General features: G+C 36.1%; 4 protein-coding genes across 6 annotated transcripts; 2 read left to right on the forward strand and 2 right to left on the reverse strand.

Annotated features, from left to right (window-relative positions):
* The first annotated feature begins 14,995 nt into the window (after positions 1-14,995).
* Positions 14,996-18,285, forward strand: LOC140879896 (phenylalanine ammonia-lyase). Its single transcript, XM_073283856.1, has 2 exons — positions 14,996-15,578; positions 16,334-18,285. The coding sequence occupies exons 1-2, from the start codon at positions 15,178-15,180 to the stop codon at positions 18,081-18,083; spliced, it is 2,151 nt and encodes a 716-aa protein (XP_073139957.1). The 5' UTR covers positions 14,996-15,177; the 3' UTR covers positions 18,084-18,285.
* Positions 18,286-21,133: 2,848 nt separating this feature from the next.
* LOC140882183 (uncharacterized) lies at positions 21,134-26,061 on the reverse strand. Its single transcript, XM_073288003.1, has 8 exons — positions 25,896-26,061; positions 24,931-25,099; positions 24,383-24,435; positions 23,977-24,064; positions 23,099-23,856; positions 21,859-22,365; positions 21,720-21,776; positions 21,134-21,567 (listed from the first exon to the last, which is right to left on the reverse strand). The coding sequence occupies exons 2-8, from the start codon at positions 25,094-25,096 to the stop codon at positions 21,367-21,369; spliced, it is 1,830 nt and encodes a 609-aa protein (XP_073144104.1). The 5' UTR covers positions 25,097-25,099; positions 25,896-26,061; the 3' UTR covers positions 21,134-21,366.
* Positions 26,062-31,309: 5,248 nt separating this feature from the next.
* Positions 31,310-37,637, reverse strand: LOC140881735 (putative white-brown complex homolog protein 30). Of its 3 annotated transcripts, none has more exons than XM_073287279.1 (14): positions 37,083-37,637; positions 36,925-37,001; positions 36,505-36,777; positions 36,271-36,334; positions 36,024-36,170; positions 35,905-35,939; positions 35,347-35,420; positions 34,192-35,090; positions 33,107-33,403; positions 32,560-33,009; positions 32,211-32,359; positions 31,829-32,118; positions 31,594-31,727; positions 31,310-31,499 (listed from the first exon to the last, which is right to left on the reverse strand). In XM_073287279.1, the coding sequence occupies exons 1-14, from the start codon at positions 37,346-37,348 to the stop codon at positions 31,343-31,345; spliced, it is 3,312 nt and encodes a 1,103-aa protein (XP_073143380.1). In that variant the 5' UTR covers positions 37,349-37,637; the 3' UTR covers positions 31,310-31,342. The 3 variants fall into 3 exon arrangements, 2 of the variants coding, with proteins under 2 accessions (XP_073143380.1, XP_073143381.1); XR_012150031.1 differs by lacking the exon at positions 31,310-31,499 and having other exon boundaries at positions 31,596-31,727; positions 31,829-31,893; positions 32,006-32,118; XM_073287280.1 differs by lacking the exon at positions 36,925-37,001 and having other exon boundaries at positions 37,083-37,182.
* An 890-nt stretch (positions 37,638-38,527) lies between these two features.
* LOC140879380 (serine/threonine-protein kinase PCRK1-like) lies at positions 38,528-42,069 on the forward strand. Its single transcript, XM_073283068.1, has 5 exons — positions 38,528-38,818; positions 39,679-40,068; positions 40,584-40,844; positions 40,961-41,083; positions 41,223-42,069. The coding sequence occupies exons 1-5, from the start codon at positions 38,792-38,794 to the stop codon at positions 41,739-41,741; spliced, it is 1,320 nt and encodes a 439-aa protein (XP_073139169.1). The 5' UTR covers positions 38,528-38,791; the 3' UTR covers positions 41,742-42,069.
* The last annotated feature ends 30,020 nt before the right edge of the window (positions 42,070-72,089 follow it).

Genomic DNA, 72,089 nt, shown 5'->3' on the forward strand with positions numbered 1-72,089 from the left:
TTACATACGAGTCTGCAGTGAGTAGAGCCTTGCGTTCCGAGGAGGGTCGGAGAGAGATCCAGAAGGAACAGCAGCGTAGGAGACAGCTCCAGCTGGAATCTTATCCACCATCTTCGCAGCCACCCACGAAGAAACAGTACACAGGGCCATCTAAAGACCTTAACCAGCAGAGTCAGCAGGGTCAGCAGCAGCAGCAGCAACAGAGGGGCGGGGCCCCTAAGACAGGAGGAGTACCACTTTGCCCGAAGTGTCAGAAACCACATTCGGGTCTGTGCCTGAGTGGGTCGAATGTGTGTTTTCATTGCAAGGAGCCAGGGCACATGTCCATAAATTGTCCAAGGAAGAAGAACACCACCGGGAGGGTGTTTGTCATGCAAGCAGCTGGGGCAGACCCAAACACCTCTTTAATATCCGGTATGCCCTAACCTATTCTTTTAAGGGAACTTTGGTGAAGTTAAAAATATTTTGTTATCAGAGTGCGCAGCAGAAGCATTACTTTTGGGATACCGAAACTTGGGAACTAGATATGTGATAATGAGTTTAGCGAATTGGATTTTGAAGAACTCCGTTATTAGAATTTGATCCGATGGATTTCGAGGACGAAATTCAATTTAAGGGGGGGAGAATTGTAACACCCGGAAATTTTAATACGTAAATTCGCATGCATAATTAGGAGAAATTAATTTTAAAATAAGGGTTAAATGAATTTATGTGTTATTATGTGATTTATATGCATAATTTAAGTTATTTTAGCATTTAACCCAAAATTAGTGATTTTTGTGATTTATGGAAATTAATTGGTTTTGATCGCGTAGACGGGACCGTGGACGGACGAGATACCAAAATATTTAGCCAAAAATATTTTATGAGTTTTATGAGCCTTAAAATAATATTTTAAGGTATTTTGTCAAGATGGCCCCGTGACCGTCTCGCTAGAATTTTATTTATGCATGAGTTATTTATTCAGGATATTTTTATGTTTTCAGTGGTTATGATTACTTATTGATTTTTCATGATTTTAGTAGACATAAGTTATAAATTTTCATTATAGACATTATTTTATCTATTGCATGACTCAAGATTTTATCAAATAAATGTTTATGATTTTATTAAGCGAGTTATTATTTGTAATATTATTTTTAAAGTTTATACATATATGTATGGGCGTATATGTATATAGTATAGTATAAAAAAAAAAAAAAAAAAGTTTTTCCGCATTTTATTAGTAGTAGGCGTTTCATGCGCTGTTGGGAGAATTCAGCTCTTTCACTCCCTTGCGCATGAGTAAAGTCCGAGCCCTCCAAATTTGTGATGATCGGAAGCTCACACAAAGGCCTCCATGGACTGAGAAGGGACCTCGGAACAGGGAATCAGATAAATATTGTCACTTTCATAATGAGTATGGGCATATTACTGAGAACTGTCGTCAATTAGATCAAGAGATTGAAAGAATAATACAACAACATGCTGAATTAAAAAATATATTGACCCGTCAAGAGGGATATCGCCCGAACAAGAGACAGCAAGAAAGACCGAGGCAAAGAGCCAGGACTGCTCCTCCCCATGAAGATTTCAATCACCCGAATCAGGGTCAGCCCGACGATGACCGAGCTCATCAAAGACCAGCTCCGCCTACTAGAGGAATTATAAACATGATTTCTGGAGGCCCTACTGATGGAGATTCCAACCGAGCTAGGAAAACTAGCAGTAGAAAATTAATAAATATGGAGATTGGAAATCAAATCTTCCATACTGGCCCGACCCTCTCCTTTGGTCCAGAAGATTTGAAAGGGGTTTCCAGCAACCATAACGATGCGCTGGTAATAAGGGCCACAATCGCAAACTATGACGTAGCTCGGATATTCGTGGATTCAGGCAGTTCAGTCAATGTTTTATTCCAGGAAGCAATAAATCAAATGGATTTGGGACAGTACAAGATGGAGCCTGTGGTAACATCACTCTTTGGTTTCACGGGTCATGCCATCCGACCTGTTGGATTAGTCCACCTACCCTTAACTCTTGGAAAAAACAACACTCGCAAAACCCGAATTGTAAGTTTCATTATAGTGGATGCCCCATCCGCTTATAATGCTATACTAGGCAGACCTGCCATGACCACTTTCATGGCTGTGGCATCAGCTCTGCATCAGAAAATGAAATTCCCAGTGGGTAATGAGGTTGGGGAGGTGCAAGGTGATCAAGTTATTTCGCGCAAGTGTTATGTGGAGGAGGTCAGAATAGAGCAAAAAGTAGCCAGGACTGATAACGTCGACCGACCTGGAATTTCTGGCATGGAAAAAATCAACTTGATAGAAGGTACATCTGTCACCACTGAAGAAGAAACTGAAGAAGTAATAATCTCCCCTCCTTTCGGGGTAGTAAAAATTGCTCGAACCCTGGAAACAGAGTTGAAGCGAACACTGCTGGAATGCTTGCAAAAAAATAAAGACGTCTTTGCATGGTCAATTTCAGACCTGGTAGGGGTCCATCGGGAAATATCATAACACAAGCTCAATGTGATAAAAGGTTATCGCCCTATTATTCAAAAGAAACGACAATTCGGTCCTGAAAAGGATGCAGTAATAAAGGAGCAGGTGGGCGAGTTACTCAAGGCGGGGCACATTGAAGAAATTCACTTCCCGACCTGGTTGTCCAACATAGTCCTAGTTCCAAAGTCTACGGGAAAATGGCGCATGTGTGTAGATTTTCGAGATTTGAATAAAGCATGCCCTAAAGATTGTTACCCCCTACCTAGAATCGATCAGCTGGTTGATTCGACTGCAGGGCATGAATTACTCAGTTTCTTGGATGCTTATCAGGGATATCACCAAATTCCCTTGGCAAAAGAGGACAAAGACAAAGTGAGTTTTGTCACATCAACTGGAAATTATTGCTATGTGGTCATGCCGTTTGGACTCAAAAATGCCGGGGCAACATATCAGAGACTAATGGACAAAGTGTTCGAGCAACAAATTGGAAAAAACATTGAGGTATACGTTGATGATATCCTGATCAAAACCCGAACTGCAGACCAGTTCATCACCGACCTGGCTCAAACATTCCAGACATTGAAAAATTATCAATTGAAGCTAAACCCTAGCAAGTGTACTTTTGGAGTCCGGGCTGGTAAATTCCTGGGTTACATGGTTACGAGAAGGGGAATTGAGGCAAATCCTGAAAAAGTCCAAGCTATCATTTCTATGAGCTCGCCCAGAAATGTACAGGAAGTACAAAGGCTGACAGGAAGAATTACCGCATTAGCCCGGTTTATAAGCAGATCTGCAGATAAAAGTTTATCTTTCTTCAAGGCACTGCGAAATACCAAAAATTTCGAATGGAATGAGGAAAGTGAGAAGTCCTTCCAGGATTTGAAGACCTATTTAAAACAATTGCCCATGCTGAATAAGCCTATTCCAGGGGAAGAGTTGTTCCTATATCTGGCAGTCACACCCCGAGCAGCCAGTTCAGTCCTGGTCAGGAAGGACGGGGCAAATCATCAGCCTGTTTATTTTGTGAGTCATGTCTTGAAGGGAGCCGAGCTCAATTATTTAACCCAAGAAAAACTTGCCTTAGCTCTGGTAATCACCGCAAGAAAATTACAGCCTTACTTCCTGTCACATCCCATCACCGTGCTCACCAATAGCGTCCTGGGAAAAATTGCAACTAATCCAGATGCATCAGGTAGACTGGTCAGATGGATCACAGAATTGAGTGAGTACGATCTCAAGTTTGAACCTCGAACAGCTATAAAAGCTCAAGCCCTGGCTGACTTCTTGGCAGAGACAGTCCAGCTAGAACAAGAAGAGCTATGGAAGATTTTTGTAGATGGGTCATCATGTCAGTCAGGGAGCGGAGCTGGAATCGTGCTCATCTCACCTTGGGGTGAAGAAACTAATATATCAATCAGATTGGACTTCAAAGCCTCTAACAATGAAGCAGAATATGAGGCATTGCTACTCGGACTTAAGGCAGCACGGAATTTGGGTATCTCCCGGGCTACTCTATATTCCGATTCCCAACTAGCTATTCAGCAGAGCAACGGAAAGTTTGAGGTCAAAGATGATAAAATGAGGAAATATGCTAAGGCATTAGACACAGCTAAGGAAGGATTCACCGAGCTGAATTTAGAGCTCATCTCCCGCGCTGAGAACATCAAGGCCGACCATTTGGCTCGCCTAGCTAGTGCATTGAATGATCGGCCTGATCCCATTGTTGCAGGTCGGGAACTTGTGTCTCAGTTGGAAACTCTTGATGATATGCTAACTCAAGTACCAGAAGGGGATTGGAGATATGACATACACACATATCTGACTAAGAAGGAATTACCAAATGATAACAAAAAGGCCAAGGAAGTAAAAAGAAGGGCTCTTCGCTTCGTCATGATTGATCACATTTTGTTCAAGAGATCTTTCTCTCAGCCCTTGTTAAAGTGTTTAGGCCCTGACGAGGCAAATTACGTATTACGAGAAATTCATGAAGGGTCTTGCGGAAGTCACCTGGGCAGTCTTGCCCTAGCTCGCAAAGCTCTTCTTGCTGGTTTCTTTTGGCCTACTATGCGCAAAGACTCCTCAGATCTGGTTCATTCGTGCTATAATTGCCAAAGACACGCTAACCTACAGTGGAGACCTGCAGAGTATATGAAGGCAGTGGTGGTTGCTTGCCCTTTTGACCAATGGGGGATGGACATAGTAGGGCCATTCCCTGTTAGCACAGGACAAAGGAAATTATTGTTGGTCGCAGTCGATTACTTTTCCAAATGGGTGGAGGCCGAACCCCTTGCGAAGATTACGGAGAACGAAGTGCTCAATGTTTTATGGAAAAATATAGTATGCCGCTTTGGGATCCCTCGCAGGCTAGTGTCAGACAATGGGCGACAGTTCTGTGGATCTAAAGTCCGAGCATGGTGTCAAGAAATGAAGATTGAACAGGTTTTCACCTCTGTCGCGTATCCACAGGGGAATGGACAGGTCGAAGTTACCAATAGAACGATAGTCCAAGCTCTCAAGACACGACTGGATGCGGCTAAGGGCAAGTGGGCAGATGAGCTCCCTTCCGTATTGTGGTCCTACCGAACTACAACTCGGTCCGGTACAGGTGAAACCCCTTTCAGCATGGTATACGGGACTGAAGCTGTGCTCCCAGTAGAAATAGGGCAAGAGAGTGCAAGAATCATGGCGTATGGGGAAAACAATCAAGAATTACGAGCAATGGATCTAGATTTACTCGAAGAAAACAGGTCCCGAGCTGCAATTAGGCTAGCGCCTATCGCAAACGAATGACCCAAGCATACAACAAAAGAGTATACCCCAAGGTTTTCCAAGAGGGAGACCTGGTTATGCGAAAAATACAACATCAAGGGGAATGAGGAAAGCTAGAAGCCAAGTATGAAGGCCCATTCAAAGTGATAGGAAAAGCCGGAGTAGCCGCATATTACTTGGAAGATGCTCAAGGTAAAAAGGGAAAAAGGCCATGGAACGCTCAGCACTTGAAAAAATATTATCCCTAACAGCTCAGTTCGGGCCTCATCATGTTATCTATTTTTCACTAAACTGGCACTTAACCAGTTATTTATATTTTTGAAGTTTTCTTGTTTACATTAGGATCATTCCTGTCTAGTGTCAATTTTATTTTGGAAATATGGCGCTGAAAAGTTTTGGCCTGTTTTTATAAAACAATTTTTTGAGAAACATACCTTGCAAAGCCCAGCAGTTCTGGCACTTAAAATCCACATCAGTGGTCTCAAAGCCCAGGCAGGTCTGGCACTCAAAATCCACATCAGTGGTCTCAAAAGCCCAGGCAGGTCTGGCACTCAAAATCCACATCAGTGGTCTCAAAGCCCAGGCAGGTCTGGCACTCAAAATCCACATCAGTGGTCTCAAAGCCCAGGCAGGTCTGGCACACAAAATCCACATCAGTGGTCTCAAAAGCCCAGGCAGGTCTGGCACTCAAAATCCACATCAGTGGTCTCAAAGCCCAGGCAGGTCTGGCACTCAAAATCCACATCAGTGGTCTCAAAAGCCCAGGCAGGTCTGGCACTCAAAATCCACATCAGTGGTCTCAAAAGCCCATGCAGGTCTGGCACTCAAAATCCACATCAGTGGTCTCAAAGCCCAGGCAGGTCTGGCACTCAAAATTCACATCAGTGGTCTCAAAAGCCCAGGCAGTTCTGGCACTCAAAATCCACATCAGTGGTCTCAAAAGCCCAGGCAGTTCTGGCACTCAAAATCCACATCAGTGGTCTCAAAGCCCAGGCAGGTCTTGCACTTAAAATCCACATCAGTGGTCTCAAAGCCCAGGCAGGTCTGGTACTCAAAATCCACATTAGTGGTCTCAAAGCGCAGGCAGGTCTGGCACTTAAAACCCATATCAGTATTAGAGCCTAATAGCTGAGCAGGTCCAGCACATCAACTACTTCGGTAGTAAGCAGGTCTAGCATTAAAACAATTTCCATTAACGGTACTTAGAACTTAAAAGTTTAAATATGGATCGATCTCAGGGGCTGAATTAAGGTTGAATAAATTCATTATCGCCCTGCCGTAATTAAGTCAGTTCGGGCATATATAGGTCGGGACTTCATAAACTTGCATAAGTTTGCTCAGTTATTAAGTCAGTTCGGGCATATATAGGTCGGGACCTTATAAACTTGCATGATAAGTTTGGTTTCAGTTATTAAAACAGTCCGGGCACATGTAGATCGAGGCCTTAAAACAGTCGGACTTGGTAAAATTTCTCGCATTTTTTAAAGAAACCCGAACTAAAAATAGAATAAGAAATAAACGTTCATTCATAGCAACAATGTGTCAGCCCGACCCGGGCAATAACAAAAATCGATGACCATGCAGGGTATCATTCATATCATGTTTTTAGACAATGCAGAGCAGGAAGAAGAAATAATCAAGGGGTGGGGGCATCCTGTGGCCTTGAGTTCTGGCCGGGACTTGTTGTTCTCTCTGGCTCGGCCTCCTCGGAGTCCTCATCAGGCATGTCATCTAGGGCCTTGGAACAGTCCAGGAAAAGGGCGGGGTGCTCGGTCTCGGAATACCCATTAGCCCTGAACTGGGCTAAGCACCCCTTAAAACCCTCGTCAAAAAAAGTAGCTGCCTTCTCAGCTACGGCGTTAGCAAAATCAGCGGAATTCAAGAATTCTCTTTTCCCGACCTCCTTCGCAGCCTCAAGTTCCCGAGTCAGGGCCCGTGCTTGGTTCTTTAGTTCAATCTTGTCCACTTCCAGCTCGGCAGTCTTTTTATGAGCAGCCTCCAGAGCATCCCGTATGGATTCAATCTCCACCCTCATCTCAGTCACCTTTTCATCATGATCAGCCTTCATTTCCCGGGTTTTTCGTGTGAGCTCAGAAATCCGAGCAACGAAGGCCTCCTGGTTCAGGTTGTGTTCCTCCCGGTCTTTGAAAGCTCGGATGGTGATCTCCCCTCCCCAAGCTAGAGCCTATGAAAACATGAAGGTTAAAACCCAGCTCGGTACATGACAGCTCCGTATACAAGGTAAGATCAAAAAATGCAATATACCTGCAGGGATGCAAGAGCGAAGTTCTGTTCAGCCTCCAAGGTAGGCACTCCTTGAAGGATTTTTAAATCAGAACGAGAAATCAGGTTCTGCATTATGCCTAGGCACCCTTGGGGGTCGGGCTTCGAGAAAAATGACATCTCTGGGACCCCGGGCTGATCTGGCATTCCCTGAGGTTCAGCGTCAGGTAGGGACCCGAACTATATTATGGGTTCTTTGCCACGGGCTCGGGACGAGGAAACAATGGACGGCTGCTCAAGCTCGGGAAGATTGGCGCTGGGCTTTTCCTTGGTTTTGGAAGCTTTCTTTTTTGATTGTTCAGGGGGAGGAGGTTCGGGATGAGTTCTGGCCTCACTGTCCTCTGTTTTCTTCCTCTTCAAGTTCTTCAGTGCAGCTCTAAAGTTGGCAGGCATAGCGGCAGATTTGATCCTGTCGTCTAAAAATAAAAAATGTATACATATATAAAAATACGGTAAATCAAAGGCATAAGGGGAATCAGTCTAAGATAAGGATAGCACGGGTACAGGGGTACTACCTACATCCCCTTGGATCTCTACTCCCTTCCCACTGAAGCCATAATGACAGAGCAGATCCTCCTCAATCAGGCTCTCAATATCAAAAGTTTGCGCAGACATGGTATTGATAAAATTGGTAAAGTTGTGAGTAGGTAAAGCTGGCAGTTCAGGACTGGTAAAGTTCATAGCCCAGTTAGACCGGAATTCCCATGGCTGGTTGGGGTTGACAAAAACGTATCTGTTTGTCCAGCCTTTGTGGGAGCTAGGCTTACCCTTCAGAAAGGGGTATTCGGGTCGCATGGAAATATAGAAGCGGCCCGGGGCGGTTTTCTTAATTTGCAAGAAGTAAATAAAATTTCCTATGTCTAAGGGAATTCGGAAGAAACATAAAAGTACACCTAATGATAGAATTGAACTAAAAGAGTTCGGGGATAATTGACTCGGGCACACACAAAAGTATTGACACAAGTAGGAAATGCAGTTCGGGACTGGAAATCTTAAACCCATCTTGATTTGATCTAGGCTGAAGCTCAAGAAATTAGGAGGGGGTCTGTGAGCCCAGTCTTTACGGCCCGGGATTATAAGATCATAGGTATCGGGCATTCCCGATTTCTCCCTAATGAGGGGACCTAGGTCTGGACTTAGATGGGAGGCCAGGACTTCATACCATTGTTTCCCTTTGGCAGATAATCGGGCTTCATCCGACCTGAGTTTGTGCAATCGCTTTAATTTTTCTATACGAGTCTCCGACAGATCCAGGTCTGAGCTTGGATTATCCGAGTCGGAGGACTCGGGGTTGTTAAGGGGAGAGCTGGGTGTTTCAACAAATTCTACTATTTCTCTAATAGAGGTCTCATCTGGGGAAGACATGTTAACTAACCTAGTGAAAGGAAGACTTACAGGTGGAACAGTTGAAGCTTGGTAAGTAAATGAGCAGGTCGGGAGCAAGTAGTCCGGGTCGGGGGAGCTCTTGAAATTTTGGCAGCGTGACAGTACAAAAGTGAAAAGTAAAAAACAAAATTTTTACTGACCTATTTATAGAGGAGGTGAGATGATCTAAGCCGTCGATTAGCTTCTTGATCTACGGTTCGGGACGGGACAGGTCAGAGCCACTAAGGCTTCGGGAGATGCACCGTCCTAAGACATCTGAGTCGTCCATTAAAAGCACATCACGCGGATCTTGATCTGGACCGTTCAAAGAAACACATCTCGTGGGTTCAATTCTGGGCTGTCTGTACAAAGCCTGTATAGAACGGGGTCAGGACTGAGTAATTGGTCTAAACTCATTCTTCTTTTAGACCAGTTAGGGAGGTACTATTGTTACTCCGATAAAATATTTCCATCCGAGCCCGTTTATAATGGGTTTACTTAGCATAGCCCAAGGTGGTAGGGTCCAGTCCAGTCCAAAACTATGTTGGGCTTTGTCATGACCTGGGCTGGTCATAATGGGCCGAGCTAGGTTATGCTTTAAAAGGCCATGTACAATCTTTTTCTAATTCAAGTGGGATTTTGATATATACGAGATAAGCTTAGATCTTATCAAATATTTATGAGATAGAGATAAGCTTACAAAGGGACCAATGAGTGAGGAGTCCTACTCCCTAACATGTTATAATTCGACTAGGTAACTTATTCTATTTCTACTATAAATACAGGTATTATTCATTATTCACGACTCACTTTTATATTCACGCACTCATATCTCTCAGTTTTCGCATTAATCATACCCTCTGCCTTCAAGACACTGACTTAGGCATCGGAGGGGTCACGCCGAAAACACCTTCGGCGTCCCTTTGACCTAGCTGTTGCTTGTGCAGTTCCGCCACACCCGACCCGACCTACTTTATAAAGAAATTGGAGGATCCATTCTACCAGACCGAACCCGAGGTAAAATTCCGACTTCATCAAAATTCATGCATAATTCGATTATATTTCAGTGTTAACGATGAAACAATAGATCAAATCATAATCTATATACTACTTATTTACACCTTACTTATATAAAATATAATGATTTTTAAATGACATCATTATTGAGTGGACTTGAAATTCATCCTAACATATATATATATAAACCTTAAAATAGTGAATTTGAAATTTATGATACTACTTCTCTAAACAACAAAATACATTTAAATATATTCGAAATTCATAGATTTGAAATACTTTCATTCCAGCATAATCTAATTTGATTTTGAAATAAATTTGGTGTGGCACATGCAATTTTTCTAATATTATTAAATGGTTCTCATCCAAGACACACATCGTATTATTTTGTTGGTCAAATCATATGATGAATTAAATAATTGAAACCTAACTTGTCATTTGTCTCACCTAAATCTCTTCACAACAATTTCCTTGACATTTGCCATATTAGCGATGTATTTAGCTAACAGAATTAAGGGAGATCATATGCTACTGGTGTAGCATCGACCTTTTTTTGACATGAAGTTCCACCTCAAATGAATAGTGTAAACTTCCACCTCAAATAAATATTGTAAATTTATCAATTTATCCGACTCGACTCAACTCGACTCGATCTAACCTGAGATGATGGACTATAGAATCTCCATGGAATTAATAAGAAAACTCAATTTGGGAATTCTTTTTACATTTTTATGAGTTGATGAACGGCTCAAAAGCATCGTCCACCAAACCTCACTTGCATCCAACGGTCAATAATTCACTACATCGCCATTACAAATGTTTTCCTTGTGAGTGGCGTCATCACATGACACGTCATGTGGAAATTATTATCAACTATTAAGCACATACTTTTGTATGTGGATGCATTTTCTACCATAATATAAATATTTATGTCAATCAATTACATAAGGAATGATGGTAACAATTGCAAAAATAGGCAAAAGAGAAATATAAAAGTAATGCACATATCTAGCTATTTACCTACCATCATCTTGTGACTCAACAATGATGTCATTGACATCATTGTTACTAGAAAACTAGTGCAAAGAGAAAAACCAAATGGTTTATTTCATGAACAATGCTATAGTTATATAATGAGATTTTGTATTGAATTTGTCACGAAAGTTCGAATACATATAATTTTTTTATTGAATTCTTTGTGCTATATAAAAATTGTTGTACAATTTTTGTTGTAATATGACTCTTATTTTATTTATTTGTCAAGTAACAATAATAGTTAATATAGGAGCTAAACGAAGAATCTGTACAATTCACTGATATAATATTTTTGTCCAGAAACGAGGATGGATTATACGAAGATCAATAATAAAAAAATTAATTAATTGTTTTTATAATTTTGAGAAAAGTTTTAATTTTTTTTCAAATATAGTTAATAGTCTAGCCATCACTAGGTAGTGATGTAAATATGTAATGGACGTGTGAAAACTTTTCAGAGCACTAAAAATTAAATTCTGGAGAAAGTAAACCAAGGAATAATGGTGTGTTCGATTTCCGATTAATTTTGCCCACAATTTCCTAGTGCCAATGAGTTGACCATTTGACCCAATAATTTTTCTTCTCCTTGTGAATTGTGATCAATAATCATCGATCCTGTACAAATAATTATATGGTTGGTATAGGATTATATTAATAATTTTATCAATATTATGTTTACTTACTTTTTGAGGGCTTGTATTAACTCATAAAGCACATTCATATTTATCTAATTTAAACTTTAAACCTTAATGATTTATCACAAATAAATGATGTGATAAATAATCATTTTTAACTAATTATGTTTTCAATTTGGAAAAAAATTACATTAATATATATCATTTACTTCCCAAAAAATAATATATGAAAACTTAATTTAAAAAAATTATGTAACATGAATATAAATTTCAAATACTTTAAGATATATTAATACATTTCATATGATTTTAATATATGAAAAATTAATTTAAAAATTATAAAACATAAATAAAAATTCTAATAATTAAGATATGATTAATACATTTCATTGGATTTTATCCTTATTCGTGGAAAACTTTTTTTTAACTCAATTTATTAATTTTTGTTCTAAAAAATAAATAATATTTATACTCAATAATTTTGGTCAATTAAAATATTTTACATGTGGATTAATAATAATTTACATTCTTAAATAAAAATCAAAATTTCAATTTTGCAAATAAAAACTAAAAATAAGATTATATATTATAAGCAAATAGCAAAATTGTAACTCGTCATTTAATCATAATATCGATCACAAAATTGATCATTCAAAGTAAACATATGATTGCTCATCCATCATTATTCAACATCCTATAAAATTAGTTTAATAGTCTTAGTATTATTGATCTATATATAATTAATCTTACTAAGTAAACACAGCATATATATATATATATATATTGATATATCAAGTAATTTGATATTACCTTAAAAAAAAGTAATTTTATATTAAAAAACTTGAAATTATGCTAAAATTAAAGCTTCAAATGCTACTAAATCTTTTGATAATCAATTAGTATAACAGTTTAAACTTTAAATGGTATATATAGTACGTTTATTTTCAAAATCCATGTCGTGCTTTACTATAATTTTTGTGGATCATGATTCATGAATCATATAACTCAATCCATAATCATCGAACAACAATATATATAACTATTTGAGCACATATCCTGTTTATCTTATATATGTTCTGTCTTCATCGACTATATATCCATTGATACATATTATGTTATCGAATATTACCATCTTTGATAATTTTAAATGAGTCGACATCTCTCTTTATCGACCCGACTCGACGACATATGACGAAATATGATAAATACAAACCTAACATAGAAGGTTAATATTGTAATCATAATCCCAAGATTCATGTGATACAATTGGGAAAATGGTTCGCATTCTACCAAACTTTTGGACAAGAAATGAAAATATAGAGAGGGTTTGGTGGCCCTCTCGTTGGTTGTGAAAATGGTAAAATATCATCTCAGCCGCCAAAAAAGACATACTTCTAACTTCATCAATGCATTTAATTGAAATGCATAGATCGAATTAAAACATAATCTTGATTTTTTTTATATAAAAAAAACTTGATAAACTTTTGTTACATTTAATAGTTTTGAATGTGTTATTGTAATTGCTGTCATGTGATTAATTTCAGCCCGGGAATTTTAATATATAAAAATGTAATTTAATATTGATAAAAATTCTTAAACTAACAAGTCCCCGGCAGTTCATTCATGGGTTTCGTTTTATTTTATTTAGTGTCCCTTGTATGTGATGCGTGTATATACATAAATTTTTTTATGTTGTTAATTTTTATGTTATTTTTAGAACTGGCATGATGAATTAGATATTCAAAAGTTTAAGAGTACTGATAGCTATATAATCTAAAATTAAAAATACAAACAATGATAACGAGTGTTATTTTGACAAATAAGATAAAATCTAATGGCTAAAAAAATAGACTATATAAAATGATTAATTTGTTTAATAATTTTGATTTTGTTATAAAGTGAGTTATGATATAATCGTTATCTCAAGTTTCATCAATTAATTGAAAGTTTATTAATTAAATAGTCTATATTATAATAATATATATATTAAGATATTTCTGAAAAAAATTCTCACATATTTTATCATTTCCACGTGATGATTCTCACATTACCAACGTATTTCTTCGAAAATTCGCAGCTAGACCAACTTTAAATTTGACCACCGTGATCGATATATAGAATTTAAGCTCGAGTAGTGAATATTCCTGTCAATAAAATTTTTCAAATGTATTTTTTTAAAAAATATAAAAATTAGATTTCGTATCTGGTTAAAACTAAAGATTATTTGTATATAATGTAATTGAAATATTAGTTTTATTGTCACTCAAAATTGTGTAAATCATAATCTAAAAAATAATAAATTATGTAAATAATATACATCTAATAAATTTGTTTTAAAATTATATATATATATATATATATATATATATATATATATAATACATGGGCATGTAATGTAGTGCTTGATCCAGTTCTTTTAAAATTAATTGTCCACTAATTTTTACTTCAATTTGACAAGATGATCTACATTAGCAAACACATACGAGGCATTTTACAGGGGATTTGTTTATTTTATTCACAATGGTTAATTGGTTATATAATAGATATACTTCGTACATTAAATATTATAAAAATTATCGATATACGTAATTTTTAAAAAGCATAGCCTCTAAGATCGCATAGTACACATGCATATTCTCAAGACAAAATGATCTAACTAGGACAAATGCTATTTCTTTTTTTCCTTTTTTTCAATCAAAATAATAAATTAACGGGTTTCTCTTTTTTTCCATCAAACATATGGTCAAATAATATCACTTGTAGCCGATAACAAAAAAATTTGATAGATGAAAGAATAAAATCCAAACTTTCAATTGTGTGTAGCTACATCTAAACATTGGAAAATCCTGCGGGTAACTACTTGAATTTGGGTAGTAGATATCAACAGGTAAAACACGATATTTATGAAATATCATATAAAAAGTTTCATATTTGTCATCATCGGAGGAAAATGGTTAAACCCGACATTTAGAAGGCACCAATTATTCTTAGAGAAATTTAATTTAAAAAAAATACATATGGGGTCAAACAATCAACAATCTAACCTCCAATTACTATTATAATATATAACAACCAAATTAATTGTGAACTGGAGTAAGATGTGAAATGTCGAGAATAACCCTCACCAATCCATTGAGCACCAGCTACCACTTCGCAAAATGCTTTTATTATTATATATAAATTAACAAAAAAAAAAAAAAAAAAAAAATCGTGTCTCCATGCAAGACCCACGTCCACGAATCCACACCGTCCATAGGATGAAATCAAGGGTTGAGATGAAATCTCAACAAACTCCCTCGCGAAATTGACATGTCCCGCCTGCAACTCGAAAACTCTTTATTATAATTTCTTCTTTGTGTGCCACAAAGCCCACCTACCAAAATCATCGTCTGCTTATTCAAACCAAACCAAACCAAAACAAACACCAACCTCCATTCCTCTCTATTTATACCCACATATATATCACTTATATCTTGGGAATCACTCACACATTACATATATATATATATACAAACAAGTTCTTGTTCAGAGGGAGACAGATTAAGAACAATATCAATCAGCTTGCATATTTCTGATATAGATCGATGGCAGCTGCTGCGATGGAGAATGGAAACCATTCGTACTCCAACGGGAAGTTTTGCGTGGAGAAGGTGGACCCTTTGAACTGGGGTGTGGCGGCGGAGGAGATGAAGGGGAGCCATCTGGACCAGGTGAAGAGGATGGTGGAAGAGTTCAGGAAGCCGGTGGTCAAGCTGGGAGGGGAGACGCTGACGATATCTCAGGTGGCGGCGATCGCGGCCAGGGATTATAATGCGGTGGCGGTGGAGCTGGCGGAGACGGCCAGGGCTGGTGTCAAGGCCAGCAGTGATTGGGTCATGGACAGCATGAACAAAGGGACTGATAGCTACGGCGTCACCACCGGTTTCGGCGCCACCTCCCACCGGAGAACTAAGCAGGGCGGTGCTCTTCAGAAGGAGCTCATCAGGTCTATATACAATAATAAACTTCATTCCATTTTTATTATTTTATCATATTCAATTCACAAGCTAAGAGACTGTTACATCTAGCAATTCCCTAATTTTTTTTTTTAAAAGTTATCATTTTGTAAAACTTTGAATAATTTATTTTAAATAATCAAATTAATTTATTCGATCAAGTACTGTAAAATTTGAGTGTCATGATAATTAATTGATATGAATAAATGAATGAGTGTGAAACTTCGAATAAATTATATTTCAATTATTTATAAAATTATATTTATTGGTTGAAAAAATTAAATAAATACAAACAAGTCAATTGTTTTTTTTTTCCAAAATCATAATTACTTGGCTAATAATTAAAATAAATTATTTATAAATAATTTAACAAATTGTACTATTTGGACCTGTTCCATTGAAATTGGGAAGAGAATGTTAGCTATGCTAGTTATAGGCTTATCGCAATGAGCATGCGTGACGTATGGAGAGGCGTAATTGGATGCATGAATGATTTGTTTTCATGTTACAACTTATAAAATTTTATAAAACTAGATTATATGAACATTTTAATGTTTTACAATGATTTGTTTTCGAGTTGATGTGCGTATGTCACAACCTACAAGTGGTAGAATTGGGAGGAAACTTGGATGGAATCGCAAGAAAATGTTGAAGTGGAAGGAATTTCTGTAATCTTGTGAGAATTAATTTTCAAACTTTCAAGTATGTCTCCCTAACAATGGAGGAATGTGGTCGCTTGTTTCAGGTTCTTGAATGCCGGAGTATTCGGGAACGGGACGGAAACTTGCCACACTCTGCCGCGCACCGCAACCAGAGCGGCCATGCTTGTGAGAATCAACACCCTTCTCCAAGGCTACTCCGGCATCCGGTTCGAAATCTTGGAAGCCATCACCAAATTCCTCAACCACAACATCACCCCATGTCTCCCTCTCCGCGGCACGATCACGGCCTCCGGCGACCTTGTCCCCTTATCCTACATTGCCGGGCTCCTAACCGGCCGCCCCAACTCCAAAGCCGTCGGCCCTAAAGGCGAATCTCTGAACGCAGAGGAAGCGTTTAAGCTCGCCGGTGTCAATGGAGGGTTCTTCGAGTTGCAGCCTAAAGAAGGCCTTGCGCTTGTCAATGGCACGGCTGTTGGTTCTGGTTTGGCTTCGATCGTCCTTTTCGAGGCCAATGTTCTAGCTTTGTTGTCTGAGGTTATGTCTGCTATTTTCGCAGAGGTTATGAATGGGAAACCCGAGTTTACGGATCATTTGACGCATAAGTTGAAGCATCATCCGGGGCAGATCGAGGCTGCTGCGATTATGGAACATATTCTTGATGGAAGTGCTTATGTGAAGGCTGCTCAGAAATTACACGAAACCGATCCTCTGCAGAAGCCGAAGCAAGATAGATACGCACTCCGAACATCGCCGCAATGGCTCGGCCCTCAGATTGAAGTAATCCGAACTGCCACCAAAATGATCGAGAGAGAAATAAACTCTGTGAACGATAATCCCCTGATCGACGTTTCGAGGAACAAGGCCATACATGGTGGGAATTTCCAAGGCACACCTATTGGAACTTCCATGGATAATTCAAGATTGGCCATTGCATCCATCGGGAAGCTGATGTTTGCTCAATTCTCCGAGCTTGTGAATGATTACTACAACAACGGGTTACCTTCGAATCTCTCTGGTGGGAGGAACCCGAGCTTGGATTACGGTTTCAAGGGCTCCGAAATCGCCATGGCGGCCTATTGTTCCGAGCTCCAATTCTTGGCGAATCCTGTCACAAACCATGTCCAAAGCGCCGAGCAACACAATCAAGATGTGAACTCTCTGGGATTGATATCTTCAAGAAAGACAGCAGAGGCTGTAGATATCTTGAAACTCATGTCTTCCACCTATCTGATCGCCTTATGCCAAGCCATCGATTTGAGACACTTGGAGGAGAATCTGAGAGCTGCTGTCAAGAACACCGTCAGCCAAGTGGCTAAGAGAACTCTCACAACAGGCGCCAATGGAGAGCTTCATCCGTCAAGATTCTGCGAGAAGGACTTGCTCCGCGTGGTGGACCGCGAATACGTGTTCGCATACATTGACGACCCCTGCAGCGCGACTTACCCCTTGATGCAGAAACTCAGGCAAGTGCTTGTGGATCATGCCTTGAAGAATGGAGACAGTGAGAAGACCGTGAGCACGTCTATCTTCCAAAAGATCGAATCTTTCGAGGATGAACTGAGAGCCCTTCTGCCTAAAGAAGTCGAGAGTGCTAGGATCGCGCTGGAAAATGGGAATCCCGGGACCTCTAACAAGATCAAGGAATGCAGATCTTACCCTTTGTATCAGTTCATCAGAGAGGAACTCGGCGCCAAGTTCTTGACGGGCGAAAACGTTACGTCGCCGGGGGAGGAATGTGACAAAGTGTTCACTGCGTTGAGCCAAGGATCGATTATCGATCCTTTGTTGAAGTGCCTGGAGGGATGGAATGGTGCACCTCTTCCTATCTGCTAGTGTAATGTCGTATTCAGAAATCAAGAAGTTGTTAATTCTTATTTTTTTCCAAAAACAAGAAATAAAGTATGTGTTTGTAATAATTTCTTTTGTTTTTTTTTTGTTAAATTTTGCTTTAGACAATATGGGTTTCTTTGTAAGGTGGGAACAGCTTGTAAAAAGTTGCAGATATTGTAGCTGTATACTTAAAATCCTTTTATTCGATTCGCTGTGTTATTTGTGTACAACTTTTCATTGAAATGTTTGTCATGCAATAAAACAGAAGAAAATAATTGGGTTATTGTGAACGGGCTGTGTGTATATATACTATTACTCAGACAGGTTTATATATATATTTTTAGTAAGTTTCTTGTACGTTACTGAAGCAGGTTTTTATCTTTTGATAATGAGGCAAATTTTAGCAATTTTTTTTTTAAAAAAATAATATGTTGACATAAAAAATAAATTTTTTTATTAGTAATCCAAACTAGAAATCCGTGAGACGCGTGAACACATAAGATTGTTGCATAAATTTATATTTTTTTTATAATTATAAAAACATAGGGACAAGGTATTTTGGTTCTCGATAATTAATATATAAATAATAAATATAATTTTTTTAAAAAGAATAATAATAAAATAACAAAATAAACATATAGATGTGGCTGCCGGGATTCGAGCCCAGGTCTACACGGCCACAACGTGGAATTCTCACCACTAAACTACAGCCACTTTTCTTGGGTTCAATATTACAGTTTATATAAATTTTATTTCAGGGGTAAGATGAAGATAACCAATTGGCAATTAACACTCGTTTTATTTATTTTCACCCAACCTGAGTTCTTCACTTTTTTGGGTTTGTACATCAAATTCTTTATTTTATACATCTGTAAAACAAGATCCTATTTATATGGAGTTCAATTTTAAAACTTTTGGAAAGTTCATTGGGTATAATATTACAAGTGAGATATAAGTTTATTATAATATGATTTTACAGTATCTATCTATATATATTAGCATGGTTTTATGTTAAATAAAAACTAAATAATTTTGTCAGTTTAAAGAAATATTTTAGTTTATAAAAAAATCTCAATAGATAATAATGATAATGGAATATGCTTTGTTTTCATAATATACACAAAACTCTTAGGGTCCGTTTGATTTGACATATTACTAATCTAGGTATAAATTATCTTATTCAGTCTCATATTTTTTTGCGATATTATTTATTCATTTTTCAATTATTTATCTCACATCAATCAAATTATTAATTATTTATCTTACTTACATCAATCAAATAATTGAATTTAAATTATTGTATTACCTTTTATAAATAATATTATTTATATTTTATTAATTATTAAAAGGATAACATGATAATTTTTTATTTTTATATAAAATATAATCAATCAAATCAAACAAACTATAATCTATCAATCAAATCAAATCTTATATTAACTATCATTTTTTATTACAATATATTACTTATCTCTATATTATTTATCTTTGTATCAACTCCAAACAAACCCTTATTAAATAGTCATTTGAATTAATTTTGTGAAATTTGTAAGAAAAAAATTATTTTTCATTATAAATACAAACCCTATCCTATTATTACCTCATGTATCATAATATAATAATATCTATAAATTTATAAAATATTATAAGTTAAGCATTATTTGTGGTTGTCCTTCAAACGCCTCTCGTCGCAATGATTTCTGTTGTAATCATTATTATTATTATTATTATTATTATTATTATTATTATTATTAATTAAAATTCAGTAAACAATAGCAAATGGGTATGGCTCATTATCATTGCAATCATAAAGTGTCCGAAACAGGATATCCATATTCACTCTGGTTGACTTTGTATTAATCCCACTTACTAAGTGGAATTTCCCTATTAAGGCAACTCAATCACAATCCTAAATAGTATTCACTTCTAATATATATAAATATATATATATATATATATAATTTGCTAAGCATAATATTTTTTTTAGATTTACATAATCATCATCTAGAATAGAAATCTTAATTTTAATTTTAAATTAATAAATAAAAAGAATATATAAGAAAATGCTTTTTGCCATTCACAATTGCTGATTTTTTATTTTTATTTTTGGAAAGAGTAATTGATGGATCTTATAATCACTAGAAAGTAGAAAGGTAAAAATAGGTCACCCACTCAGAATTGTCTCATTATTGGTGAATGGTGATACCCCATATGATTAATAAAATTTTAACACGACCAAACAAACAGTAGAAAACCTGCCACTATAAATAAATGAAAGTGAAATTAACATTAATCCCATATTTCCTCTGTTTAATCCAGGTGAGTTTACTAGCAAAGAATGCAGGCCATAGAATGGAGATTAAACTCCTCTCAAGAAGATGATTTAAACATTCCATTAAATTAGGCATCCAATTCAAGTTTTCATAATTGGACAGAGGGGTCTTCCAACCTCCTTCGAACCCAAAACGGGTTCGGGTTCATGTTCTTCGACCCGTTCATACCTGTTAACGACGTTCTTTCATATTCATGCGTCGCTATGCTATATATCTAACAGTTCATGCGAATTGCATTAGTCCATAGGAAGATGTTACTCTCATGTTATGAATATGTTCAGCAACATATAACACAGTGGTTTTTATATCTGCAGCATTCAGGAAAACAGACAATGAAAGTGGTGGCATTTCTCTTAATTCCTTTGGTGGCAAGCATTTGCTTGGTGGCTCCCCGGAGAGCTCTAGTTACTGGGGGAACCAACGTCGTTGCCACAGAAACAGTTGCCGCGCATGTAGATGAAAATCATCACAACATACCTAGAGAGTACTTTAATCAGAAAGGTGGTGGTTCAAGTGGAGGTGATAATGGCAACGGTGGTGGCTGAGCACATGCAAAGGCAATTCATATCATATAGTTCCAATCGAGTTCTGTCTCATGTTTTGTATGTACCGATGGCGATATCACATGTATTTTAGCGTAGATTTATAAATAATATGTGACAATCACCTGTATGCGTAGAATAAAGCAGTCCAAACACGACTGCGATAGAAGACATGAGATGATTTGGACGAGGGTCATTTATGTAGTGTGATATATTACAGTGGTGATGGTTCTCTCTGTTTTTCTTTTGGAACTAGCGCTTGTACGATAATATTTGAAATATGATATCTGCATATTTCTGAGCATTAGAAACATACAGATTAATCATATATCATCTCAAAGGACTGTGACCAGAAACCAACCTTAATTCTTGCACACTATACAGTTATCTGGTCATCTTCCAAGACAAGTATCAATTCCCATTAACGCTCCTTGCGATTCTTATGTAGTCTCTCAGTGTTATATCAGTGCTTCCACCTGAAGATATGCGATGAAAATGAGCAATCTTGGGTTTCTGGCCTTTGGGATATGGATACATGATTGCCAATTCACAAACACGCCGCAGGATGGGCTTTGGCAGAGGACGCCAGGCCATATTGCGTCTCTTCTCTCCCTGTATCGATTTGGCATGAAAAAGAAATGTCAACCTAAATCATACATAGCTGTCCATGATGAGGTAATCAAATAATTCAGTGAGTTTTAGAATTAGTGTAGGGCAAGGCAATTTTATCAGAGAACGAAAAGTGAAAAATGTAAATGACTTACCTGTCTTTTGTTTTGTTCCTGAATGCCACTTGCTTTCAAAAGATTTCGCCATTTGTCCTGTGAAAAATAAAGAGTGCAATGACCAATGAGAAAGAAACAGAACGTTGCAAGACCAGCTGAAGAGAAGGGAATAGCTTACCTTGATATCAACAGAAGTACGATGAACAGATGTCGGAAAGAAAAGCTTCTTTATACGACTCCATCTTCCTACTCCATACTGAGAGATACCATCGATTAACTTCCTGACCTCTGAGATTGTCCAAAGTCTGTGATGTTTCCTTCGATGAATAACTTCTTCAGGGCTCTCTGTGGAGTAATAATAATCGTCCTTTTTCTTACAACGAGCAGCTCTGAGACAGACATCCCTTTTCTGTAGAGTCACTGCAACATGGACGTCCCTTTCCTTTGGATTGATTTTGTGGATAGCATAGCCATCCCTTGTCTTTAGGCAAGCTTCAGAATTATGGTAGTTGGTTTCAGCTGGATGAGCTTCAGTAACACAGTCCTTTTCCCTCTGAACTGCTGCCATGGTGAAATTCTCCCCTTTCTTTTGGCGAACAGTTGTAGTAATGCTGTTCCGTTTCTTTTTCTTCTCTAGTGTGGTACAGTGTTCTTTTGACTTACCCGTTGCACCTTGTTTGGGAATCTATTCGCAAGAGCACTAATCTCAAGACACCGAGTTTGGTGTTTGCAGGATGAATTGTCATCCATGCGATTGAAATAACAATCTCATCACCAGATAAAAAATTTGGAAGTTTCAACCATGGGAAAATTGGAAAGATGACCATTTCCCTTTCCCACTAACAATAATTCCCAATTTTAGTTTTTATTTACACTGGAAAATTGAAGGAAAATATCATCATTTTCCCCCTGTCATAGTGAAGTATTTAAATCATAAATAGGATGTAACAGCAGATACTGAACATAATAAAACAACAGAAACCTTGTGGAGCTAGCATATAATGGTAAAGTTCATTCATGTTTTTGCCGTGGAGGAAGAATAGTGGAAGAAATGGAGAACCTAAAACCAGTACTATTCATTCAGTTTTTCCTTTTCACAAAGTAATTCAGTTTTTCCTTCATCAAAGTGACGCTTCTTAACCCAAAAAAGATTGTTTTTTTAAATTTATCCATGAGGTAACAATTTAGCCCCTATTTTGTTTTTACTTGATCTGGTTGCATGATATTAGCTTATTTTCACATAAACTGATAATATCAGATCAATTTGAATAAAGTACACAGAAAAGTAATTCAACAGAATAGAGGCATTCATGTCCACTGGAATGAGTTGCGCCTCAGGGAATGCATGTTTGACAGAAGAAAGACGAAACCAAAGGAATACAAGAAGGAAGCAGTAAACATTTTGCTTTAAAACTTACCACATCAAATGCATGTTTCTTTTGAGATTCTTTCTGCACTAATGAACAAAAGGGCACTTGAATAGCTCTGACGGAAGACTCCTCAGCAGGTAATCTAATCATTCTAGACTTCACATGGCACGTTTTGTGATTATTTACTCCTTGAGACTTAGGCATGCCAGCTAAAGAAGAAAAATTCCGTTTTCTTGTAGGATGTCTTGACAAAGTAATAGCTAATTCATCAATGTACCTCTGAGTGACCTTTCGTGCTCTCTTTAGTGCAGGAAGAGCATCAGTTTGGCTCACATGACCTGCTGTCATTGCTGATGAATCCTCCTCATGAATTTGGTAATTCTCAATACCTTTACTCATCACTCCACATTTGTCATTTTCCAGAATCTTTGAGCTGCAGAAAAAATTACCTGATGGAGAAAGGCTTCCGTCATTCAAGTCAGGAAAGACGTCTTGGTAAGAACAGCTTGACCAAACATCCTGAAACTTGCCAATATTTTGCACATAACTAGATTTAGGCGATTTTAAAGAGTTCTCAACAAATGATTCGGCATCGTGACAACTTTGAATTTCACCAACTTCAGAGCTGCTCAAATTTAGTTGGTCGTTCTGGTATTCAGGAACTTCCATAATTCTCAGACAATCTGATTTCCAAGGCATGTCGGCGTCAGCACTAGATGTTAAAAGCGAACTGTCGGAAACTGAAGCATGCAAGCTTTCACTCGAACCTTGATCCAAATATGTTATACTTTCAGCAAATTCAACACCTGACCTCAATACATAATTTTTTTTGCCATTTTTTTAGGGGTGGGGGATACACTGTAAGCCAGATGCTGTCTTGATTTAGTAACCAGGAAAAAACTCAAAATCTAGTAATATATTCCAACCTAAAAAATAGTCTTCCCCCATGGTACAGAAATCATTTTGAAGCTGAAGATAGCAAACCTCAGTTCCAGTATGCATCCCATCAAGAACCTACATGTGAAACATCACAGAGATAAAAACGGCATCATAGAAAGCAGAGATACATAAATGGAAAATCAGTTTCTTTCCTAGTTTTCATCATAACAAATACCACCTGCTGCCAAGTGGATAGGTTAGCAGCGTCGCATTGACACATTAAATTAAGGGTTACATTTCACTCTCAAAGAACAAAAAAGATTAATTTTTGGTATTTTTGACACGTAAGAAAAATGATTCAATGTTTATGGACATCCTAAACATAATGAATCACCAATTTCAAAGGATCTCACCCAACCATAAAACAAGGATAAACAACCAATTATGACGTACTTCTCCACGGAGAATATTTGCCACTTCGCTAGTAATTGCAGCATTCGATTGAGCTGCAAACATCAACAAAATTATGAGAAATTCCAGGTAAGATAATAGCACCACCCTTGATAGACAGCCATGCATGGATCAGATCAGATTCACTTGCTATAATCAATAAAATAAGAGCGGATAGCCCACTCGTCGGTGGCATTCAGTAAATAGCAGTGTTTTCTTTTGAAACAAGCTGAATCTGGGCATATTATTTCATGCAGACTAATAAAAATAGAGACAGGCACTGAATCTACTCAAAGAAAAAACTTAAAACAAAGGACCAGTGAGACAAGACTACCATCTCTTTCATGATAATAGGTTCCCATATGCTGAATATCTAACTACACATTAAGGATTACAAGGTGGACGTAACCCTGAGGGCTGCTAATTAAGCATCACCAAGGATCAGGAACAGTTCCCTGATGAATTCTTATTGGCAGCTATTTTTCCCTCACCTCACCGTGCGTGTATTTTATTAGTCAGAGAAGCTAACACGCTGAAGATATGATATATACCAAAACCGGGGGAAACATCTTTCATGCACATGGTATTGTGCGGAATCTTCTCATCGAATCGCAAGACACTATCCATTGAAACATGCCCACCTTGGGGTTCTAAAAGAAGGCACTCAACTTCAGTTATTCCATCTTCAACTCCTAGAGTCGGAGATATATTCTCCATAGCCTGACAAATATTATGACACAAATTTTAGTTTCATCCCAATAAAACAAAATATTATATTTAAAGCATAAGAAAAACTACATATAAATTCCAATCACATCACATGCAACAGGAAACTCTGGAACGAGTGTGCCTTCAGAAACAAGAATAACTCAGCAGACTTGTGATAAGAAACCTTCGGGGCTTCCAGATTTCCAAAAGTTCAGCAATTACTTTACCAAAAACGCTACTTGGCACATATGCTAGTAAACCTCGAGTAGGCAAAATAAGTTGATAGGCTCAAAAACAAATGGTAATGCACCCCACCTCAATGATATGTCCGACAAGTGCATTGACACACTTTATTCTTTGAAGTATCTAAAACGTTATAACATGCAACAATTAACAATGCCGCATTCAACGTAAAGAGAAGGAAAAGTAAAAGAAAACAGTCCCATTTCCATTTGAATGCAATAATGAACCATAATAAACCCAAAAAATGCTGCACATATTTCCTTTTCTCTCTGAATCAGTTGTTCTCCCATATTCGCTCCAATATCACCGTCATCGATCCTTCGCATCAAGATTTCACTTTTATCTACACACACACACTGTAACATGATTATTATCACTCCTCGATCCAAGAAGGAGAAAAAAAACGAAAACCCAAAAAGAAATGGCATCAAACACGCACAATTAATTAACAAACAAAAATATCAAAACGAATAACACAAGAAAAAAGAAATGGAAACTATTCGTAACACCCAAACATTAACAGCAAAATCGAACATTGACTAGGAATTTTAGAGGCCACAATAACTGATGAACGCTTCAAGTCCCTGAGCTCTCTCTTTGAATTCTCAGCGCGACGATCGTGTGCGGAGTGAGAGAAGCTTACGGAGCTGATGATAGCAGGGATATTGCCCCATGTGGCAATATTTATCCTTCGGATTCGAAAGGGTATTTTACAAAGTCGTAATGGAACATATGTGTGGCGTCCGATGAGCAGTTATTGTGTGTGACAGCGACTCCTGACTCATGTCTTAATCTTAGTCAATTCCACTGAAGTCAACGATTTACTAAAGGATTTGATTTGTATCAAATTAAACACATTTGTCTCAGTTATGTCTTTATATAATAATTTGTCCTTATTCTTAATTTCAGAATATTACGTTTCTTTTCCTTAACTAGAAGATTTTCCAATCTTGATCATGCTATAATAGATAATAGATTGATTTGCAATATTAGATGCAATATTAGATGCAATATTATAACTTTTTTTTTTTCCAATTTCAGTCTTTTTTAAATCATAAATCTAACCGATAATCAATAGACAAAAAAATGCTTATTTGACAAGCGCACATGCGGACTAAATTTGTTCTTCAAATTTTACATGTGCTAATTATATCTCTCAAATTTTAAATCGTTTCTCGATTTCATCTCAACCATTGATTCAATATCAAGAGTTGATGGTTGGCGGCACACACATAAGGACCATACAACTCTATATTTTTTTACCCCAAGTTAGAATGACCAACATCATAATCTCTAATTTCACCAAAAAATTGAACCATTAAAGCAGGGCTTAAAGATGCATAGAGATATGAAATTAGTGACCATTCAATTTGATTGAAAAAAAATGAAGTAATTTGGTCCTCACATGCAATGAACGCCAATTCTTAACACTAAACTACTGAATTAAACCGTTGAGATGAGATCGGGATATAATCTAAAACTTAAAAGATATCCACATTTTACTATTTATTAATTATTAACTATCAAGAAATAATATAAAATTAGTAACAATCCAACAGGGTGTGTATCATGTGTGTGTATATATGCATAATCAATGATATATATATATATATATATATATATATATATATATATATATATATATATATATATATATATATATATATATACTAGTAAAAGTCACGTGCGATACACGTGGGAACATCTTTTGTTGTCAATAAACGTTGTTAAATAAATTAATTGAGATGAGAAAATGTTAACACGCAGTTAATAAATGATTTTCATGGTAATAATATATACTTTTTGAAAAAAAAACATATTACATGTCTTAGTGATGTAATCAATATAATATTCGACATTGCAATTAATAAAAATATTTGCAACATTTTTGAACAATGTAACACTTGCAATTTCAACGTTTGTATTATTTACGGTCATGATTATTTTACATTCATATTAACAGTTTAGAATAAGACATTATCAATAATTCATATAAGCTTATAAATATAAGTATTACATTTATTGTAGTTTTACATTAACACAATATTGATATTAAAACTTATGTAATTATTAAAACTCGATCGAGTTTTCTATTTTTTATTAATCTTGAAAAATTATGACATGCTTCGTACCATGAATTCGTTTTATTTTTTATCTCATGTATGTATAATTTATTCTTTATTTGTTAATAAGTTAGATATGTTAATCAAATTATATTAAATATGATTTTGTAATTTTTTATGTTATATGTTGATCACAATTGATTTATGAGAAAAAAATTGGTATAGATAATGCATTCTAAACCTTAATGTAAATTATTACGTCAAATATTTTTTTATTTTATATTTGAGATTTTTCTCTCTTTAACGATTTTTGTATCATGTGTTTTTTATTCTCCATGAAAGAATCATTATTATCATCATCTTTAATAACAATTCTTGTGATATTATCTTCATCAGTCATTTGCATTTTTCTATCGTTATTATTTAATCAGACAGTCTCTTTTTTATGCTAAAAATATTTACTTGCAAAGAATAACAATAATTTCATCATTCTCATTTGCATTCTGGCAGGGACGGATCCAGGATCCCGAGTTGGGGTGGGCTTGAACTTAATAAATAAATTACATATAATTAACAAAAAATATAACGAACTATCGATATATATATTTAATTATATTATACAGATCAACGTATTTGTGACTACGAGATTTTGAATCATAAAATTGAGTGTTACACAGTTGTACTACGAGATTTTATATACCACTAAAGTTTGAGTTTACACATTACACTCCAACTTCAAAGACATCAAATATAAAATACAATAAATATCTATAAATTTCGTTTCTAAAGTAAATAGAAAACGAATATAACAAAACAAGACACAGATGTTTTGTTTTCCCATTTTCCCTAGATTTACATATTAATCAATTAAATATTAATCAATATAAACATAAGTAATTATAATTTTGTTTAAAACAAATAGAATGAAAATTGAATGATAAAGAAAAATGAAAAGAACACTAGACTTGGATTTGTGCAAGGAGTGTCATATTGTTTTTGTTTTTGTTTTTTGAGATTAAAGGGTGTCATATTGTTATATTGTTGATTTAAAGTTGGATAATTTTTTTTTTGGGTCGAATAAACAATTTTTGGGTTGGATCACAAATTTTGAAGTCCTAAAAATTTTAAATTGAATCACAAAAAATTCAATTTTTCGGTTTTATAGAATAATAGTGGTTAAAGAAAAATAAATAATAAACAAATACTAAGAAAATAAAAAAATAAGAAATATTTTCAAAAACAAATTAGGAAAGAACGAGAAATTTCAAAAATTCCAAATTTAAAAAATTCCTAAGCAAAAAATAAGAAAATGAGAGAAACATGGATACATAATTCAAAGTAAAAACAAAACAAAGAAAAAATAACATTAAAAAAGTACAGGAAATACAAATTTTTTTTAAAAGAAGGTGGAGGTGGGTTGCTAAAAAGGGTGAGCTGTTGAGTGTTGTTCAATGTCCAGAATACAACCTATGAGAAAATATAAAAATCTCAATTGAGAAAAGACCACCAACTACAAATTGAAAAGTGATAATTAAGGTTTGGGCTGGACTTGAAAGGGTGGACTGGGCTTGGCTGGACTAGGCTAGTAGTAAAAAAAAAATTTTGGGCTGGGCTACAGCCCACCACAGCCCTTGAAAAGATCCGTCCCTGCATTCTGATATGTTATCGTTTTCCATACTTGTATGTCAATATTGTTAACGATCAATGTATTTGTTGGACATCTTCTTTTTTTTTTGATTTCTCGTTTTTCGAAATCTACTGATCTCTTTTAGCTTACAATGCTCTCATTGCTGAAATTTTTGATTGAAGTTTTAATGTCTTTAATTATAAATGTTAACATTCTATATTTTATCTCAACCGTTTTGTTGCATATTTTTTTTTTATTCATCTGATTGAAAATTTGCATAACGTAATTTTTACAGGATCTTTAATTTAATATGAGACGTGTCATCCATAATTTTTCTAGACTTCGTTTTTTGATTTATTAACTAACCCGTAGTAGATTGATTAACATAGATATATTTACAGACTTTAATAATATTTAAATAATATCAATCTTATAGTTTTGCTAAAAATAATTGAAGATATTCATCTCCAACTCTTGTAAAAATACTTTTTCGTTAATTGTAACATCATCTCATAAAATAATTGGTATAGTTTTAGATTTTTTGAGGAGGAAAATAGTTAATTTTTTAAATTTCAACTTTTACTTATATGATATTTGTGTTGGTTTGTTTTTTATTTATTATTTTGGATTAAAACTTGACTCCATATGAATTGATTTATTTCAACATCGATGTGTGATTTAATTTATATATATATATATTAATAACGTTTAAAAATATGATATTTTGTTATATTTATGAACTCATGATATAATTATTTAGTTCAATAGGTCCTTACGCAAATTAAAATACAAAAAAAATTTGTTATAAAAATATGTCATTCCATCTACAAACAAATAAAAGATAAAGTATTTTGGTGTTTCAATCTTTTAGGAAACTGGATAAGTATTTAATTTAATAAAAAATTTTGTGGAAAAAATATGTTCAATTTATCTAAAAAAAATAAAAACTAAAATATTTTAGTATTTCAATCTTTTTGGAAACTGAAACCTTATCTAATATGCACACATTGTCAATTTTGACCTTATCATAATAATTGATTTTACAAAAGTATCCTCATAGAATTTATTAAGTGTGTACTAACCAAAGACAAAGTTGAAAATACACACTGAAAAACTTTGATCTTGGTTCACACTTTTATAATTGGTATAGATAGTATTTTGGTGTTTCAATATTTTAAGAAACTGGACAAGTATTTAATTTTATTAAATTTTTTGTGGAAAAAAATGTGTTCACTTTATCTACAAGAAAATAAAAACTAAAGTATTTTGCTATTTCAATCTTTTTGGAAACTGGAACCTTATCTAATATGCACACATTTTTAATTTTGACCTTATCATAATAATTGATTTTACAAAAGTATCCTCATAGAATTTATTAAGTGTGTATTAACCAAGGACAAAGTTGAAAATACACAATAAAAAACTTTGACTTTGGTTCACACTTTTATAATTGGTATAGAGTATAGATAATTAATATAATATATTACTTTTATGTCCTAGCCAATATTTAACTTTTACATTTATATCCTCATATGTATTTTATGATATATATATATTGAAGGATAATAATTACATTTTCGATGGTGAATAATCAGTGTTCTAAAAAGCGCAAAAAATTGTCATTTAAGCGCGATTAAGCGTGAAGCGTGAGCCAAAATCTTTGCTTTGGGCAAAAGCGTGAAAAAAAATAGTCAACCCTTTGGTTGACCATATTAAGCGCAAAAAAACACGAAAAAACGTGACATAAATAATTTTTTAAAATAAGAATATTTAATTTTAAGTTTTATTTTTAAATATTTTTAACTTTTAAATTTTATTTTAAATGATAAATATTTAATAATATAAGTTTTTTTTTTAAAAAAAAAACCTTTAACGCTTCAAAATTAAATTTGTTTCGTACATTTCCTTTCTTAAGAGATAAAACCCTACCTAACACAAACATTTTATTCCAGATAATTTGTTATTTTGAGACTTACGTTTTTATAACTTAAAAATCAATGTATTTATTCTTAAAATCTTTAAGTTTATATGTTAATTATTCTATTAATTAATTTAATATAACTAAAATTATATAAAAAATGAAAAACATTTTTTCACGCTTAAGTTTATTTTAAACTCGCATAAACTTGTGAAGCTTGACCGTTACGCTTCGCTCGTTTTAGAACCTTGTGAATAACATGGCTAATAAGTGACTGGAGTGTGGCAGTGGGATGGTTGAACACGATTTTCTAATGATGGGAATACAGAGAATAAATAGCGACTATGCTACAAAACTGCTAAAAGCGCTTTCATTCCTTTTACAATACAATATGATGTCAAGATTCATTTCTTTCCGAACTTGAGCAAACAGAAGAAAGCTACAAACCTACATAATATACCACTTACTACCAATAAAACAAGACAATAACTCCAATGGTGAACACTATATCCCAGTTCATTCAACGCGTCGCATCGTGTTATCAACCATACTCCAGAGTATCTGAGAAAACACAAGGCAAACATAGTGCAAATTCAGAGCTTGGGAACTGTAAAAACACTCAAGAATCCAGTTACTAACATGTAAAGTTTCTGACCTTTGAGCATTGGCTATGAGAAACGCTTCCAAAGCCCACGACGGATAACAATACGGTCCTAATAACTTTCCAAATTTATCGTCCTTTCCTTGATTCGAGATGAGGGTGAAAACAACAGGAAGCAGCACACACCACTGTATCACAAGAAAAAGGAGGCTTAATCATATTTACACGAAAACACTTAGCGAAGAACGAGTTTGTGGTTGATATGTCTACGCTATCTCTGATGGCGTACCAGTTGTGCTGGACCTGGTTGAAGGAAGATGGCGAATATGTAGGCTATGCCTGTCACACAGTACACTAGGCAGAGCAAAACCACGTAATTATCCACGAATGTTGATCTTGGATTGTTGAAAAAAAAGAACATAGAAAGAAAAACCAGAGGCTTGATAAGGGTGTTGAAGTGATCTACTGTGTCCTTGGAGAGGAAATATGCTAGACTGCTCATGCCACTTTCGCTTTCTCTCCGGTAGTGTAGTTTGTCCAATGAAAATGATCGTAAAGCCGAAATCTTGCAAAGGAGTGCTGCGAATACCATATGATATTTTCATGTAAGAGCACTAAAAATTAAGTGAAAATGGATGCACAACAAGGTGCTGGTAAAAAAAGTTACTTACAGACAGCAATGATAGTATACATGTAACCATGATAACCAAATGTGTCTCCCTTCACTTTAGACAGCGTTCCTAAGCATGCTCCAGCTAGCAAAAGGATCATATAATCTGCTGCTTGTAGCTTGGCTTCTCGTAGTCGTTGCTTGCTGTTTCTGAAAAAGATTACAGCATATAAATGGAGACATAATCACTGAAACAGCATAAGGGTGAAAATAATGTAACCCATGAAAACGATCATCATACTCGCAAAATTTGAAGACCCTTAAGTCTCCATCACAATATGGAAAAAAATAATACAAAGTAAGAGTCTGAAACCCCATGGATGACGCCGAAAAAGACTCAGGTTATGTACCTTCCAACATAGTATCTATACTGCCGCATCACGCCAGGTGTAATTCTATTGGATAAATCATGGCTTTGGAAAAAGAGGAGTTGTTGATGTTCTTGATTGTCCTGCCATGAACCTTTAGTGAAAGCAGGTTCTGGAGTATCACTAGAGCTATTACCTGCACCGGCAGACGAATTTCCAATTTGATCACAGTACTGAAGCATGTCTGGAGGCACTGGATATCCATTGTGAAGCATCCATCGAACCGGTAGCTGTTCAACACTCACCCCTGAACTTGGTTTCACTAAACCTTCGAGAATGTCGATGTAGTGATCTGGTGGATTGACCCGATCCGGTACGTTAATTCCAAAGCTAGAGAAGTATTCTTCAACTTTCTTCACTGGTCCATGGTACACAGTGAGGCCACCTTTCGCCAAAAGGATCAAATCATCAAACATCTTGTACAAAGAATAGCTGAAAAATACCAGAACACACAAACTCTTAAATACTGGTTTTGTAGAGAAAAAGGGACATAGATGTATAAAAGTAGGTGATCATTTTTAGGACCCACCTTGGCTGGTGAACAACCATGCAAATGTTTACTCCTTCAAGAGCCTCACGTCGAAGAGCTCTAAGAAGTAAGTTGGAAGATGAACTGTCTAATCCTGATGTAGGCTCATCCAAGATTAGCAATGAAGGTTCCAAGACCAATTCGAGCCCAACATTTACTCGTTTCCTCTGGCCTCCAGAGATACCTCGCTTCTCCACTGTCCCAACAAGTGAATCTCTGACTGCCTGTAGTCCAAGGGACTCAATAACTCTTTCAACAACAAGAACCTTATCGGGCTTTGGCATGTCTTCAGAAAGCCTTTGTAGAGTAGGAGAAAAACATACAGCAGATAACAAATAAAGACATGAGACATGCGAAAACAAGGTGCATTAAATGAAAAGAAAGTTGAAGTTTTCTTCACCACCATGACACAGAAACTTGTTTTCGCAAGTCAACTTAGCATTCCAAAGTAGAAATTTTCAAGTTGATAGGAAAAGAAATTGCAAAATTTAGTCTTGAAATGGGCATACATCATAATTAAAGAAATATAATTTGTAACTTTGCAAAACTGATGAAATGACATGCCACAATAGATTATCGCATCTATCCAACATTGTCTCCTATAATTTGACATTATGAGAGCATGAAAACAAGGGAAGGTGCTGGCAAACACCAAACCCCAATTATGAATTATCCCTTCTACAACTCCTTCAACAAGTTGGGCAGAGATTGTTGATATGAACTGCACTTTTAAGTTAGGCTCTTTTCATGTATAATTACAGGGTATTTTTTGGGTAAGAAAACAAGTGAAATGAAATAAAAAGGATTGCTCCAAACACTCTTGGCCAACTATATGTTCCTTGAGTAACTTTTTATTATATCTAGCATTGTCATATGCCCAAGTGGATATAATTTTAAATTTACTCTTTGCTGAAGCCAAGGACACAATTTTTAAGTAAACCATATGAAATATATTAGAGATTTCCTATCTATACCTTATAAGTTACCAATTAACTAATTCAGTATATATTTCTCATGTGGTTCTTATCATGGAATGGGATGACTATAGTTGCTACAGGAACACGATGAATAACAAGTTAAGATACCTGCATCGAGCACTGAAGCGGAGGTTCTCTTCTACTGACAAGTTTCCATGTACAATATCATCCTGGGGAACAAAACCTATGATCTTCTTGTAGCACTGAATAGGATCAGGCTTTCCATTTATGAGAACTGAACCAGATATGGTGCATCCCTTTATCTTTCCTGTCACAGCAGAAAGAAATGTTGTTTTCCCCGCTCCTGATGGACCCATGACAGCCGATATTCGGCCAGGCAGTATTTTCCCTGTCACACTCCTCATCAGATGCTTGAATTTGTGATTCAGAGTTATAGTAAGATCCTTGAAGGCAACCTCAATTGTAGGCCTAGTCTTGATGTCTGTATCAGTGGCCATTGAGATTACTCCTGAAAAGGTCATGTTCTGATTTTTCTGCTCCATAGCTTTTTCTTTCTCGAGTTGACCGTATGCATACTTAAATATTTGACTCTTAGTATGTAAATTTTTTGCCTTGGGAGCTTGCTTTTTGATATTCTTGTCTCCTATCTCCATATGAAAGCCCCCTTGACCATCTGGATCATTTTCAAGAGATTGAAGCATTTTGGTGAGGCTGCTTGAATCCTTCTTTGCTTTTGGAGCACCAGAGGAAGGTGCACTACTTGGAAATTTCGGTGGAAGTTGTGTATCATTTGCGCTTGATTGATTCGCATTCTTCGATTGATCCCCTTGAGTTTTGCGTGAAAAAGTACGCGACAGTTGTTTCTGCAAACCTGTAGCTCCCTTCTTGGTAATTTCTTTTGCAACCTTCCACCTCTCTCTTGCTTGTGCGGTCTCTCGGGCACTTCTCGCTGCTCGTTCTCTGGACTTGGCCAATCTTGCATATCGAGTTGTGAGGACTTGATCAGAGCAATTATAAAAAACTATAAGTATCAAGGTTAAAGCTCCCTGCACAACAAATAAAATCAGATTATGACAATTAGTTGTCTTCTAGTGTTATGATCTCTATGCTTTTCAGGGAATTCATGATCCACTTTTTCCCCATTTTCAATTACTTCTAATTTCTAATCAGCCAAAAGAAAATTTTCTGGCAAGAAGGCGTGGATGGCATTGCATGCCAACAAGATGACAAGGGGTGTGTGTGTATGAAAGAACTTCATGCCTTTGTAGCACAAGACACAATTACACGTTAGCAAGAACTTACAATGAGCATGAATCCATAAGCATGCATGTTTTGCTTGTCTGAATTTGGATTGCAAGTACTCAATTTGAAGCAAGCTGCAAGTGTCAAGCATGAGAAAATTAGCAATCACGGTATACGTCATGAATGACTATACGCATCTAATTCAAAGCCGCTTAATTATATCAAAATGCAAACCTCATTCACATATAACCACTGTCATCTAATTATATCAAAATGCAAACCTCATTCACATATAACCACTTTCGGCTATTGGCATTTATTCCCTCTTCATAAAAATTGTAAGGACAATATCATTTATACAATCATCAGATGCAATAGGTGCTCCAGGAAGCAGCAATTAATAAAATCTTAAATCTGATGAACAATTTTCATAGATAATGAACGCGCATAAAGCTGCATCACATGTACAATTTTCAGATAATTTAAGTATACATTTCAAAAGTATATTTTGGAGTGTTGACGAGAGTTTCTCGACCCTACAGAAACCTTATTTCAAATAGCTGAAAAGTAATGGATTAGTATGCTTCTGTGTAAGTTTAATACGTTTCCGTAGAATACCTCTTTGTTCTGTTGAGCCCTGCCTGCAGTAATGTCTGGATGTGGATAAACATTGATCATTAGTATATGAACAGGCAAAAGAAACTCCAAATAAAAGTGTGGTAACCAATCATACACACCCCTTGGTGCAGGTAATCTTTTTGGTGGTTGTTGGGCAATAAGAGCCAGCAGAACAAAATAACTCCTCACTACTGGATACACTGGCCCATCTATCTGCTCCACCGCACGAGTGATTCGTCTTACCAGGAGGCAATTGATAAGCATACCTGAAATTTTCTTTACCAACATGCATATCAACATATCATATAAACGACAACGATTCTACGTCATACAGAAATTGATGTCCAGCAGGAAAACAAGACTTACGGATCGCATATGCCAGTGGTTTGATTAAGCTTTGAACGCGGGCAAAAGGAGCCTAAAGGACAAGCTACAGTAGTGTTGCAAAGCAGAAGATATGAGTTAGATCTTTCAATTCTTCATTAACAAACAAGCGTGCATTTATGCTTCGAAGGTTGAACCTTTAAATACTCCCAATTACTCACTAGCAGCAAAAAAAATGTATAGCTTATGGCCAACAGAATGGTTTAATGCACTTACGGATCATGCAAGTGAGGCCTCGAGGGCAGAAGAAACCTTCACAACAAGGTTGGCTATCACGAGTCCGATCAGGGATGTCCTTCGAGTTTTTCAGGTCAACCGTAACGTTTGAAGCAACTCCACAAGCCCAACCAGGCTCACAACCAGGTACCCAAGAAGTCAGATTACAGTTTCTGTTTGGTTTCAAGAATTGAGCATTGGCTGATTTTGTGTCCATGAAACTAGTGAAATAGAACTTCATTTCCGCTGCTGTGCATATCCTTTTCGTAACATCTGTCGAATTAAGTAATGACTGTCAAGCAATCAGGTCATAAAGAGCACAGAAGCAAGACAAACTCTAAACGAAGCAGATTTAAGATACGAAAAAATCAAATAAAATCTGATTTTTTTTTTCCCTTTTGTGATCATATATGTCAATACCTTTCGTCTGTTTGACACAATTATTCAAAAAATCCAGATTGCTGGAAAAATTGAAAGCTTCATTCATATCAGTGTCCCTGGGGAAGAAGCAACTCTTATAAATAGGAAACTAATTCGAATAATATGACAAAACAAAAAAAGGACTCCATGAAACTCACACATCATTAATGCAATATCCCAAGCTGTTGGTGATGTCCTTGTTGAATATCTTTGTAAGATTCGAAATTTGGCTGTAGATAAAAGATGTAACCAGTGGTATCGCTGTAGGATTACCAGTATTCGAGAAGTCGTCCCCATCCACACACCAAACCGGCCGCGAGGAACCCAGAATAAGAACCAAAACAAACAGCACCAGTGATTGAACACAAGAGGAATCGATCCTCATTCCTCTCATTTTAACAACAAAAAGCTTTCCAAATCTCATACATAAGGAAAATCATCCACAAAAACAAATCCTTTCCCAACAGTGTTTCTTCAAATGCTTTAAGCTAGCTCAAAGATTCCCGAGAATCTTGATCACTAATCCCATCAACGCTCTTTTTACATAATCTGTTTGGGGAAAAAAAACAAGAACTATGGAGGTTGATCACCGGGCCCGGATGGCGAAAATTTGAGGGGGATGATTCTTGAGCCAAAAAGACGAAAGCTTTTCTGGTGAAGGTGTTTAGAGGCGAGATGTGAGAATGGTATCCAGTGTTGGGGAGATGCTCCATTGTTTTTGGATGAAGAATTGGCGGGGAGAGATTGATGGCGCAATGTATGGACTCAAAAAATGTAACTCAATCCTTTTTTTACTTGATTTCTCTTGTCACATGATAGTACGTGCATGTACATTTAATTTACCAAAAAAAGGATAAAAATAAAATAAAATCTCACAACCCACGTGCCGACAATATTAGTGTATTATATATAATTGCAACTCTTCAAATTCGACGATTGTCTTCACTATATCAAGACGAGCCTTTCCAAACTTTTGCAATTGCTCCAAGTCAAGAATGATGAACTTTGGAGTTCATATATATGTGATGAGTTCGTACTATTTGATATAAATAGTAACTATCAAAATTTTATAACTTTTTTTCTATCTGAAATCGGTTCATTTATGTCACTCATCGTGTCATCCATTCATTGGTGACGTTTCTATATTAAGATAATACTCTAGGTTAAAATAAACCTTTTTGGAGAACCAATTTGACTTCAAGTGTCACAATAATAAACAGGATTCGAAGTCGACTTAGAAAATGGAAATGGAACATACATTTGACATTAATTGAGACTCATCAACTTCTTTCAAATAAATCTACAATTAATTTTAAAAAAAAACACACACAAAAACTCATCGAAACTGTTGTGAATTAGTCATATACATAAAAAAATATTATTTTATATGTCGACCGTGTCACATGAGACCTACCGAAAGTAAAATCATTGAACCAAGTTAACTAAGCTAAACCATGGGGTGTTTATCCCTAGCATTTTTAGTCGATTGACCCGACTCACCCGAGTGGCGGAGTGTGGACTAATTCAAACAAAGACCGTGACTTTCTTACCTTGTCAAAATCTTCTCTCAAACAAAGTTCCAGTATTAAATAAATGGCCGCCTTCACACTTGGCCTTCGGTTTTGTGCTGCGCGTCACTGTTTATATATGTGAATACAAACAATTATTTCTTCTTTCCCATTATTATTTTGAGTGTATTTAACTCTAGTCCTTGTAATATGTGGGCTTCAATTATTTATTTATATTTATTCAATAACAAGACTTTGGTGAGGTCTTGATGCTAGAATTTTGCTGTTCTTGTACCGTCTCTTCCGCAATCGTTCAAGATTGGATTTTTACTGGGTGATTTAAAAGATTTCGGACAAATATGAGTCCCTGGTTTCAGCTTGCGGAGGTAAAGTTCTTGATATAAGATTTTTTTTTAAACAGAAACTGGATTTAATTTGGATTCTTGATTTCTTGGGTGATTTAGATAGAATATTATGCAAGTTTGAGTGCCTAGACTAGGAGTCATGAAAAGATTTTATTCTTGGAATCAGACTGAGAAGCCTAAACGTAAGACTCATTTTGATATGGTATTACTGATTTGTATAAAACTAAATACACTCTGTGTTGATGCTATTGGACAATTCGAGGGTTCCTTGATCAAGAGTTGATATTGCATAAGATTGATCCCATATAATATTGACCCTTATGGCTCCACCACCTCGTATTAGATATCCTATTTTCAATTTTTCAGTAGGATCGAGCTACACCGTGCGCTTCCGGATATGGACGTTTGTCATGGTAAATGGTAATGGAAATTTAATTCATGGGATGAAATTGGGTGTTTGTGGATTTGCTGCTGCTGCTATTCTGTTATAAGTAAAATATTTGTCACTGTTCCCTTCTTTAACTAGTGAGATAGAGAATCTGTTACTGAAATTATTGTTATTGGAACTGTCGTAATGCCAATGGTATTTATTTACCTCATGATTTTTCCTTTCCCCGACCTTTTTAACTCGCATGTTACGACTTTTCATCGTACTTTGCCCTTTATAGCTTGAACATGAGCCAGTGACGGCAACTCAACTATGATATGAATGGAGATTTGTTTGAATACCGTGATTGTGCTGTCAACACTTCACACTTTAGTTTAAAGAAGAATGAATCCTACTTTATTAAAATTTTGAGTTGTTTTGTTTTGTTTTTCGGGGTAAGCAAGGGATGCCTTGATGATTTCTTCAAGAAGGTTCTCCTTTTCTTTTTTCGCAGATGGATTTGTTTAACCCCTTGAAATGTTTCCAATTTCGCAATGAAGATAAGAAGGAAGAAGGGAAGATCACAACTCCAAATTCAGCATTGTCCTCATTTACTGATCAAGAAATGAGGCAAGCAGGATCTGAAGTTAATTCTCAGAATTTATCAGATACAAGTACTGAGTCAAGAGGACGAAGCCAATTCCCAAATTTGTCTGATAGACCTAGTAATCTCCGAGTTTTTACATTTTCAGAGATAAAACAAGCGACAAAAAACTTCAGTCGAACTGCAAAACTTGGGGAGGGTGGATTTGGATGTGTTTTTAAAGGTGTGATCAAGAGTTCTGATAATCCATCTGAAAAGATTCAGATGGCTGTGAAACAACTTGGTAAACGAGGACTGCAGGTAGATTCTCTCACTCTTTCGTTGTTTTCAAGATTTCACCTTTTCTTTCCTTACTGTGAAAATATAAAACCATTGTTATGTCGTGTGTTATGAGCTCAAGTTTTTGGGATACACTGGTTTGACTTAGTGTTAGAATTGAGAAAGAGGTGGTGATGAGCTCAAGACCTGTGCAATGCAATCTCTTTATATTTAATCGGGCTCGTCTTGACTGGTTATTTTCGGGCCTTTATTGTCCAGTAATCGACCATTGCCCACATGTATGAACTGTGTCTTAATTTCGTGCATATATTCCTGGTCTCAGGCACATGTGAGGGGTTTGTTGTTGAAACAGAAAACTATTGTCGTGTCGATTCCTAGGAATTGAGCTAAAGTGTGTCCAAGACATAAATTCTCGTCTTCTTATGTTGACAAATTGTTCCGAGTATCTGCACTGGTGCCTCTACTTTAGAAAGTTGAGCTAAAATTTTTGTGGAACAGTTGCTCAATGGTAAGCCGAACCTTCTGTATTATTTTAGGGTCACAAAGAATGGGTAACGGAAGTTAATGTTCTTGGCATTGTTGAACATCCAAAGCTCGTGAAACTCATAGGCTACTGCGCGGAGGATGATGAAAGAGGTATTCAAAGGCTTCTCATTTACGAGTACATGACAAATGGAAGCGTGGAAGACCATCTGTCAGCTAGGTCAACCACGCCACTTTCCTGGGATATGAGGCTTAAGATAGCTCTAGATGCTGCCCGTGGCTTAGCCTACCTGCACGAGGAAATGGATTTTCAGGTCAACTTTTATGGCATCTTCCTATCTTTCGGATGGTTAGAGCTTGATTATATCATGTAGTTTGAACATGGCTTATCATTCAAAGACTGATTTTTCCCCCCATTTTTTATGTTCAGATCATCTTCCGAGATTTCAAATCTTCAAATATTCTCCTGGATGAGCAGTGGAATGCCAAATTATCAGACTTTGGATTGGCTCGGTTGGGCCCTTCTGAAGGACTAACTCATGTATCAACTGCGGTAAGCTCGACGAGACAACACTATATATTGGCTCTTACATTTTTCCTTTGGGGAGATAATTTCTGCTTTGTATACCACATGATAAGAAATATACTGGAGTTATTACTTTCATGCTTGATAAATACTTTGTCAATATCAGGTTGTTGGGACCATGGGATATGCAGCTCCCGAATACATTCAAACTGGTCGTCTCACATCAAAGAGCGATGTATGGAGCTATGGTGTCTTCCTTTACGAACTAATAACGGGAAGACGCCCATTGGATAGAAACCGTCCCAGAAGTGAGCAGAAGCTTTTAGAATGGGTAAAACCATATCTATCAGATCCTAAGAAGTTTCAGAAGATAATAGATCCAAGAATTGAAGAGAAGCGTATTCTTAAATCAGCCCACAAACTCTCGCTTGTGGCCAACCGCTGCTTGTCCAGACTTGCAAGAACTCGGCCCAAAATGAGCGAAGTCGTGGAAATGGTGAATCAAGTTCTGGAGGCATCAGTAGGTACAGGCAATCCAGAACCCTCTTTGAAGAATAAAGATTTGTCAAAAAGTTATGACGAAGAACCGGAAGGTAATGGTAAAAGAAGGATCTTGGATTTGAAAATGGGCGATGGTGGATGGCTAGTCCGCGTGTGGTTGCAGAAGGTCGTAAAAAGTTGTTGATAGAGTGTGACCTGGGATTATAGATCAGATTCGATAGTATTTCAGATTCCATTTTCGTGTGTATATTCTCTAAGGCTGCTTGGTTTGGTCACGGAAAGAAGATGAATCCCATCTAAATTTCTGCAAAAATGCTTCTTGCACTACTAGAGATTCCGGTTAGCTCCTATTTCGAATGTACAAGGAAATAAGAGAGAACAGATAGCTGCAGAGGAGATTGATTCTTGCTGTAAAGATACGCAGAATCTGCAACACATGGCTTGTTAAATATTATTTGAAACAAGATTAATAGCTTGTTAAATGTTCTTTGAAACAAGATTATTTTTGTTTTTCCCCCTTTTTCTGATTACTAGTAACATATTAATATAATAAAAAATAATTTCAAATTCACTAACAATTATAATAAAAACAAAATAAGTAATAATCTAAATCTCAAATATTTTAATTTTTTAGATATGTTATATTTGTAATAGAATAATAGTAACTAAAGGCTTTATGTTTGAATATTATTAAGTTTGTTTCGCTAAATATAGATTGTATTTTTATTTTTATTCTCAATAACTATATTTAATTTAATTATATTGATGAGTTTAATTTTAATATTTGTCTTTATTATATAACAATTTTTGTCAAAATTTTTGACACCTAATGACATGTAAATTACGCAACTACCAATCTTTCTCCATTTGTTCGTAATAATTTATTTTACAATTTTAAGCAAAAATGAAAATAAATTAACATAAATTTTTTAAAATAGTTAATTTTCTTATCAATATAATTATCATAATTTCGTTATATTCAACTTTATCGATCTATTTTTTGTTTTGTTTTTTTAAAACCTAAAATATATTTTCTGTTTTTATATCACATACATGTATATAGATTATAAGGATAAATATAAAAAAATATTACCCTCTATAATTTTTTTATCTATTTTTTAGTTTATTTATTTTGAAATATATTGTTTTATATTAATTAGTAGTTTTATCGTGGTCGTCACCATCATCATCCATCATCTAAATAATTTTTTAATATTTATATATAAATTAGAGTTTCAATACATATTATTTCATATTAATTAATAGTTTTAATTATGATTTTAATTCTTGTTCAAAATTTATCATATTAAATTAACATTTTACTGTCCTTTTTTTTACCAACTAAAAATTAAATATATCAAGTGTAATACCAATGCTTTATAATTACATTTTATTTATAAATATTTCATTATTACTCACATCTCTCTATTTTTTAATTTTTTTAATAAATTTTATATTATAAATTATAATCATAAATTTCTATTAGTTTCAATATATTTTTATTATTATACATATAAAGTTAAATCACATATCAAGGAAAAATTTTAAATAATTTAATTCATTTTTAATAATAATGAGTGTTTATATATTTCTATTGAAAATTATAGTAAAAATTATACTTTTGTATATAAAATAAAACTTTTAATAAAATACTAATAATAAAAACATAAATAATGTACTAAAATTTTGAAAAATATAGTAAATATTACCATTATTTTTTTCAGAAATAATTGAGTTATTTTTGCGATCAATATTTTATTTTATTTTTTATTTCTATTATAATATTTTTTAATTAGCATACTATAATTTTTAAATTTTTATTATATTTAAATGAGAGTTTCATTAAAGATTATTTCATATTAAAATAACATATAAATGTTCTCTATTCAAATATTATCTTAAACACATATTTATTGAAGTATAAATATAGCTAAAAAAATTTAAACAATGAGTAATTTTTTTGTGATGGACTCATAGTACAAATATTATGTGCATTTTTATTCATTACCAATTTATTCAAATTTGCATATAACTCATTATGTATTTTAATATGATAAATTAATACTAAAAATAAATTTTTTTTATCTAAATTATTTTATTTAATTATCTTTATCAGTATTTTATTTTTATAATTTTAAATATATTATTTTATATTAATTAGTAGTTCGTCGTCGTCGTCACCATCATCATAAATAATTTCTTAAATCTTTATTATATATAAATGGTAGTTTCATTAAATATTATTTCATATTAATTAATAGTTTTAATTATGATTTTAATTCTCATTTTAAATTTGTCACATTAAATCAACGTTTTGCTGTCTTTTTTTTTTTTACCAACAAAAAATTAAACATATCAAGTGTAATACCAATGATTTATAATTAAATTTTATTTATAAATATTTCATAATTACTCATAACTCTCTATTTTTTTTATTTTTAATTAATTTTAAATTTATAATCATAAATTTCTATTAGTTGCAATATATTTGTATTATCATACATATAAAGTTAAATCACATACCGAAGAAAAGTTTAAATAATTTTTAATAGTAATTAGTGTTTATATATTTGTATTGAAAATTATGACAAAAACTATACTTTTGTATATAAAATAGAAACTAAAATTGGTCACTCTTTTGGTTTTAAATATGTAAGAATAATTGTTGTAGAAAGATTTTTTTTAATGCACTAAAATATTTCTGCTTAATTTAGTGCATTCATTATGTTTCTTACTATTAGTATTTTATTAAAATTTCTACTATCTTTATTTTTTTATAATCTTTACTACATATTATATATTAATGAGAGTTTCATTAAATATTAATTAATATTTTTAATCATTATTTTAATTCTCATTCTAAATTTTTCATATTAAATTAATGCTTAATTTGCTGTTTTTTTTACCAACTAAAAGTTAAACATATCAAATGTAATACCAATGATTTATAATTCATTTTTATATATAAATATTTTATTATTACCATACCTCTATATATATATTTATTTTTAATCACTTTTAAATTATAAACGTATAATCATAAACTGCACATCCTAAATAATAATTATAATTATATATAATTATAGTAATGATAGTAGAAGAAATTTTAATAAAATACTAACAGTAAAAAACATAATGAATGCACTAAAATTTTGCAAAAAATATTAAACATTACAATTAATTTTTTGGCAAAAATCATTGAGTTATTTTTGCGATGAAATATTTTATTTTTCTTTTCTTTCTACTATAATATTTTTTATTAGCATATTATCAATTTTTTATTTTTATTATATATAAATGAGAGTTTCATTAAATATTATTTCATATTAAAATAACATATACAATCATGTTCTCTATTCATGTATTCTCTTAAACACATCTTTATTGAAGTGTAAATATTACTAAAAAATTTCAAACAATTAGTAATTTTTGTTGTGGATATGGACTGATAGTGCAAATATTATGTGCATTTTTATTCATTGCCATATTTATTTCAATTTGCATATAACTCATTATGTATTTTAATATGATAAATTCATACTAAAATATTTTTTTATTATCTAAATAATTTTATTTCTCTTTATTATTATTTTATTTTTATATTATCGGTAATAGTATTATTAATTTCTAATTCCTCTTAATTTACTTCATGTCGATATCTACATTTTTTAAGATAAAATTATAACCAATAATGCTAATAATAACTTAAAATAAGTATATGTGATAAAAAAAAACTTAAAATAAATATATATATTTATATATCCAATTAGAAGACTCCACAATAATAATTTACAAGAGAAAATAGATGATAGAATGTTGTACAATGAATTTAGGATGATTAATGACATAATTAATAGCACAATTACATCTAAATAATTTTATTTAGAATATTGCCATTATTTTTATCATCCAACTTCCCAAAATATCTATTTCTCTTTATTAGTATTTTATGTTTATATTATCGGTAATAGTATATATGAAAAATGCTAGATGTACACCTTGTAGTGTACACCTTGGTTTACACCCTTACTTAAATTTTTTTAATTTTCCTTATTAATTGCAAAATACCCATGATAAGAAATAAATATCTAGTTGATCAAGGAAAGTTTTATAATTAATAAGGAATGATGTAAACCAAGGTGTACACCGAGGTGCACATCTAGCATTAATCTATTTATATATCCAATTAGAAGACTCCACAATCAGTGGCGGTGCCACTAAGGGGCAAGGGGGGCAATTGCCCCTCCTTAAATTTTTTTTAATAAAATTACTAATATATTCCTATATTTAAAAATGATAATTTATGAACATACATTAATAAGAACCAAACACCAAAATAAAATAGAAAATTCAAAAAAAATTAAGTTAATTTTCATTATTTAATATGTACGAAATGACTTAAAAATTTGTGGCCCCTAGTCTTAAAAAATTGAAGCACTAACACTAAGTTTTTTAATCTAAATACAAATAGATTTTAAGTATTTTAAACATAAAAAAAATTATTGAAGAAAGATGTGGCATACTCATTTTCTTACAAGTTTGTGAGTTTGAAAATTTTTTGCGGTGAAAATTATAACGAATATTAATTACTTATATAGAAATATATATATATATATATATATATATATATATATATATATATATATATATATATATAATGATCTTTGGTTTTATTCGGTTGCTCTCCCTTGATAAAATTCTTGGATCCGCCCCTGTCCACAATAATAACTTATAAGAGAAAAATAGATGATGTAAATGTTGTACAATGAATTTAGGATAATTCCAATTAGAAGACTCCACAATAATAACTTACAAGAGAAAAATAGATGATGTAAATGTTGTACAATGAATTTAGGATGACTAATGACACAATTAAAAGCACGATTACATCTAAATAATTTGAATTAATATTGCCCTTATTTTTATCATCCAACTTTCCAAAATATCTATTTTTCTTTATTTGTATTTTATGTTTACATTATCGGTATTAAAATTATTAGTTTATAGCGTGTCTCTTAATTTATCGCCAATATCTACATTTTTTAAAACAAAATTCTCACCAATAATGCTAATAATAATTTAAAATAAATAAATAAATAAATAAATAAATATATTTACTTAAAAACTCCACAATAATAATTTACAAGAGAAAAATAGATATAGAAATGTTATACAATGAATTTAGGATGATTAATGACACAATTAATAGCACAATTACATCCAAATATTTTGACTTACAATATTGCCCTTATTTTATCATTTAACTTCCCAAAATACCCATCTTGCACTCTAATGAACAAAATTTGGGCATTAATGAAATTTTACAATGCAAAAACTTTATCCACCATTCATACTTTTATAGTAGAAATAGATTGTCTGTAGATATCAGATTTCCCGTCAATGTTCAAGTTTGTACTTGAACTGAGATAGATCATAGATAGTCATTTGGATTCAAGATTTACCAGTTTGAATCTCAAGAACAAATTATTTCAAAACCTCTTGATCAACAACTTTTACCTCTTAATATTTCGTCGAAATTCTTGAATCGAATGCAAAGATAACAACAACATATATATCATACGCTTGCAAATCTTGCCAGAGAGTTAATATGGATTAAAGATGGTCATATTTCTAACAATCATTTTCGTGAAAATGCAAAATTTCATCACAAAAAAAATAGTCAAAATCCATGGCTGCCGTTGCTCGTGTGTTTGTCTAGAAAATGCATGGATTTTGGACTTGTTTTTTTTTTTTTTTTTAATCAAAATTGCGTGCCAACCATTCCAGCTATCACCCTCAGAAATTAATTCAAATTACGCTACTCAGTCATAAATATAGCCAAACTTTGTAGGTGGAAATATCCGTGTTTTAGTTGACTACTTAAACCAAATATTATCAATCCAACACAACTTGCCCCTACAGTACTAGTTCATCAAAATAAAAATTAAATGTCAAAACGAAGAGTTAGATATAATTTAAAAGTCGGATGACGACTACTTAAATGTTGTGGATCCCATGTATTTTTACTTCGAATTCAGTTTATCGATCGGAGAAGTTGTAATAAAAAAAATTATGATAAATAAGTGTAATCATATCGAATTGACTCGTTCGTCCGTAAAAACAAAATGTGTAAAAAAGTGATTTCAAATTTACAACTTTTCAGCACGTTTAAGGTATTGTTTGCAACCTTTAAAAAATAAGAGATTATGGAGATTCTCTTCACAAATTTGTGAAAAAAAATCTCTATAATCACTTATTTTTAAAGGTTGTAAACACTTAATAAGATCTACTTAATTGAAAAGTCACTTGAAGTTGTGACCTTTTTTATAAGCTTTCATGAAGTATGAGGGGCGGGCAACAAAGTTGACCAATTTTTGTTAAGTTCTTAAAGTTATATTGCAAATTATATAATTAATAGTAGTTGTATAAATATATGCTTAATATCTCAATCAACTGTCGTTACACGATATTTTTTTTTAACAACAAAAAAATGTAAAATCGAGACATGGGGGGTGGGGGCATAGGAAGTATGAAAGCATCATGAATCAGCATATTTCAATTTTACGTGGATTTGTAAAAATTATTTTTTTTTAAAAAAAAAAGGAAAGAAAAAGGTTTAGTGCGTACACAGTGTACACCACCATACAAGATACATCCAAGTGTATTGCACTCACAAAAACATTAACAAAAATTGCATGGATCGAGTTGAAGTTATTAAGATTTAAGATAATTAATCTCGAAAAAATGTTGGTAGGTTAAATCTGACATAATTGTTGATTAAGTGTTTACATATTTTATCGATTCGAACATTTTAAGTGATTGGATTAAAATATATTATGTTAATAAAAATAAATAATGATTAAAGTATCTATAACGTGACGGAGTTGCTTTGGTATTTTACCATTTGGTAGACAAATTGGAGCAAAAACCGTACTCGTTTTACACGATAATCTAGAATTAACGCTGACTTGGGTGTTTATTGAAGAATGAAATAAAAAGATAATAAATCATCATATAATAATATTTCTTATATAATTTCAGATTCGCCGCCGTATAGGGATGAAGAATTTGTTGAATTTCATGGCAAGTCATGATTGTGACTCATGAAACGAAATTTATATATATATATATATATATATATTTGAAAAATATATTATTATTATTATTATGTTGAATATTGAATGTTAAATTTTGAATATTGAATTGTAAAATGTGGAAAATTAGTGTGTGATGATGTAGATGATGATGTATTTATTTTTGGATTAATCTCAAATGTGGATCTATAAATAGGTCTTCATTTGTGATGAAAAATACAATTGAGTTGAGAGAAAAATATTATAAAATGTAGAGTTTGATATATTTTGTGTTTTGGAGTATTTACTTTTTATCGTAAATTTTTATTTTTTCACAACACGTTATCAGCACGATCGCTCGAAGGTTCTCTATAATTTCCGACGCTCCAAAATACAAGAAGAAGTCAAAAATAATCAACAAGTAAGAATATTCACTTTTACTGTTTATATATTTTTATTGTGTATAATATCATGTTATGAATTTCAAAAACTTGTTATAAATCCTGGGAGGATGTTAAGACGATATCCCATACTCCCGGTAAGGGATACGACAAGTATAAAAGCCTCTAAGGTTTTTAAACAATATAATCATATTTGTATAATTTCATGTTATTATATAAAAGGCTGTCTATGACACCGATCTTATAATAATGTGATATGATATATTATACCTGACTTTATACTAACTATATTAGTATAATTTCATAATATTATATAAAAGGCTGTCTACGACACCGACCTTATAATAATGTGATATGATATACATAATTATTTAATTATGATTATCATTATATACATTGCATCATTATCACAAATTTTTATTCAACACATATTCGATTTTTTTTTTACCCCCAACGGTCACAAACGGCTAATTTTTGCCCTATAAATATGTTCACTCAAACTCATTTTTAATCACACCAAATTCACTCTTTCTCTCAAAATATTTTCTTCTCGGGTTTTTTCGAAAAAGAAGAAGATGGAGTTTTTGACCTTTCTAAGGCTATTTTTCATAACGACTATGATCATCATGCTCACGAGTTTTGTACTCACCGGCGATTTTTCACCACAGATTTTTTATCTATTTATATACGCACTTGTAATTTTCTTCCTTCCATTATTTTGTATTATCATACTAATAGAAATTAACTAATAAAATGCATTGTTATTTTTCTAGTACCACCATATCAAATTTGGCAAAGATTGAATTCGTTGCGCTCGATATCACTGGAAAGAATTATATGCCATGGACTCTCGATGTAGAGATGCATCTTGAGTCATTGGGTCTAAGTGATACCATCAAAGAAATTAATATATCAACCTCACAAGATAAAGCAAAGGCAATGATTTTCTTACGCCGACATCTTGATGAAGGGTTGAAATGTGAGTATCTCACAGAAAAAGACCCAATGATTTTATGGAAAGGGTTGAAAGAAAGATTTGAGCATATAAGGGAAGTGATACTTCCGACCACCCGTGATGAATGGAATTCGTTAAGAATCCAAGACTTTAAAAAAGTCAGTGATTATAATTCTGCGATGTATCGAATAGTCTCGCAATTAAAATTCTGTGGACTTGAAGTCACAGAGATGGAAATGCTTGAGAAAACGTTTTCCACTTTTCACGCATCAAATATAACTCTACAGCAACTGAAACGCCTACTACTAATAAAATGCGGAAATTTTTTTTTTTTTTTTTTATCTACTATATACATATACGCCCATACATATATGTATAAATATTAAAAATAATATTTCAAATCATAACTCGCTTAATAAAATAATAAACAGTTATTTGATAAAATCTCGAGTCATGCAATAGATAAAATAATGTCTATGGTGAAAATTTATAACTTATGTCTACTAAAAACCATGAAAAATCAATAAGTAATCATAACCACTGAAAACATAAAAATATACTGAATAAATAACTCATGCATAAATAAAATTCTAGTGAGACGGTCACGGGGCCACTGCCATGCTCGCTCATACGTCCTCGCCACCGGTAGGAGCTACATCATACTCACCTGCACCATATAAGCGTAGTGAGCCTAGAGGCTCAACATGTCTAATCCTTTATAACAAGGGTTAAAATAATGCATCACGTAAATACTAATACATATACATGTATATGAGCATGCATGGAAACATTTTTCATAACATAAATGCTGAATCATAAATCTTATACATAACATAACTTTCTTCATCATACATAACATAATTGAGCATGTCATAAACATAAAAACTGAGTATGGTCATATCCATGAATGTGACTAATAACTGTGCCGACTGATCAGTCTAAAGAACCATCGTACGTGGCGGTGGAATAATCCACCTCTATGCTGGTAGTAAACTACCTCTGTGCCAGTGGTAAAACCACTTCTATGCCGGTAGTAGAACTACCTCTGTGTCAGTGGTAAAACCACTTCTATGCTGTCACATCACTTCAATTTCCATAAAAATATTTTCCATGCTCAATTCTTAATCATAAACACATCATAAAATATTTCATGTATGCATGCACTTAAAATATGTCCGTAATATATATTTAATTAATTTTAATAATAAATATACTTTTACTTAAAATAGACTTCATGCATAAAAATAATTAAATATATATTCCGGACTTAGTTTATTTTCATGGATTGGTCCCGACTGCTGGTCTCTCTACTAAACCCCTTAACTGACTTAAAGCCTGCTAACTAACTTAAAGCCCATAATTAAATAACTACTTTTAAAAAATATAATTTTTACTAAAATAAAATACTTAAATGTTATTGGGCTTAAATAAAAATATTTAGGCCCAATAACTAATTAATTCATAAAAATTCCTAGACTGGCCCAATAAAATCACTGACTAGCCCAAAAATTCCGATGGACCCACGGGCCCATAAAATTATTGGGTTAACTTAAAATAAATTTAAAAATCCCAAATAAAATTATTTGGAAGCCCAAATAATTTTATTTCTAATTAAATGGCCCAAAAATCCAATTATAGCATTAAACATTTTAAAATTAAAATACTCGAGCCCGGCCCACCTAGCCCGGACCCGAACCTACCTGACCCGACCCTAGACCCTACTGACCCGACCCACTACCCTGACCCGACCCGGAACCACCCAGAACCCCCAACCCGATTCCCCCTCCTCTCCTTACCTTCGGCCGTGCGAGCAGCCCCCTATTCCGGCATTCGGCCGGCCAACTCCGACCACAAATGGCCGGAGCACCACCACCCTCAACAAGCCAACTCCCAGGCGGTTCTTTCACGACAAGAACCAGCCCAAACCATTGCCTAGAGACAGAGAACGAAGCCCTGCAAGTTGGCCCTTCCTCAGCTCGCGTGCAGCCGGAGCAGTCCCAGCGTTTTGCTTCGTGCCGATGACTCAGACCACCAAAGGCCACGAAACCAGTCCTCAATCTTAGCCAACATCCTAAGCTTTCAAACCCAACAAACCTCACCCAAAATAATGGCCTGAGGAAGGAGAACGAAGTCTTCTTCCTCAGGACCCTAATCTGCGCGAGCTGTGCAACAGAAATGGAAGGCTTCGACTTGGACCCCTCCAGCCTCAAACCGACCACACTACTCGACCCTAGGGACCTTAGGACACCCCTTGACCAAGCCCTTAGCCCTGGACCGAACCATGCTAGGCAAAAACATGAGTTATGATCATGAATTCTCATATACATGCATCAAACATCAAAAGTTTGCATAAATTCGAAATACTTATGAAATTTCTGAACAAGAACAATCATGCATGAATAATAGCTCATATGGTGGCCAAAGAAAAGTTTTAGACATGCCTTTAAATTATTGACGAACGGATGATGCGTTTACGGGACTCCGGGACGACGAACGACCAAATAAATCCTCAAATAAAAGTTGATCGGCTATGGTGGCTTGTTTTCTGCTGAAAAAGAAGATGGAGGCATGAAGGAGGGAGATGAGTGTCGGCTAAATAATTTGTAGTGGGTGGTGGGGTTTGGGGTAGGTTTAGGTTTTTAAATTAATTTTTGTATAATAAATATTAACTAATTAATATAGATAATATATCATAGAAAATATAATTAAAACTCTAATCATAATAATAATAATCTGATAAGATAACTCCAAATCTCGAAATTATTAAATAGGCTAATTTTAAAAATTAATAAAAGTCAATAAAGAGACTAATTTTGGCTAAAAATAGCCCCTTAAATAAATATATAATTAAATACTAAAATTTTCTTGACAAAATACCTTAAAATATTATTTTAAGGCTCATAAAACTCATAAAATATTTTTGGCTAAATATTTTGGTATCTCGTCCGTCCACGGTCCCGTCTACGCGATCAAAACCAATTAATTTCCATAAATCACAAAAATCACTAATTTTGGGTTAAATGCTAAAATAACTTAAATTATGCATATAAATCACATAATAACACATAAATTCATTTAACCCTTATTTTAAAATTAATTTCTCCTAATTATGCATGCGAATTTACGTATTAAAATTTCCGGGTGTTACAGCAACAGTATAGAGTGCGTGGTTTTACGAGATATTCTGAACTCATTGCATGTCTTCTTGTGGCGGAAAAGAACAACGAATTGTTAATAAGAAATCATAAATCCCGACCCACTGGATCAACGGCATTTCCTGAAACAAATGTCGTAATGAAAAATGAAAACCAAAATCAAAGACATAGACCAGAATTTGGTCGTGGACGAGGTCGAGGAAGTGGGCGTGGGCGTGGACGTAAAAATTATCGCGGTCGTGGTCGTGGCCGTGGATATGAAAATAATCGAGATAGTTATTTCAATAGCTCATCTCAAAAGAACGTCACGAACCACCCACCAAAAAGGCAGCATGAAAATACGAGTGAAAATGAAAATCACTCAAAAAGATCTGAGAGTGTTTGTTATAGATGTGACACTCCAGAACATTGGTCACATATTTGTCGAACCCCTGAGCACCTATGTAAACTCTATAAAGAATCGACAAAGGGGAAAGGAAAAGAGACCAATTTTGTTGAAAATAGTGACCATTTAATTGGTTCAACTAGTTTCAATGCTGCAGATTTTTTGAATGATTTCGAAGACATTGATTAAAATATTGGTGGGATTAGATTGTAACAAATTTGTATTTTTATGCATTCTTGTATTATAAAGCATGTTATATTTTGCATTTGTATTGTACTTAATTTTTCTTTATTGCATTTTTGTGAAGTTTGATATGGAAAATGCTATGAGCAAACATGGAAATAATATCATGGAAATTTGCATACCGGATAGTGGTACAATGCACACTATTCTGCGAGATGAAAGATATTTCTTGGAAATAAAACCAACAAAAACAATGGTGAATACAATATCAGGTCCTGTAGACTTGATTGAAGGTTGTGGAAAAACACATTTTTTTGTTACCTAATGGTACAAAATTTTTGATAAATGATGTTTTATATTCACCACAATCGAAAAGAAATTTGTTGAGTTTTAATGACATATATTCTCACGGATATGATACTGAGACGATAACTGATGGAAATCAGAAATATATGTGTCTTACCACATATAAATCAGGAAAGAAATATGTGGTTGAAAAATTATCAATGCTCCTACTGGATTGCATTATACACATATAAGGCCAATCGAATCAAATATGGTGGTTAATAGTTCTTCAATATTAATCAATTGACATGATCGATTGGGACATCCTGGTTCAATAATGATGCGAAGAATTATTGAAAATACGCATGGTCATCCATTGAAAGATCAGAAGATCTTTCAGAATAATAAGTTTCAATGTAAATCATGTTCTCTTGGAAAACTTATTATAAGACCATCACCAGCTAAATGTTGGAAAACGTGTTTAGATCAATTAAGAATTGATACCCGGTGCAGTGGAAGTTTAAAAAATTTTTATTTTTCTATATGGAACGATTCCATATCATGAGTATCAAAACTTTACGATTAAATTATGCAAGTAAAATAATAATAATCACAATTAATAATATTTTACCTCTTCAAGAAACGGCTTGATTATGGACACCAACAGAATTTAATCTGCTCTTCTTGTATATCCCGGGAACCGATGGCTTCACGATCAATCTCCGAAATAAGGTCAACGAACAGAAAACAGAAATCCTCTGATTGATTGCACTAGAAATCAATCAGATGTTTATCGAAGAGAATAAACAGATTTGATCTGTTAATTCGGAATGTAATTTTTCACAAAAATCACAGACCGAATTTTCTCAAAAAAGAGCAGAGGATTTTCGAAAATCCCCTTGAATTATTTTATGTGAATTTCGAAAATTCCTAGGATTAATTGTGTCAATTTTCGAACACTACACATGTATTTATAGATAATTTCTAGACTAGATTAATTTATAATTGTATTAGGACTATAACTCCTTAGGGCCCACAATCCATAACTTAAGCCCAACAAGTCAAGCCCGTTGTTATAGAAATTAATATAAACTTCATCATGACTCCGATTGATAAACCGATTTCACCAATGTGCACAGAAACCATTTCTGCACCTTTTAAAGTCAAGATAATTTTTCTGAATCCGAATTCAGTGATTTCCAAAAATGCCCATCCCTATGTCATTTTAGGAAATTCTACTCCCTTTTAGTTAAGAAGTCCAACTTCTCTTTAATTAAATTTAACTCTTTAAATTTAACTATCTCAACGGGATTTAGTAATCCATTACTTGTGTGACCCTCAATGGTTCAGGGATACAGCTAGCCGTGTGCTCACAACTCCTTGTGACTCGGAACAACAATTTTTGACTTGCCCAACGAATCATGGTAAGAGCGTCTAGCAACATCGCCCCATGATTCCATAGGTATCACTGATAGTGCCTGCAAGAACTAGTAGATTTTGGTTAGCGTACAGTACGGTCCCTTCATCCATATATCCCGATCGAATCAACAACCATTGGTGTATCGAGAGTCGTTCGAGATTCGACAACTATGCATTACATCTTGGAGATCAAATAGTGACATCACATGTGTTACTAGGAAAACCGAGTAACCTAAAACACATCATGTACTCTGGCCAGAGATTCGTCACACTAATATCTCCTCAGATCGCATAGGATATCCACACTCGCAAGTATGTGGTGAATCCTTGACAACAAAGCATCGACTCCTATATGTGTCATAACTGTACCCAATCCCGACACCTGTTGACCCCAATAGAGTCGGTAAATGAGTCAAAGTACAGTACTAGCATATAGAGTTTCAATGATGTTTCAAGTAGTAAGGACTAATGGTGTACAACCAAAACCGCGGACTTTATCCACTCGATAAGTGATAACCACTTGGAAAGTCCGAATAGGATAGTTCGATCATTCATCATATGAATATCCATTTGCATGCTTTGAACATCTCCATGTCCATTACCAATGAAACGTGGTACTTGGCATCACAAATGCTAGTCTCAATCTCGAGCGATCCTTATCCTTATTAGCGGACGGCTCAATTGACTAGGAACCGTTTAGAATATACAGTGACTATAAGATGTGTTTCATAATAGTGATCTCTCTTTATTCACTATCTCATCTTACTTACACTATAGTATATTCAAGGTCTTTATCAAAACATCAATAGTATATCACAATATAACAATATGAAGAAAGACAAAGAAAATGCCATTAATGAATGTAAATTATATTAAACAAATATTGTTTATACATAGAGTCACAAAAGCCCTTAGCCACAAGTTGGCTAACCGAGCACCCACTCTTTCAATCTTCCACTTACCCTAAAGCCAACTAGTCATACTACGCAATCCCATTGCTTCGCGATGTTTGTCAAACAATGGTCCTGGCAAGGGCTTAGTAAGTGGATCAGCGATATTGTCTATAGAGGCCACTCTCTCGACAGTGATGTCTCCTCTTTCCACAATTTCTCGGATGATGTGGTATTTCCTCAGTACGTGTTTGGATCTTTGATGAGACCTTGGTTCCTTTGCCTGAGCAACGACACCAGTGTTGTCGCAGTATACCGGAACTGGACCAACAGCTTCAAGAATTACGCCCAACTCTTGGACGAAATTCCTCATCCAAACGGCCTCTTTAGCAGCAGCTGATGCTGCAATGTATTCTGCCTCAGTGGTGGAATCCGCTGTGGTGTATTTCTTGGAAATCTTCCAAGAGACAGCACCGCCATTGAGCATGAATACAAATCCAGAGGTTGACTTCGAGTCATCCACGTCGCTTTGGAAGCTAGAGTCGGTATAGCCTTCCAATTTCAATTCTCTTCCTCCATAAATCATGAATATATTCTTAGTCCTTCTCAAGTACTTAAGAATATCCTTCACGGCTTTCCAATGCATTTGACCTGGGTTGGCCTGATATCTGCTCGTGACACTCAGAGCAAAGGCTACATCCGGTCTGGTAGATATCATCCCATACATAATACTACCTATGGCTGACGCATATGGTATGTGTGTCATTTTCTCTATCTCTTCGTCAGTCTTGGGACACATAGACTTGGATAGAGAAACTCCATGACACATAGGTAGATGTCCTCTCTTGGACTCATCCATAGAAAACCTTTTCAATATGGTGTCGATGTAAGTTGCTTGAGTGAGTCCTATAATTCTCTTAGATCTATCTCTATAGATCTGTATCCCTAGAATATAGGAGGCCTCACCCAAATCCTTCATCGAGAATCTACCTGATAATCATATCTTTGTTGACTGCAACATCCCTACGTCATTCCCAATGAGTAGGATGTCATCAACATAAAGCACTAATAACGTCACCGCATCCTTAACTACTTTCTTGTACACGCACGGTTCCTCCGGGTTTTTGATGAAACCAAAGTCCTTTATTGTTTCATCAAATTTCTGGTTCCAACTTCTTGATGCTTGTTTGAGACCATAAATTGATCTCTGAAGCTTGCATACCTTATGCTCGCTTCCCATGGATGTGAATCCCTCGGGCTGCATCATATAGATTTCTTCCTTAATGTTTCCATTAAGAAATGCAGTCTTCACATCCATTTGCCATATCTCATAGTCATACCATGCTGCTATGGCAATAAGGATTCTTATGGACTTGAACATTGCAACTGGTGAAAAGGTTTCATCATAGTCAACTCCTTGTCTTTGAGTATAACCTTTTGCTACCAATCGTGCCTTGTAGGTAAGTACCTTACCATCAGGCCCAAGTTTTCTCTTGTAGATCCATTTACACCCTATTGGAACAATTCCATCGGGAGGATCTACTAAAGACCAAACTTGGTTCGTATGCATCGAGTCTATTTCCGGCTGCATAGCTTCAAGCCATAAATTAGAATCCGCATCAGAAATTGCTTCCTTGAAGTTTTTTGGATCACATCCAATGTCGGGTTCACTTTGATCCCCTTCAAGAAGAAGACCATATCGAATAGGAGGTCTAGAAGTCCTCTCGGATCTCCTAGATATAGGCGTGTCCGTTGAAGGTTCTTGAGGTGTGTGGTCGTTATTTTGTATCTCGGGTTCTTCTTGAATTTCTTCGAGTTCCATCATCTTGCCTTTCTTATCTAATAAGAACTCCTTCTCCATGAAGGTGGCATTCCTCGAAACAAACACTTTTGTCTCATAAGGATGATAGAAATAATATCCGATTGAATTCTTCGGATATCCTACAAAATAACATAAGGTGGATCGACTATCCAACTTATCTCCCACTGTCTGCTTCACGTAAGCAGGACATCCCCAAATCCTTAAGTACGAATACTTAGGAGCTTTGTCATTCCATAACTCGTATGGAGTTTTATCTACTGCTTTAGTGTGGACATTGTTCAACAACAATACTGCCGTTTCAAGCGCATAGCCCCAAAACGAAGGTGGGAGCTCAGTGAAGCTCATCATAGATCGAACCATGTCCAACAAAGTTCGATTGCGATGCTCCGAGACACCATTCAGCTGAGGTGTCATAGGAGGAGTCCACTGAGAGAGAATCCCATTCTCTTTTAGATAGTTCAAAAACTCGGTACTTAAGTATTCTCCACCTCGATCCGATCGAAGTGCTTTAATACTTCTACCTTGTTTGTTTTCTACTTTAGCCTTGAATTCTTTGAACTTTTCAAATGATTCAGACTTATATTTCATTAAATATAAATACCCATACCTTGAATAATCATCAATAAAGGTAATGAAGTAGGTGTGACCAAATTTAGTACCGATACTAAATGGTCTGCAAACATCTGTATGGATCAAATCCAACAGATTTTGACTACGCTCAGGCTTCCCTTTGAAATGAGATTTAGTCATTTTCCTTTTTAGGCAGGACTCACAAGTAGGTAGAGAGTTAATATCAGACATATCAAACATGCCCTCTCCCACTAGCTTGTTCATACTCCTTGAGGAAATATGACCTAGCCTAGCATGCCAAAGGTTTGCCGGGTTTTGACTATCATTTTTCCTTTTATTTGTTGTTACCAGTTTATCAACATAATTAATTGGAACGTCTTTTAATTTTAAGTTATATATATCGTTTTCAAGTTGTCCATTTCCAATCAAACATTCATTCTTGTAAATATTGCAAATCTCATTCACAAAATTACAAGAAAAACCATCTCTATCAAGCATAGAAACAGAAATAATATTTTTAACTAAATCTGGCACAAATAAAATATCTCTCAAAAATAACTTAAAATTGTTCTGCAAAACTAAATAAATGTCTCTCACTGCTTTGGCTTCAACTCTGGAACCATTTCCGAGCCTCAGCTGGGTCTCACTCATCCTAAGCTTACGACTTCTTGTCATCACCTGCAAATCATTGCAAATGTGAGATCCACATCCGGTATCCAATACCCAAGAAGTAGTATTAAGTGAAACATTTATTTCAATGTAAAACATATCCTTTGCAGTTCGCAACTGCTCGAGGTATTCCTTGCAGTTACGTTTCCAATGACCGGGTTTCTTGCAGTGATGACAAACATCTCCGGATATGTTCACGTTTGAAGCTTTTGTCTTGGCCTTCTTTTGTGGTACAATTTTCTTAGGTGGGGCAGAACGTTTCTTACCCTTTCCACTTGGCCCCTTCTTGGAGTAAGAAGAGGAGCCAACCAAGAGTACCAGTTTATCCTTCTTTAATGTGGCCTCATAAGACACAAGCATATTGACCATCTCTTCAAGGGTGGCCTCTATCTTGTTCATATTGAAGTTCACCGCAAATCCGTCAAACGACGAAGGAAGTGAAAGAAGTAACAAGTCTGCGTTTAGTTCATGCTCCAATGTCAAATCGAGTGTTACCAACTTTTCAATGAGCCCAATCATGTGTACCCTATGCTCACGGATCGAAGTCCCATCTCGCATGCGGCATGTCATGAGCTCTTTGACGGTGGCATACCTCTCCTGTAGTGACCCTTACCCGGATCACCTACTAAACAGAACTTATGCATGCAATTAACTTAATTAAACAGATATCAGAATAAAACTGCGGAAACTATAAACAATATACAATCCCAAGTAAAGGAATCTGTAATTTATCCAATAATATACAACCAAATCGAATAGCTGTATAAACCCAAACAATAGTAATAAAACCTAGACGAAGCTCCATTTGGCCAACCACTGACTAGCCCCTCCTGGATCCACCCTCCTCGTCCAATCGCAAACCTGCCCCATGGAATAGGGTGTCCAGAAAATACAGAGTACGAGACGTGAGCATAAAACGCTCAGTACGAGAGTATGAGTATACATGCATGCAAAGTGAACTCCCTATAGACTCGAGGTCAAGGATCAGATAACAGAGACAGACCGGGCCCTGGTATGTAGCATGTTGTGCCGTCGCTTCAGGAGGTGGCTCCCATACCGAGATAACCGTGGATACGTCGGACCCAAATCGATGAAAGTCCATCCACTAACAGGATAGGGTACAACCCTACTAACAGACATCTCGAAAGAGATACAGCAAGATGCAAATGAATGCAGCATAATATCATGACATATAAATCATGCAGTCACATAATACATGCATACTCAGTCAGGATATCTCGAACAGTACTTTCGTACCTCAAAACAGTGCAAGCTCTACCAACTCTAGGTCCACGCCTATAGTCTGCTCTACACTGCCAAATGATACTACTATCATTAAAGTGCTCTAAAAGCCTTAACTAAGCTATTGCATACTCCCAAATATTTATAGGAAGCAAAAGCTATACCTTCGTCCGTCGTTAGCCCTTTGATGTCGATGCCTCTAGAACTTGGGCACAACTCCGCTACGACTACCGAACGCCTCGCCGACCTCCGGACCAAGCCTAAGAAGACTAGAACAGCTCCAAAAGGACTAGAATGGAAAGGAGAACTCGGAATTGGCAAATGAAAGTGAAGCCTCGGCCTTCTATTTATAGACAACGATCGGAACTTTCGATCCTTGATCGGAACGTCCGAACCTCGATCGGAACGTCCGATCCTGCCATCGGAGCTTCCGAAGATCCTGATCTGCCACGTGTCAAAATATCACTTGTTGACTCCGGATAGGGGTGATCGGAGCTTCCGATCCAACCACACGTCATGCCTGACGTAATATCATCGGTGCCTCCGATCGCTCATCGGAGCTTCCGATCCTGTTCAGAGCTTCCGATCGTGCCTTCGGAGCTTCCGATCCGTCCGATACCCAATTTAAATTAATTAGCATTAATCCTTTAATTACTCAATTAGGGTACGGGCTACTACATTCTCCCCCACTTAAGATATTTCGTCCTCGAAATCAGATCTTAAGTACCGAATGCAAATACAGAAATCAAAAACATTCTTTATTTCAAATCAAACGTTTACAGAGTTTGCAACTGAATACAACTTAAAGAATGAAATCAAAACAACTCAGGATGGTCTTCACGCATCCTGTCCTCAAGCTCCCAAGTAGCTTCCTCAGTGTCTCAGCGCTGCCACTGAACTAAAACCAAAGGAATGACTTTGTTCCGTAAAACCTTATCCTTATAATCTAGGATACGAAGAGGTTTCTCAACATAATTCAAATCCTTGTCTATCTGAACCTCAGACCGCTGCAGAATATGAGATTCATCCGCCACATACCGTCGCAACAGAGATACGTGGAACACGTCGTGAATACTGGATAGATGCGGTGGCAAAGCTAGTCGATAAGCCAAATCGCCAATGCTCTCCAAGATCTCAAACGGACCGATAAATCTGGGAGACAACTTGCCCTTAAGGCCAAATCTGAGAATCTTGCGGAAAGGTGACACTCTCAGAAACACTTTCTCCCCGACCTCGAACTGCAAGGGCCTACGCTTGATATTAGCATAACTGGCCTGACGATCCTGTGCAGTCTTAATCCGTTTCTTGATTTGATCAACAATATCTATCGCCTGCTGGATAAACTCCGGTCCCTCAGCCTGTCTCTCCCCCACTTCTTCCCAGAAGAGTGGAGTACGACAACGTCGCCCATACAACGCCTCAAAAGGTGCCATCTCAATACTAGTGTGATAGCTGTTGTTGTAAGCGAACTCGATCAACGGCAAATGATCCTGCCAGGCTGAACCAAAATCCATGACGCACGCTCTAAGCATATCCTCTAACGTACGGATAGTGCGCTCTGACTGACCATCAGTCTCTGGATGATAGGCTGTACTCAACTGAGAGTAGTACCCATCGCACGCTGAACACTCCCCCAGAATCTAGAAGTAAACCTGGGGTCCCGATCGCTGACAATGCTCACAGGCACTCCATGAAGTCGAACGACCTCCTGAATGTACATCCGTGCCATGCGATCCACAGAGTACTCTCGGCTATAGGCAATGAAATGCGCTGACTTGGTGAGTCGGTCCACCACAACCCAGATAGCATCACAGTTCCTCGGGGATACTGGCAAATGGGTCACAAAGTCCATTGTGATAAACTCCCATTTTCATTCAGGAATAGGCAGACTGTGAAGCAATCCTCCAGGTCGTCGGTGCTCTGCCTTGACCTGTTGACACACCAAACATCTCGAAACAAACTGATAAACACTGCGTTTCATTCCCTTCCACCAGAAACGAGTACGTAGATCCTTGTACATCTTGTTGCTCCCAGGATGAATACTCAACTTAGTGCGATGCGCCTGAGACAAAATCTCCTCTCGCAACTCTTCATCCTGCGGAATCACAAGCCTACCAGACAAACACAGAAAGCCATCTGACTGATAATAAAATCCAGACGAGCTACCCTCGTTAGCTAGACGAGCTAAACGCTGGGTCTTCGAATCAAACATCTGAGCATCTCGGATCCGCGAATACAAGGCTGGCTCAGATAATATCGCAAACATCTGGATACTCTGCATACCTTTCTTATGCTTGAAGGTATAACCTGAAGTACAACAGTCACTGATCGCACTAGACATCGAACAAGTCTGAAGTGCGGATAGTCGCACCTTGCGACTCAAAGAATCAGCGGTGAGATTAGCAGCTCCCGGATGATACTTAATCTCGCAATCATAGTCCTTAAGCAAGTCCATCCAACGTCTCTGCCTCATGTTCAACTCCGCCTGAGTGAACAAATACTTGAGACTCTTATGGTCGGTGAAGATCTCAAATTTCTCGCCATACAGATAATGACGCCAGATCTTCAAAGCGAACACAATGGCTGCTAACTCCAAATCATGGACTGGGTAGTTGTCCTCATGAAGCTTCAGCTGTCTAGAAGCGTATGCGATCACATGCCCATTCTGAGTCAGGACACAACCTAACCCCTGAAGAGAAGCATCCGTGTAAACTACATACCCTCCAGATCCTGACGGTAATGCCAACACCGGCGCAGAAGTCAACCGCCGTCGAAGCTCACAGAAATTCTCCTCGCACTCGGAGGACCACTCGAAATCCATACTCTTGCGGGTAAGCTGCGTCAACGGTCGAGCTAACTGAGAGAAGTTTAGAATGAAGCGACGATAATACCCTGCTAGACCCAGAAAACTACGGATCTCAGCAACTGTCGTCGGACGCGACCAATTAAGTACCGCTTCAATCTTGCTTGGATCAACAGAAATCCCCTCCCTGGATATGATATGGCCAAGAAAGACCACTCTATCCATCCAGAACTCACACTTGCTCAGCTTGGCGTACAACTGCTCATCTCGAAGAGTCTGTAGTACCAACCGCAAGTGAGAAACATGCTCTTCCGTATTACGTGAATATACCAAGATGTCGTCAATGAAGACCACGACAAACTTGTCCAAATACTCCCTGAAGACACGGTTCATCTGATCCATGAATATAGCCGGCGCATTAGTCAAACCAAATGGCATCACTAGGAACTCGTAATGCCCATAGCGAGTACGAAATGCAGTCTTGGCTACGTTCTGATCACGGACTCTCAACTAATGATACCCAGATCTCAAGTCAATCTTGGAGTAAACTGATGTGCCCTGCAGCTGGTCAAACAAGTCATCAATACGAGGAAACGGATACTTGTTCTTCACAGTGACTCGATTCAGCTGCCGATAGTCAATGCACAGCCGCATTGACCCATCCTTCTTCTTCACGAAGAGAACAGGAGCTCCCCAAGGAGATACACTAGGACGAATGTACCCCTTGTCCAAAAGATCCTGTAGCTAATTCTTCAACTCATGCATCTCTGACGGAGCCAGACGATACGGTGCTCTAGAAATAGGCGAAGTACCCGGCATCAACTCTATGCCAAACTCGACTTCCCTAGCAGGAGGAAAACCCGGAATCTCATCAGGAAATACATCTGGGAATTCATCCACAACAGGAATTCTCTCTATCCCAATGCTCTCAGCGGACAAATCAACTGCATAGATAAGGTAGCCTTCACCGCCAGACTCTAGAGCTCGACAGGCTCTCAAAGCTGATACCAAAGGCATCGAGGGTCGCGCTCCCTCACCATAGAAAAACCAACTCTCCCTCCCATCTGGATGAAAGCGTACTAATCTCTGATAGCAGTCCACTGAAGCTCGATAGGTAGTCAACATATCTATTCCCAAAATGCAATCAAAGTCGTCCATCGCCAGGACCATGAGATTCGCTAACAGAATGTTCCCTTCGAACTCTAAAGGGCAACCCATCACTAGACGCTTAGCCAAAGCAGATTGACCCGTCGGAGTAGAAACAGACATCACTACGTCTAGTGCAATGCATGGTAACTTATGCCTCTTAACAAAACGTGCAGAAATGAAGGAATGAGATGCACCAGTGTCAATAAGTACAAGAGCAGGTATACCATAAAGCAGAAATGTACCTGCGATGACTTTCTCATTCTCCTCCACAGCCTGATCATGTCTCAGGGCAAATACCTGGCCAAAAGCTCGTGGCCTCAAATGAGAACTCCCAGTAGACTATCCCTGCGACCTCTGCTGTATGGTGGCCTGAGAACCCGATCCTGAACCAGATCCAGAACCGCCTCCCCCAGACAGTGGACAATCCCTCCGGATATGACCAGTCTCTCCACAACGAAAACAAGCTCCAGAAGCTCTACGACACTTGTCGGATGGATGGTTCTTCCCACAGTGATCACACTTGTCCTTCTTACCGTAACGGACAACACCTCCAGAACCAGAGGAAGAAGAAGATCCAGACTTCTTGAAAGTTTGGGCACGGGGACCCAAAGAACTAGCAGGCCTCGACTGAGGGAAAGACCTGTTCCGCCGAATACTGTCCTCCGCCTGGTGACAACGGCTCACCAAACCCTCGTAGGACATGTCGTCGCCAATCGCCACACGGTCATGGATCTCAGGGTTAAGGCCCTGAAGGAACAGATTATACTTCATCTCTGAGCTATCAGCAATCTCGGGGCAATAGGATAGCAGATCAAAGAACCTCTGCTGATACTCATCGATAGACATGGATCCTTGTTGCAGACTCAGTAGCTCGCCTGCCTTCGACTGACGGAGTGCAGGAGGAAAATACCGCTTTTGGAAAGCTGTGCGGAACTCGGCCCAGGTGGCCACTCCTCTCGCCGCAACAAAAGGTGCAGAAGTAAACCTCCTGTTGTAGAACGCGGCGATCAGATCAATTAGGATTGATACCCGGTGCAGCGGAAGTTTAAAATTTTTGTATGGAACGATTCCATAATAGGTATCAACCTTACGATTAAATTGTGTGTGTAAAAATTAAATAACAATTATAAAATTTTTACCTTTAATCTCGAATCGAGATTTTGGACACCAACAGATTTCTCTGCTCTTGTTGTATATCCCTGGAACTGATGGACGAACTGTTCTTCAATCAGGTCCACGAACGGATAATTAATCCCTCTGATAGATTGCACTAGAAAATCTATCAGAAGTTTCTACGAAGAGAATTAACAAATTTGATCCGTTAAACCAGACTGCAAATTCAAAATTCACAGGCTGGGTTTTTCGAGCAGAGAGGGGAGAGGGGGCGGCCACAATAAATAAAATTAGGGTTTTCGAAAATTATTTTATGACCTGTTGTGTGTAATTTCTGTACTGCAATAACTTATTTATAATGTAGGCCACTAACAGCTTAGGGCCCATTAGTCATAAGTTCAAGCCCGACAAGCAAAGCCCGCATGTTCAGAAATTAATATAAAATTCATCGTGACTCCGATTGATAAACCGATTTCACCAATGTGCACAGAAACCATTTCTGCACCTTTTAAAGTCAAGATAAATTTTTCTGAATCCGAATTCAGTGGTTTCCAAAAATGTCCATCCCTATGTCATTTTAGAAAATCTTACTCCTCTACTCTTAAATAAGAAGTCCAACTTCTCCGTTCATTAAATTTAACTCTTTAAATTTAACTATCTCAACGGGGATTAAAAATCCATTACACTGTGTGACCCTCAATGGTTCAGGGATACAGCTAGCCGTGGGCTCACAACTCCTTGTGACTCGGAACAACAATTTCCGACTTGCCCATCGAATCATGGTATGAGCGCCTAGCAACATCGCCCCATGAGGTATCACTGATAGTGCCTACAAGAACCAATAGATTTTGGTTAGCGTACAGTACGGTCCCTTCATCCATATATCCTGATCGAATCAACAACCATTGGTATATCGAGAGTCGCTCGAGATTCGATAACTATGCAATACATCTTGAAGATCAAATAGTGACATCGCATGTGCTACTAAGAAACCATTTCTTAAATCACATCATGTACTCTGGCCAGAGATTCGTCACACTAATATCTCCTCAGATCGCATAGGATATCCACACTCGCAAGTATGTGGTGAATCCTTGACAACAAAACATCGACTCCTATATGTGTTGTAACTGTACCCAATCCCGATACCTAATGACCCCAATAGAGTCGGTAAACGAGTCAAAGCACAGTACTAACATATAGAGTCTCAATGATGTCTCAAGTAGTAAGGACTAATGGTGTACAACCAAAACCGCGGACTATATCCACTCGATAAGTGATAACCACTTGGAAAGTCCGGATAGGGTAGTTCGATCATTCATCATATGAATATCCATTTGCATGCTTCGAACATCTCTATGTTCCTTACCAATGAAACGTGGTACTCTGCATCGCAAATGCTAGTCTCAAACTCGAGCGATCCTTATCCTTATTATCGGACGGCTCAATCGACTAGGAACAGTTTAGAATATACAGTGACTATAAGATGTGTTTCATGATAGACATCCCCATGTTCTACCACATCTTACATACACTATAGTATATTCAAGGTCTTTATCAAAACAACAATAGTATATCACAATATAACAATATGAAGAAAGATAAAGTCATTGCCATTAATAAAAGTGTAAATTATATTAAACAAAAGATTGTTTATACAAAGAGTCATCAAAGCCCTTAGCCACAAGTTGGCTCACCGGGCACCCACTCTTTCAATCTCCCACTTGCCCTATAGCCAACTAGTCATACTACGTAGACCCATTGCTTCGCGATGTTTGTCAAATAATGGTCCTGGCAAGGGCTTAGTAAGTGGATCAGCGATATTGTCTGCAGAGGCCACTCTTTCGACAGTGATGTCTCCTCTTTCCACAATCTCCCGGATGATGTGGTATTTCCTCAGTACGTGTTTGGATCTTTGATGAGACCTTGGTTCCTTTGCCTGAGCAACGGCACCCGTGTTGTCACAGTACATCGGGACTGGACCAACAACTTCAGGAATTACGCCCAACTCTTGGACGAAATTCCTCATCCAAACGGCCTCTTTAGCAGCAGCTGATGCTGCAATGTATTTTGCCTCAGTGGTGGAATCCGCTGTGGTGTCCTGCTTGGAACTCTTCCAAGAGACAGCACCGCCATTGAGCATGAACACAAATCCAGAGGTTGACTTCGAGTCATCCACGTCACTTTGGAAGCTAGAGTCGGTATAGCCTTCCAATTTTAGTTCTCTTCCTCCATATACCATGAACATATTCTTAGTCCTTCGTAAGTACTTAAGAATGTCCTTCACGGCTTTCCAATGCATTTGACCGGGATTAGCTTGATATCTGCTCGTGACACTCAGAGCAAATGCTACATCCGGTCTGGTAGATATCATCCCATACATGATACTACCTATGGCTGACGCATATGGTACATGTGTCATTTTCTATATCTTCATCCGTCTTGGGACACATAGACTTGGATAGAGAAACTCCATGACACATGGGTAGATGTCCTCTCTTGGACCCATCCATTGAAAACCGTTTCAATATGGTGTCGATGTAGGTTGACTGAGTGAGTCCTATCATTCTCTTAGATCTATCTCTATAGATCTGTATCCCAAGAATATAGGATGCCTCACCCAAATCCTTCATCGAGAATCTACCTGATAACCATATCTTTGTTGACTGCAACATCCCTACGTCATTCCCAATGAGTAGGATGTCATCAACATAAAGTACTAAGAATGTCACCGCATCCTTAACTACTTTCTTGTACACGCATGGTTCCTCCGGGTTCTTGATGAAACCAAAATCCAGAAGATAGCCAAGGGTCTCCACCTTCTGCTCCTCGGTGCATTAGAAAGTCTGAAAAGTCGTCTCCATGCGGTCTAACCAGTTCTCCGCATCATCCGGAGACTCACCTCCAACTAAGGGCTTAGGACCCATAGCTAAGAATCGACGCACAGTGAAACGCTCGTCGTCATGATGACGATGACGCCGTTCTCGACGAGGCTCCCGGTCGGCATCACCCCAACGCCCACCAACACTGCCATGAGAACTCCGGTCGTCACGATTTGCCATCTACAAAAATACCTCAAGATGAGACTAAATCCCAAGAATTCTTTTGCATGCTCTAATACCATAAATGTAGTGACCCTTACCCGGATCACCTACTAAACAGAACTTATGCATGCAATTAACTTAATTAAACAGATATCAGAATAAAACTGCGGAAACTATAAACAATATACAATCCCAAGTAAAGGAATCTGTAATTTATCCAATAATATACAATCAAATCGAATAGCTGTATAAACCCAAACAACAGTAATAAAACCTAGACGAAGCTCCAGTTGGCCAACCACTGACTAGCCCCTCCTGGATCCATCCTCCTCGTCCAATCGCAAACCTGCCCCATGGAATAGGGTGTCCAGAAAATACAGAGTACGAGACGTGAGCATAAAACGCTCAGTACGAGAGTATGAGTATACATGCATGCAAAGTGAACTCCCTATAGACTCGAGGTCAAGGATCAGATAACAGAGACAGACCGGGCCCTGGTATGTAGCACGCTGTGCCGTCGCTTCAGGAGGTGGCTCCCATACCGAGATAACCGTGGATACGCCGGACCCAAATCGATGGAAGTCCATCCACTAACAGGATAGGGTACAACCCTACTAACAGACATCTCGAAAGAGATACAGCAAGATGCAAATGAATGCAGCATAATATCATGGCATATAAATCATGCAGTCACATAATACATGCATACTCAGTCAGGATATCTCGAACAGTACTTTCGTACCTCAAAACAGTGCAAGCTCTACCAACTCTAGGTCCACGCCTATAGTCTGCTCTACACTGCCAAATGATACTACTATCATTAAAGTGCTCTAAAAGCCTTAACTAAGCTATTGCATACTCCCAAATATTTATAGGAAGCAAAAGCTATACCTTCGTCCGTCGTTAGCCCTTTGATGTCGATGCCTCCAGAACTTGGGCACAATTCCGCTACGACTACCGAACGCCTCGCCGACCTCCGGACCAAGCCTAAGAAGACTAGAACAGCTCCAAAAGGACTAGAATGGAAAGGAGAACTCGGAATTGGCAAATGAAAGTGAAGCCTCGGCCTTCTATTTATAGACAACGATCGGAACTTCCGATCCTTGATCGGAACGTCCGAACCTCGATCGGAACGTCCGATCCTGCCATCGGAGCTTCCGAAGATCCTGATCTGCCACGTGTCAAAATATCACTTGTTGACTCCGGATAGGGGTGATCGGAGCTTCCGATCCTGATCGGAGTTTCCGATCCAACCACACGTCATGCCTGACGTAATATCATCGGTGCCTCCGATCGCTCATCGAAGCTTCCGATCCTGTTCGGAGCTTCCGATCGTGCCTTTGGAGCTTCCGATCCGTCCGATACCCAATTTAAATTAATTAGCATTAATCCTTTAATTACTCAATTAGGGTACGGGCTACTACATCTCCGACCTTGACTGATCTCCAAAAAGTTCCTTGAGGTTCATGTGTATGTCAGCAGCATTCACGGCATCCTCAAATCGCCTCTGGAGTTCATCAGACATTGAAGCTTGCATATAGCATTTAGCCTTGACATCATGGTCCCACCATTGATCAAGTTTTGCCAATTCTTCCGGACTTATATTAGCCGGTGCTTCCTTTGGAGGATTCTTTTCTAACACGTAGAAAATTTTCTCCGAGTTTAGAACAATCTTTAATTTACGGAACCATTCCATATAGTTTGCGCCAGTCAATTTGTTTTGTTCGAGAATTAAGTATAGTGGATTGCGCGAATTCATTGTAATGAAATACTGAAAAGAAACAGACAATAATCAGTGATTGTTTAATTAATTTACTAAGACATAAAATATGGCGAATTTTAATTTTATGAATTTCATTTCCACTATTTTAACGATTTCACTACCCTCTAGTGAAAACGGGAAACTTCTTTCCTTAGTGGGAACATGGAGTCCAATTGACAAATCATAGTCGCGAATAATATCAGCCAACCATAATTTTCAAAAGGTAGAGCCCAATTACTTTCAAAGTAACCCCCATGTTTTTACCTCATGTCCAATAAGGGCCCAATAATATGACGCCGTTTATTGTGACATGTCAAGATAACCCATCAATATTTAGTTGTGATGGACGGTCGCCATGTGGATCCCCCAATAATATGAGCCAATCCCATGGGAGTTCCACCCAACTTACAACATGTGTCGATCCAATGTACAACTTTCCGACGAACGGGCCCCCCCAATAAAATGAGCCGGACCGTATCCGCGGGTAGCATCTCATACATTGATCGTTGATGGAAGGTAGGAACATTTAAACAATATTTAAATTCCCTTTTATAAATCTTGATATCAATTTTAAATCATATTTAAAATGAGGGATTTTAATTTTGAAAATTTGTCTCATCATGAAATTTATGTATGCTTGCGGGATTCATACAATTTAGTCTAAACATGCATACATCAATAATATCATATATTATTTAAGGATGATCGATCTCATTATCTAATCGATCCGTGGTTGCCAATCACGAGTCTAAGTCCAATCCTAGGTGATATGCAAGTATGCAATGCAATCCTATTACATTGAGCTTCCATTTACATTTTTTCGGTCTTTATCGTCTGCTGGGCCCACCATTGTCTTCAAATCTTTATCTCCCACTAAGTCTAACAAATTTACAATAAATTTCGATGACAAGTAGGGGATACATATTTAAGGGGTGGGAACGGGCCATAAACCAAGCCCACTTTTTATTAGAAATGACAATTCAAATTGGGCTATAAACCAAGCCCATTAATAAAACCCAACAACAATAAAACCAAATGTAAATGACCTAACATACACCTACAAACTTGGTCATGGCAATCGATCATCCTTTTATCCAATAATTAATTCAATAATTAAATATTTGGATAACATGCAATTGCATCATATTTAAAAAGATAAAATCAAATTTTATCTTATCCTTTCATAAGATCATATCTTATCATCAATTGTACCAAAATAATTGATTTTATAAAATCTAATTTAACGGATAAAATTTATAAATTTTCCAAAAATTCAAATTTATCCAAAAATCAATTTTAAAAATTTCGGACTCGAACAATTCGATCCGATGCCTCGTGAACCAATCAAAAACAATTTTCGATCGGACCAAGAACTAAAATTTCAAAATATTAAAATTTTAATTAAAAAATCAATTTTAATTTTTTTCGGGCTACCCGGGACAATCCCGGGCAGCCCGCGCCCCAAAAAGAGGCCCGGGCAGGGCAGCCCGTGCGCTGCCCGATGTGCCCATTAAATTTTAATTTAAAATTTTTGTTTTTGTTTCAAAAACCCGAGGCCAAAAATTTTGTACAATTGATTAATTTAATCGTTTGATCTGAGCAACCTGTCTCT

The sequence above is a fragment of the Henckelia pumila genome, chromosome 2 (assembly GCF_033568475.1).
Source record: "Henckelia pumila isolate YLH828 chromosome 2, ASM3356847v2, whole genome shotgun sequence".
NCBI classification, from domain to species: domain Eukaryota; kingdom Viridiplantae; phylum Streptophyta; class Magnoliopsida; order Lamiales; family Gesneriaceae; genus Henckelia; species Henckelia pumila.

Excerpts from the sequence above, each read along its gene's own strand:
- LOC140879380 (XM_073283068.1), top strand. The coding sequence starts at position 38,792 with ATGAGTCCCTGGTTTCAGCTTGCGGAG. Across the intron at positions 38,819-39,678 it reads CCTGGTTTCAGCTTGCGGAG|ATGGATTTGTTTAACCCCTT; the intron begins GTAAAGTTCTTG and ends CTTTTTTCGCAG. Across the intron at positions 40,069-40,583 it reads TTGGTAAACGAGGACTGCAG|GGTCACAAAGAATGGGTAAC; the intron begins GTAGATTCTCTC and ends GTATTATTTTAG.
- LOC140879896 (XM_073283856.1), top strand. The coding sequence starts at position 15,178 with ATGGCAGCTGCTGCGATGGAGAATGGAAACCATTCGTACTCCAACGGG. Across the intron at positions 15,579-16,333 it reads CTTCAGAAGGAGCTCATCAG|GTTCTTGAATGCCGGAGTAT; the intron begins GTCTATATACAA and ends CGCTTGTTTCAG.
- LOC140881735 (XM_073287279.1), bottom strand. The coding sequence starts at position 37,348 with ATGAGATTTGGAAAGCTTTTTGTTGTTAAAATGAGAGGAATGAGGATC. Across the intron at positions 32,119-32,210 it reads GTATACTATCATTGCTGTCT|CACTCCTTTGCAAGATTTCG; the intron begins GTAAGTAACTTT and ends TGGTATTCGCAG. Across the intron at positions 31,728-31,828 it reads AACCAGGTCCAGCACAACTG|TGGTGTGTGCTGCTTCCTGT; the intron begins GTACGCCATCAG and ends CTTGTGATACAG.
- LOC140882183 (XM_073288003.1), bottom strand. The coding sequence starts at position 25,096 with ATGGAGAATATATCTCCGACTCTAGGAGTTGAAGATGGAATAACTGAA. Across the intron at positions 22,366-23,098 it reads AGAAACATGCATTTGATGTG|ATTCCCAAACAAGGTGCAAC; the intron begins GTAAGTTTTAAA and ends TCTTGCGAATAG. Across the intron at positions 21,777-21,858 it reads GTACTTCTGTTGATATCAAG|GACAAATGGCGAAATCTTTT; the intron begins GTAAGCTATTCC and ends TATTTTTCACAG.